Below are 72,089 nucleotides of genomic sequence, written 5' to 3'. Positions count from 1 at the left end.
ACAGTCATTTTGGAAGACAGGCAGCTTCTTAGAAAACTAAACATACCCTTAATGCAAGATCCAGCAGTCATGCTCTTGGATTTTTACCCAAAGGAGGTGAAAACTTGAAAACTATGTTCCCCCCAAAATCTGCTTGTAGATGTTATAGCAACTCTATTCATAATTACCAATACTTGGAAGCGACCAAGATGTCCATCAGCAAATGAATGGATAAATAAACTTTGGCATATCCAGACAATGGCATAATATTATTCAGTGCTAAAAAGAAATGGACTATCAAGCCATGAACCCTAAATGTATAATACTAAGTGAAAGACTCAATCTGAAAAGGCTACATATTTTATGATTCCAGCTATATGGAATCCTGGAAAGGGCATAACTTTGGAGACAGTAATAAGACCTGTGTTTGCCAAGGTCTGGGGAGGTGAGGCAGCAGGTTGGGGGTGGGAATAGATGGAGCACAGAAGGTTTTTAATGCAGTGAAAATACTCCATATGATATCATAACGATGGATGCATGCCATTATACATCTGTCCAAACCTGCAGAATGTACACCAAGAGTGAACCTTAAGTAAACTATGGGCTTTGGGTGATTATGATGGGTCAATGTAGGTTCGTCAATTGTAACAACTGTGCCACTCCAGGCCACGATTTTGTTCCTGGGAAAGTTGTCCCTGGGGGCCAGAGGGTATTTGGGAAATCTCTGCATATTCCCCTCAGTTTTGCTGTGAACTTAAAAGTACACTAAAAAATAAAGCCTTAATAAAAAGTTTTCTATGCTCTACAGCCTATAAAGTCTGATTTAATTGAAGTAAGCCAGGCAACTGGTTCTTTGCTTGCTTTTCTTTTTTCAGCAGTCCTAAATCAATAATTGAGAAGCCAGATTTGAAAACCACATCCTTGAGGCATTTTTCTCAAAGTGTAACCAGTTTTAGATGTTGCAAATATCACCTCATCCCGTGTTAAAACTATACAGATTGCAGGATCCCACTCCAGACCTACTGAATCAGAATTTCCAGGGAAGGGCAGTGGATTTGCAAAGTTTAGTGAGAATATCAGGGAATTCTTATCATTAGAAAAATTTAGGAAACACTGCCCTGTGGCACATTTCTGCATTCTGTATTTCTCTGCTCTGAAGCACACTGAATGCTTTGGACAAATAGCCTTCTATCTGGAGATCAGCCATCCTTGGAGGTTAGCCAAAACTTTTCTGGGTGTAGGGAATTATGAATAGATAATTTTAAAGGCGTAAAATCCCAATAAGTAATATTCTATTGGTACATTTCTCTGAAACTGATTTGACTGAGGAAGCTGAGTTCACAGCACAATTCCTCTGTCTTTACAAAGGAATTACTTCTTTGCAATTCTCACCCAACCCTAGTCCTTCTATGGAGTATTGCCTCAGGATATGAAAATCTCCAGGGCACCAACCCAGGGAAAGCTAGTTTTAAACTTGAATCAAGAAAGCATAAACATTAAAGTTTCCTGTATTTTCCTGTTCTCTACATATTTCAGTTATGAGCCATTTATTAGAAAGTTGGTATTTTGCCCCAACATGAGATATTCTGAATTCAGGTATGTGGTACAGTGTGATGGTAAGAGTAACAATAATTTTTATTTAATGATTCTCTTCTCCATCAGACTATTGTTAAGGAACACATCTCCTTTGAAGGAGAATCTCATGAGAGAAAATAAGGAAAGATTTAGTAAGACATATTGAATGCTCAAAATGATGTTTTTCCACATATACAAATATAAGCAACTCTTTCCAGGTTCTTCCCAATACTCATCCCTAAGGGCAAGCCTGAAAGAAAGAAAACTACCTTCCAGTAGCCAAAGTAGTACTGGTTAGTGATCTTAATACTGTCATATAGAAGTGGAAGGTTCATATGCAGTATTTGTAAGACACACTAGATAAAATTCAAGGATAAATTTGTATGTAATTTCTTTCAGATTTGGTGTAGGCTTTTGATAATGAAATTAAACCTATTTTGTCATACTATGAAATATTTATTCTTTTGATATTCAATTCTCATTTTATCTTGAAAAATGTTTAATATTTTCTACCACGCATTAACAAAAAATAAAATGTTAGCTGCCAGATACTAAATAATGAGGCTAATTTCTGTCCTATTTTATTTTATGAGAAAGTACAATTCCTATAAAACTTTGCTTTGTAATAATTATAAAATGTATAAAATAATTATAAAAATGAATAATGTACTTATGCTGCTTTGACCAGTTATATACTAACCATCATTATAACAAAAATAAATCTCTATTTTAATCCTTAAATTCTTATGCCTGGGAGCATAAAACACATTAAAATTTCAATCCATGTACATACAGTATTTTCATTTTCTCACTTAGGCGAGGATATTATGCAAGAATAACTTTCAACAGTTAAAGTTATAAAGTGAACACATGTCAAATAATTATTTAACTCAATAATGAAGGAAATAATGAAGAAAACAGCATGTGGGGAAGCTAGTTCAAAGGAGAATTCAAACAGTTTAAGAAAGGCATGCTGAAATACATTTGCTAAGTTTGAAACAAAGGTGTTTAATATCTTCCTGGAAAAACAAATTATTAGAATTATTTTCTCTATCTGAGAGAAACTTCATACCATCTCTATAAGTTGATATGTAACTTCATAGAGCCTAGATCTTAATAAACAATAAATAGTAAACCAAGCAAAGGTGCAATCCCCTAAAGAATCAAATAATCTCAAGTGAACAATTTGGACAATGCTCCAGTATGAAAAAGGAAAACATGATCTCTTTACCTACCTTCAGTTTGAACTTCTTTAGGGTCTCAAGTGTCTTATTTCTGAGTTTTTGTTAATTTTCCGTTAACAGTGATCAACAAAATATGTGCAGACATAAGATGGATTATGACAATTTTCAAGAAATAAAGGGAAAATATAGAATCTCTACATAAACATCATTTCATATTTTTTTTCAATAGATGATGATGATGATGAGTAAAAACTCATGATATTTAAATTCCATTGGTTACAATTTAAAAAATAATGTCATGGTTTATTTTGAATTGTAATTTTTACAGTATATCAGAAATTACATCCTTCACAATGATTTCAAATTAGGCTGAAACTTTAAATGCCACTTAAATATGTGTGTAAGAGGGTACATAGGTTTTCAAAATTCTTATAAGGATGTTGTTAGCAAATACATTTGATGGTCAAATCTTAGAAAATATTTTCCTTTCCTTCAATTTCTCCATGAATGTGATTCCATCTATATTCATTTTCTTGGAGTACCTCAAATTATGTAGGAGACACAGTTGCTTGTTCTTTAGCACTTTAACAAATAGCTGCTGGGGGGAGAGTAGTGAGTAAAAAAGGCCTAGGCACCTATCCTCACAGTGCTTGCAGTCTAGGAAGGGAAATGGAGATTAACTTAATGATTTCTCACATAAAAATAAAATTGTAACCGAGGCTTATACTATGAATTGTGGGCATATGGAGTCTTGAAAGTGAGAGATAAGGGGGGCACCTCGGTGGCTCAGTTGGTTGGAGCACTTGACTTGGTTTTAAGGGAAATGCATCTTGAAAGAGTGAGCTGAGATCTGAAGGAAGAGTTAACTAGGTGAAGACAAGGAATTGGATTTTTAGAGATTTATTTTTGTTGTCATTTCAAAAGCCTCTTCAATGAGAGGGAAGGTATATGTGTTTGATTTGACTCCCTTTGACATTTTGTTAAGAATTTTATTGTGGTTTTTTTTCCCCTGGCAATTTTACTTCTAAAACCTCGTAGCTGCAGTTGGGACCAAAGTGTAATAACAGGGACAGGATTCATCCTCTTACTTGGAACAACCAAAAACAGACAACAGTTGCCAGACTGTTGACTGAACATCAGGGAATAAAGAGCAGTGGTTCTTGAGAGATGGGAAATAAGCAAGATGAGGCCTAGAATTGCCAGAGCTCATTCCTTAGAGTTTCCTGGCCATCGAGTTTCTAGGCATGGCCTTGTAGGATTCCTGGGATGGAGATGAGAGTCCAGGAATATCAGGATGGCTCTTATTCTGAAAAAAGAGTACTGGAGAGAGCTGTAGAGAGGCAACTTCAGAGATCTGCAGAGGGTGCCCCTCAAGAATTTGGCTGATTACTCATCAAGTGTAGACTTTTGATAATAAAGTTAAAACTATTTGTTTTTATTGGCCAGGCTCTTAAAGCAGGGGCAGTAGAGCTGGTCCTATGGAAATACAGAGTGCAAGGGACAATTTTGTAGCAGTGAAGGGTACAATACATTGTTTCTCTTTTTCATCTTTGTCATCATCCCTATTACAACCTTCTTTACCATTGTTGTCTTCCTCTAGTGGATTTTTATAAAAATACATAATGGGATATTACTATTCATAGTCTTCTACATCCATTTTATACTGTTACTTAAAAATGCATCTGTGATATATTTTTCTGGGTCTATATATTTTGATCAACTTTACTCTGTATTTTTTTTTAACAGTCTTATTGAATAAGTTCAAATTGATTAGGTGCAAGAATTCCCATGGTGCCTTGCTACTTGCTTTGCGGACTCTCTTCTCTGCTTCTTGGATAATACTTACAACTTTTTCCACTTACTTTCAGATGGTAAAAGCAGTAGTCTTCTGGTACCTTTTAGATACTATAAGCATTTCACTTGAATAATAAATTAGTCAGTGTGATGAACCTTCCAACAGGATGAACCTCCAAAGGGCATCTTGATTCAAATTGATTCAGTTTTCAGGTAAGAAATCTGCGAAGAGAATCAGCTCTGTGTGTGTGTGTGTGTGTGTGTGTGTGTGTGTGTGTGTGTGTGGTAGAGAGAGAGAGTCCACAAAGCAAGTAGGAAGGCACCATGGGAATTCTTGCATCCAATCAATTTGAACCTCCTCAATAAGACTGTTAAAAAAAATACAGAGTAAAGTTATTCTGTGGGTAAAAGTGCAATTTGTCCCCAATATGACTATTTTTCTCTCTGGATAATTCCACAGCCTCTTTAGAATTCTCAGGTATGAGTCAAACAGCAGAACTCTATGTTCCCCAAACTTCAGGGATCGCTTTTCAAAATTGTCAGGTGCTTTCCTTAAGTGAAGGCCCTCTCACTAGACTAGCAATGAGAAGTATCTTCATCCTTCCAAGAGATACGTATAATGGCAAAATAAGAGAAAGTATGACTCTTACTGCAAACATTTCCAGAAAAAATTCTCTCCTTACCTAACGTCAAGTTAAACTCCTTTAGAGTTTTCGGTGTGAGCTATGGGTCACAAGAACTTTTTTCATATAACTTCTTTATATAAACTGCATAAATGGATTAATGCTTCACTTTGGCAACTATTGTTTTATTGTTTAATGTTAGGACCTCAGCTGAAATTTAGACAAAAAGAATTTCACTTAAAATAATCTTACATTAGTGCATACTATGCTTAATGTGTAATTGTAGTTACTCAATGGGCACATCAGCTACTTACAGCATTTGTTACTCTAAACAACGCTGCAGTAAATATCAAAGTATATTTGTCTCTTCATAATTTTTGAATATGCTACTAGGAAAAATCCCGAGAAGATAATGTATGAATCAAGGGTTGTGCTTATCTCTATGCATATCTGAAATTGCAGTGGAACAGACTAAAACTACTCCACTTTTCTTCTATCCCCATATTTCATCAAGGACTTAAACCTTTGCTCATGAGATTACCACAGAATGACATGTCATTGCTATTTTAATTTATATTTTTGTTAGAGCATGGATTACTTTACTGTGCCTGTTGTAACAAATTGACACTAGCTAGGTACCTTAAAACAACAACAAAAAATTCTCTTACAGTTCTAGAGGCCAAAAGTTCAAAAATTAAATTAGTATCGTAGGTGTCAGCAGGGCCACATTTCCTCCGGAGGCTCTAAGAAAGACTCTGTTTCCTGTCTCTTCCAGCTTCTGGTGACAGCTGGCATTCCTAGGTTTATGGCCACAATATTCCAATCTTTGAGGCTAAGATTTCAGATGTCTCTCTGTTCAGTCTTTATATTGTCTTTTGCTCTGTATGTATGTGTGTGTGTCAAACCTCCCTCTGCCTTCCTCTTACAAGGACATGTGATTGATTGCATTTAGGGCCAATCTGGATAATCCACCTTATTCTTGCCATCCCAAGATTCTTAATTTAGTCACATCTGTAAAGAAGGACTTTGCTATATAAAGTGACATTTACAGGTTCCAGGATGTGAATATCTTTATTGAGGGGTTATCTTTTTCAGCTTGCCACAAAGTACATGATACGTTTGCTGATTTGGGGTATTCAATTTTCTGTGAACGGCTAATTTCTATTTTCTCCTATGATCAAATTCAGTCATTAGCAACTTTCTATTTTCATTGTAAAAATGAAGGCATAACCCATAAAAGGGGCTATATTTGGCTTTTTCACTACCAGTACAGAACATTTTTTAATCATCAGATGTATCAGTCTTCTCCGTTGTCACCACTTAGATTTCTTGTCATTATAAAAATAACAGGTCTTTACCACCTACAATTAGTAAAATCTTTACCAAATCTACTGCTAATACGTTTATAATTTTTTTCTTGGAGTATTTGATTCTCTAAAATTTATTTTAAGAAGAAAAGTAATGTAAAATGAAGCCGCATTTTTTCCTAGTTTCTAGACTTCTAGTTTCTAGACACTAACTGTGTAGAACATAGCTTATCCCATATTTAGCATATAAGAAACCCCTTACACATAGCTCTACACTTTCTTTCTACTGAAATGTTTCTTTCCTGCTGTGCCCATGCAGTCATGTTTCTATCAAACTGAACTTACATATATTGGTATCTGGTAGAACTTGTCCTCTAAAGTTATTATTTTTCTTAAAAGTCCATGTTACTCCTGACTAGTAATATTTCCAGATAAACTTCACAGTCATTTTGTATTTTCGAAAAGAGAAGAGAAAAGAAGAAAAGAAAAGTAAAGAAAAAAGAAAAAATCCTCATAGTATTTTTCCTTAGATTGCATTAAATTAATGAATTTATGTTTGGAAAATCGAAGGCCTTGGGATGCCTGGATGGCTCAGTGGTTGAGCGTCTGTCTTTGGCTTAGGTTGTGATCCCGGGGTCCTGGGATCCAGTCCCACATCAGGCTCCCTGCATGGAGCCTGCTTCTTCCTCTGCCTATGTCTCTGACTCTCTCTCTGTGTCTCTCATGAATAAATAAATAAAGTCTTAAAAAAAAAAAAAGAAAAGAAAATCGAATGCCTCAGAATAATGATTTCCTGTCCCAAATCAAGGCATGTTATTATTAAAGGATTTTTGTTAAAAATATTATTAGAGGATTTTATAGCTTAAGGAACTTTAATGCTTCCTTCATATAGATTTGTATCATATTTATTACTAGTCATTTAATTTTAAGTAGCTACTATGCTTATTACTGGATAAAGAAGTTATTGGTTGTCATATACTAATTTATGTCATTAATTCCCTTACTGATTTTCTTTTGTTTTTCACATTCTTCTGGATTTTCACAGCATATTATAATAATATTTGAAAAACAAAAGATGTCCTCCTTCTTCCCAATATTTATAGCTCTCATTCCTTACTCTTTCTTATTTAATTGCATAGGCTAGGAGCAACAGTTCAATGTAAAATAATGGGTGCTAATTGACATCTTAATCTTGCTCTGAACTATCCTCTAGATTAACATAGACAATCCTCTAGATTCACCACTAAATATGATACTGATTTTCATATATACATATAGAACATATTTTCATTAAAACAGACACACACACATCACACTCACCACATATTAGCTCTTTGAATACATGCTATATACAGTTAGGAGAGTATTACTTTTTACCAGATAAAGGTGTTGAATTTTATAATTCTTTTATTTGCCTTCTGTGAGATGAATATTTTTTCCTTTTTATGATTTTAATATGGAAAACTGTCCTTACTCTATGTATAAAATGATGATCATGATGCATTCACTGATGGGCTTTAATTGGTGATATTCTATGTAGGAATTTGCTTTAATATGAATTAAATTTTTTTGGAGGAGAGTTCTTGTCTGCTTTCTTTCTAGTGAAATTCTAATCCAATTTTTGAAGTGTTTGGAAGCTTCTTTTCTCTGTCTGCATCCTGAAACAGTTAAAATAGCGTTGGAGTTAATTTTTTCCCTTGAAGATGAAACAATTCACCTGTTATAGTGTCAGAATATTTCAAATAACAGAAAACCCAATGTAGATTAGCTTAAATTACAAGGAAATATTATCTCTTGTTATCCAATAATCAAAACGCAAAGCGTCAGGTGCCACTTGATCTAGGGATTAAATATTATAGATGCATTTTTCTCAGTACATTATCTGCCTTGCTTCTTTGATACTTGTTTCTTCCACAGAAAGCTTCTTTCCTTGTTTCTCAAAGTATGGCTGCCACCAGCTCCAAAAGCAACACATTTCTCATTTGCATCCAGCAGCAAAGAGAATCTCTTCCAGTAGTTCCCACGGAAGAAGAGAGTATAATTCCTAGAAATTTACGCATTTCATTTGCTTTGCCTTTGTTGTATATCTATCCATGTATCAGTGACAAATGTCAAGGAATACACTAATACATTCCTGGGGCTGCCGATGGGGTAGGGTCAATCTCACTCAAACTGCTTGGCTAAGAATTGGGAATTGAATTTCCTATTGGAAATTTAGAATAATTCTTAAGGAAGGAGAGGGAAAATGGAAAAGACAAAGAATAAATATCTATTAATGTATCATAGTAAAGTATATCTATTATGCACACAGCTGTAATACGAATTTACTATGAATATATAGCCCATGGAACACCAAATTCATGTACATCAAACTGGGAGGATGAGCTCCTGAGCAAAATGTAAGAAAAATAGATCTTAGATTTCAGATAATGGTAAAAGAAGCTTTTAATCTTATTAGTTGATATTTTTATAGGAATACTATATTCATGTATTAAGTATCATTTTATAAATTTCAAACAGGGAGAAAAAAAGAAAAAAGTGCCAATTTTCTTACATCTAAGTTTAATACTCTGAAAAGAACAACATATAGAAGTTACTGTAATCATTCCTTATTGTTCACTTTCAGGTATTAGTATAGAGTGATTTTTCTGTATACCCTGATATAATATTTTATATGAGAAATAATGAAATCACATTAGTTGTTAGGTATAAAAGAAAAAATTCTTACAATATCATATTAACTAAGTAGAAAGTATTTATTGACATCCCTGTGGTACTTTATAATTTTATAATTTTATCTACATTGTTATTTATAACATAAACATCATTTTATAGATAAGTACCCAGAGACTTAGAGACCTTATCAGAATGAACTGAAGCCAGATAGGTAGGAAGTACTTCAATAAAGACATAAACTGGGATGACTGGGTTGCTCAGTGGTTGAGCGTCTGCCTTTGACTCAGGGCATGATCCTGGAGTCCCGGGATGGAGTCCCACATGGGACTTCTTTCAGGGAGCCTGCTTCTCGCTCTGCCTATGTCTTGGCCTCTCTTTCACGAATAAATAAATAAAATCTTAAAAAATAAATTAAAAAAATAAAGACACAAACCCAGCCATTCTAAATGCATATCCCATACAATACACTTTCAATCTATGTCTGGAATGCTAGTGAAGAAAAATAAAGGCATCATGCATAATACTATTATTAAAAACATATTTATCGAAAGGAATTTATAACTATGTGAGCTAATTGATGTTACCTAAACTTGCAGTGATCATTTCACAATAGTACACATATATCAAACCATTATGTTGTACATCTTGAACTAATTCAATGTTATATGTCAATTAAATCTTAATAAATCTGGAAAAAATGACTAGAGGGTATTATGGTAAGTGAAATAAGTCAGAAAAAGACAAATGCCATATGATCTCATTCATATGTGGAATTTAAGGAACAAAACAGATGAACATAGGAGGAGGGAAGGAAAAATAAAATAAGATAAAAACAGAGAAGGAAGTGAACCATAAGAGACTCTCAACTCTAGGAAACAAACTGAAGGTTGCTGGAGGGGAGGTGGGTGAGGGGATGGGGTAATTGCGTGATGGACTTTAAGAAGGGCATTTGAGGGGCTCCTGGGTGGGTCAGTCGGTTAAGTGCCTGCCTTTTTTGGCTCAAGTCATGATCCCAGAGTCCTGGGATCAAGCCTCCTGTCAGTATCCCTGGTTAGTGGGGAGCCTGCTTCTCTTTCTCTCCCTCTGTCCCTTCCCCTGCTTGTGCTCTCTCTGTCAAATAAAAAAAATATTTTTTTTAATAAAAAGAAGGACACTTGATGTAATGAGCACTGTAATATATGCAATTGATCAATCACTAAATTCTATTCCTGAAACTAATAACACACTATATGTTGACTAAATTGAATTTAAATAAAAAATTTTAATGTATTCATCTATCAGACATTGATGTATTTTTTAAACTCTAACAGTGCAATTTTCCCCATATGTAATTTATTCTTCATTGAAAATGATCTTCATATTTGAGTTCAATAGAAATCCTACAAAATTTTATTTCATTTAAAGAGAAGTACTCAAATCTGAGAAAAATATAAATAGCTTTCCACAGAATATCAACCATTCTTTGGTATTTTGCAATCTTTGGAAATATATAAAAAATACTGTATCCTCTCCACTGCCAAATGTGATAGACTAAAGCACTCTTTAGGTTTTTTAGGGTATCTTTGAAAATGTGTACAGCAGAAACATTCCAATATTATTGGGTAGCTTATCAGGCTCTTCAGCCCATTCATATGTCCTTCTTCTCTACAGGGTTGCCTTAGTAACTCTCCAACCAAAGTAGTTTTCTGCAGTTTTCTCCAAATACTACCCACGTAATTGCTCAATTTAGTCATTGCAGTGGGGGCAGGAAATAATGTGTCTCAAATTTGGTTTGCTTCTGATTCCAACAGTTTGGAAACCAAAAACCTAGTAAAAACAGCTAAAAGTGTCAGCTATATTAAAATAGCAATCATATGCAATACTATAGAGGGATTATGGATATAAAACAATTTCCTTTATTATTCCAGGGGAGGATAGAATGATGAATTTTAGTCTTTGCCAAATGAAATGTGCATGTTACCATTTAAAGGTAACTAACTACCAGATTAGAATCAAAAGAATATCTATCAAAGCAATAAAGGTGAAAGGGGAAACAAATAAAAAATCCAATAGAAAGGTAGAAAAGGACCAGGAGTTTATGCGAGTCTAAGCTAGAAGACTCAGTCTACACACTCAGATGTGCAAGGTATTTAAATTCAAGTTATATGTAATTGGACATAATTTCTCTTTCAAGCCTCCATTCTTCAATGAACTGAAGCATAATCTCAGTAAATTAAGTAGGCCTCTATTCCCAACAGTTTTCTCACAATAGCAACAAAATTGCAGCATGAAGGAATGCAGGAGGAGATTTGGTGATATGGATCTCCATTTTTCATATCAAAATATCACATGGCACATATAAAGTACTTGAGCAGGGTGCTTGGCATGTAGTGAAAGTTACTTGGCATGTAGTGAAAGTTATTTTATCTCTCTTGACTTCTTTTTTTTTTAAAGACTTTATTTATTAATGAGAGAGAGACACACACAGGTCTCCAGGATCAGGCCCTGGGCTGAAGGTGGCACTAAACCATTGAGCCACCTGGGCCACCCTATCTCTCTTGACTTCTGAGACAAGAGTAAAAATTTCACTAGCTACCTCTTTAGCAACTACTATAGTGAATGTGATGACAGTGGTTTGCAGAATACTGTTTTTATGGAGAAGAATTCAAGCAGTGTTTGCTTCAACAAAGCTTCCATGTTTGGAAGCATGCGTAAAGCAGAAAGAGGGACACTATGTACATAGACTGTTCATAGACTTGATATGACAATATCATATTTCTATTTTGTTATTAATAAATAAATATACGGTAGGTGCATATAATGGTTCTAATGTTTAAAGTACGTTCATGATACATTTCAAGACACATTACATGTGGGAGAAAGAACTGTCTATGGAGTCAGACAAACATATCTGAATGCGCTCTGACTAGTACTAGTTATGTACTTCTGTGTGCCTCTGTTTCTTCTGTAAAGTAGTCAAAATACATACTGAGTTGGCCCATGTTCTCCAAGAAGAGGCCATCATTGAGAAAGAAGTTAGCATGCAGGGATTTCGTTAGGGAAAATGGTGATGAGAGGCAATGGAGAGCAAACTGGAGGAGAGTGGAAAAGACACCCAATTATGACACACTCTGACCTCAAATGAAGGAAAGAGGGACTAGTGAAAGCATCCTGGGGCCCCACGTTGTCTAAAGGTTGTTCAGAAGAGCCTTCAGAAAGTCCTCAAGGGAGCTCTCCAGTCAGAGGAGTCTTCTCATCTCCCAAGAACAAGCCTGCTTCAGTGCGCTTGCCATGCAAATCACTGGCTGGGAGCAGCCCCCAGGAAGCATGGCCTGGGAGGAAAGTGGGGCAATGACCACAGAGCAGTGGCTGGGACCTTTACTTGTATTTCATTATATTCCCTCTGTATAAGGTGCATTCTCACGTCCACCACATCTACCTTGCAGATTCATGGTGAAATTTGAAATGATACAGGTAAATTGCATAAGAAAGTGTGCTTGACATATAATACATGCTCAATAAAAGAAGAGCTATTGGGGATCCCTGGGTGGCTCAGCGGTTTAGCGCCTGCCTTTGTCCCAGGGCGCGATCCTGGAGACCCGGGATCGAATCCCACGTCGGGCTCCCGGTGCATGGAGCCTGCTTCTCCCTCCTCCTGTGTCTCTACCTCTCTCTCTCTCTCTCTCTCTCTCTAATAAACAAATAAATCTTTTTAAAAAAGAAGAAGAGCTATTGCCATATGTTATTGGTGAATTGTTTATCACAATAATTGTGATATTCATAAATTATATATAGTTTAATCCTCAGAAAACTTCCCATTATTAGTTTACTAAGGCTGCCATAACTAAGCACCACAGACTGTTGGGCTTCAACAACAGAAACTTGTTTTCTCACAGTTCTGGAGGCTAGAAGTCCAAGATCAAGGTGTCAGCAGAGTTGGTTTCTTCAGAAGCCTATCTCTTTGACTTGTAGATGGCCATCTTCTCCCAATGTCTTTAGACGGCCTTCCCTCCATGTGCATCTCTGTGTTTAAATTTCTTCTTTAAGGATATCAGTTATATTGGAGTTGGGTCCATCCTAATGACTTAATTTTAACTTAATTATTTCTTTTAAGACCCTATGTCCAATACAGTCCCATTCTGAGGTCCTGGGTGTTAGAACTACAAGTGAACTTTGGGGGACACATTTCACCCATAACAGTGTTGTCAGCCATACACTAAAAATAAGAACTCTGAGAATTAGAGATGTCACATAAAATGCCACAGTTACATATGTGATGAAAAGCAGAAACAGGATCTCTGTAATTCTAAGCAAAGTCTATTCTCTTTTCATTAAAGCGCATTATACACCTGATCCTTATATGTACTTGGCCCTTTCAGGTGGAGGATAAGAAGAAAAGGTAATTCAGCCTTGAGGATGTGAATCCAATATCCATAATGTAAGAGAAGCTCTTGAATCAAGCTCTATGTATCTTTAGACTAATGGTTCACAATTAAGGGTGAGTTTGCCTCTTAAGGGATATTTAGCATCTTCTGGATACATTTCTGGTTGTCACATTTGGGGGTGTGCTGGTGGGGACATGTCAGGGATGCTGCAAAACTTCTTACAATGCACAGAAATGTCTTCCAAAACAATGAAATATCTGGCTTAAAATGTCAACTGTCATGAGACTGAGAAGCCCTACATCAGAGTAAGATAATTTGGTAATTGAATCAGGACTAAGGGGATAGAAAATTATCTAGACATATCTTGAAAATTTAGGAGTCTGTCCTGACCATTCCTGAGTATGATGCATATTTCTTTCCCTAGGCCAGCTGGTTGGTATAGGCTCTGGGTGGCAGCTTGCCAAAAATGAAACCTATGTGATTCAAACTTAATTCTGTTTTTTTTAATTTTTATTTATTCATGAGAGACACACAGAGAGAGGCAGAGACATAGGCAGAGGGAAAAGCGGGTTCGCTACGAGGAGACTGATGCGGCACTTGATCCCAGAACTCAGAGATCACGACCTGAGCCAAAGGCAGACCCTCAACCACTGAGCCACCCAGGTGCCCCTTAGTTCTGGTTTTATTAAAATGTCTTTGTCTCTCTCATACCTGATCCTCCTAGATGAAAAGTTTGGGTGAGAGTAAGGAATAGCCAAAAGAAAAGTCAAAGTTATAGTTATTAGAAAGAAACACTCAGATATTTTGGAAATGGAAGAAGAACAACAACTGAGAATTGAGGGTTGCACAGGGGAGGAAGGTGCATTAATGAACTCTGTCTTTCAAAACTGCTTCTGGGGGCATCTGGGTGGCTCAGTTGGTTAAGCATCTGCCTTCAGCTCAGGTCATGATCTCGGGGTCCTGGGATGAAGCCCCACGTCTGGCTCTCTGCTCAACAGGGAGCCTCCTTCTTCCCTCTCCCTCTGCCTGCCCCTCCCTCTGCTTGTGCTCTCTCTGTCAAATAAATAAATAAAATCTTTTTTAAAAACTGCTTTTGAAGGCTTCCTCCCCAAGGAAAACATTTGGGTACAGTTCTTCCAAACCGTTAGGAACATTTTCAATTTAACTGACTGTTGAGTCTGCCATCCTCAGTCTGAGAGAAAGCTCTGACCACCTTTCCCCTTAACCTCACTGAGAGATCTACCAGAATATGAAAAGGATGCTTCCAGTTCCTGCAGCACACGCACACACACACACACACACACACACACACACACACACCTGTGGATGTCATTCTCACCCTCAACTTCAGTCACCACGGGGTGAGTTAATGTCACATCACCATGCTGGTGGCATGGGCAAATAAGAAAGATTGGATTGACTGCATTTAGCAGACCCTCCAAAATAAGGAGTCGGCTTAGTTATTTGAAATGAACTGGGAATCTGAACACTTAACCTGCTAGCATTTTCAACCTGTGTTCCCTGAGTGATGTAGGTATTACCTGACAGACCTGCCAATTGTAAAGACTTTCCTTCCAGGGTCGTCATTTGTATTCTTGGGATTGTACTTGTTGGATAGGAGCTGGGCATTAACACATCTCACTCCTGAAAACACCGTGACTTGCACCTGAGGGTAAAAAACATGCAGCGGGGATCCCTGGGTGGCGCAGCGGTTTAGCGCCTGGCTTTGGCCCAGGGCGCGATCCTGGAGACCCGGGATCGAATCCCATGTCGGGCTCCCGGTGCATGGAGCCTGCTTCTCCCTCTGCCTGTGTCTCTGCCTCTCTCTCTGTGTGTGACTATCATAAATAAATAAAAAAAAATTTAAAAACAAAACAACATGCCGCATCTTGGATCCTCCAACACTGTAAAGAGAAGAGCCTGACTCTGAGGCAACAACATTCGTACCAGGGCCCTCAGTTTTGTCTGTTACTTCAGTTGCTTTAAGGAAAAGGACACTTGGTCTGTATCTATGAATACATTCTAGCTGACTGCTCTGCTTGCTGGGGCAGGGCATGGGAGGGAAGGGAATAGCGCTTCCTTACTCTTGTCACTTTCACCAATCCTAGATAACCTCCCCACTTCTCCTGCTACTCTTCTGATTTCAATTTCATTCTGTGGTTGACACTCCAGACACCACTCCACCCAAGTTGCCTTTATTGCTATGCAAGCTTATTTTTCTTTCTACTTTAATGCTTTTTATTTCAGTTGTGTCTCAGCAGGGCATGATGCATACATATAGATTTGTCTGCTAACCAGAACTGAACTCATTAATTTTTAATTTATCTCAATTTGATTGAGAATATGGGATTATTGGCTTGTAAATATAACTTGTGATACAAGTATTTTTACCTGACTTTATCCCCAATCTTTTGTGAAATTATTATGTTACTATTGTTGATAATAAAGAATTTCAAAAGCTATTAAGTGCTGAATATGTTTGAGTAGTTTACATATAGTCTCTGATTTTTGAGACAAGATGAAGAACTTGTGGTTAGAGGAGAAAAGAAGTAAATCATCTAAGGTTAAAGGACTGGTAAGCGTCTGAGCCCATATTGTCAGCAAGGGCTGTCTGAATTGGAAGCTTTTGCTTTATCTGTTGTATTGTCTTTCCTTTGTTGGTGTATTTAGAAAGTCACTGTGCCATAAAAGTTACTGGAAGTCATATATTTAAAGCCCTGATCTTTATGAGCCCAGGGTACCTCTCCAAAAATATTCATCTATATTTTATTGTACATACGAATCCATTCCAAATTGTTCCTTCTTTTCATAGATAACCCACTTAAGGGTCCTTTTAAAATTACTTCTAAAAATCTTCAAGATGAAATTAAACATTTTGACATGGTATCTCTTCATACACAGCATCTAGAGACGCTGAACATTTTGGTCAATTTTTCACTCAGTGTGCAGACAGTAAGGATTGCTCTCCTGTGTTTTGTTGCCCTCTTAAATGTTCCTGTAATAGTAGGTTATGCCATTTGATGGGCAATTTGCCTTTGCACCATTTTGCCTGTCATGTTGTTTCCCTAACATTAAGTAGCTGAGACTAGGAAAGGGCTCATAGAGGTTACACAGCTCAATAGAAAGCCTATCTTTTTTTCTTTTCTTTTGTTTTTTTTCCTTTTTTTTCAAATTTCCCATTGCACTTATGCCTTCCTCCGCCCTTCCTTACAAATTCACTGGAAACAGTACAGTAAGAAATGCAAATATCATTTTTCCCCTACAGAGTCCATTAAAATTTTTTTAGAGTGTCTATTTTTTTTAATGGCTGATTAAAAGTAGCTGAAGAGAGGAGAATAAGAAAGAGCATAGATTTTAATTGGTGTTCAATTTACTAACATACAGAATAACACCCAGTGCCCGTCACCCATTCACTCCCACCCCCCGCCCTCCTCCCCTTCCACCACCCCTAGTTCGTTTCCTGTATGTTAGTAAATTGAACACCAATTAAAAAAAAAATTAAAAATAAATAAAAAAAAACCAAACAAACAAAAAAAATAAAATAAAATAGGACAAAAAAAAAAAGAATGAAAATTACAAGGTTTTGGGGGCTGTGTGCTAAGTATTGTAGACCAAATATATATTTCTTATTCTAAACCACAATATCGCAAGAGCCCACCCCAATCCAATATGACCTCCTCTTAACTAATTACAGCTACAAAGACCTTCTTTTCCAAATTAGATCACATTCCAAAGTTCTGGGTTGACATGAATTTGGGGGAGACACTCTTTGACCTAAGATGTATTGTAAAATTCTACCCCCCCCCCACCCTCCCGCCTTTTCACTCTCTTATTGGTGCCTTTTAATGAATAAAAGTTCCAAATTCTAAAAAAAAAAAAAAAAAAAAAAAAAAAAAAGAAAGAGCATAGAAACATTATTCTTTTCTGTCTAATTGTAAATAGTTGCTCTGTTAAGGAATTGGGGCTACACTCACCAAAACAAAGAGTTAAGCATATTTTTTTTTTCAAAACAACATGCTGAGTATGCATGCAACTATGTGTACTACAGATGACATTCCCCATGACAGTCTAGCCAGAAAGAAAACATGAGATGCTCTTGGAACAAACTGCCTTTTTTTTGAGGTATACTCACAACATGAACAGTCCCATTACAACATTTAATTTAACCAGCGTGGCTTGTGGCTTGAGAGATGTAAAAATGCAGTTTCCCTGCTGTGCTGTGTCCTCGGCAATGTGTGATTATATCTCCTAAGGTCATGTCTACACTTTAGCAGACTTTATATCTGATGAAATTATTTCTTGTTTTAAGAACACGCTCTCTTTGTAGCTCTTACAAGGTTCTTATTTTTTGCATGGGATGTGTCTCTGAATGGCACAATTGTACATTTAAAATAGTTTCTTTTGTTTTTGGAATTACAAGGTGACTTTTTAATTCTTGAATTTTATAGTTCAGCATGAATATCATCAAATGGAGCAAAACAACTACAGTGGTATTTTGAATAGAAAATCAAAAGCTGTCTTATGGAAAACTAAACTTCCTATCAACACAGACAGCCCATCTAGTTCAAACAATGACCAAAATTGAAATTAACTCTAAAATCTTCAAAACAAGAGAAACTGCTTCAATTTAAGCCATTCCAGGAAAAATGGACCCAGTTAACTTGTTCCTCTAAAAATAAATCCTCTTAACTCTTTGCTACAACCTATTTTGAGAAATTCATCGCATTCACTCTTTCATAAAGCACCTTTCATCTTCCACCCTTGTTTGACTATAGAAAAAACGCTTCAGGGACTGTAGGTGGAATTCGACACTTAAGTTATTTCTTGGTCCAAAATGGTTCCTAGATTTTATTTATTTATTTTTTTAACTTTCCCCAAAACTTTTTTTAATATAAATTTATTTTTTATTGGTGTTCAATTTGCCAACATATAGAATAACACCCAGTGCTCATCCCATCAAGTGCCCCCCTCAGTGCCCGTCACCCAGTCACCCCCAGCCCCCGCCCACCTCCCCTTCCACCACCCCTAGTTCGTTTCCCAGAGTTAGGAGTCTCTCATGTTCTGTCTCCCTTTCTGATATTTCCCACTCATTTTTCTCCTTTCCCCTTTATTCCCTTTCACTATTTTTTATATTCCCCAAATGAATGAGACCATAAAATGTTTGTCCTTCTCCGACTGAGTTATTTCACTCAGCATAATACCCTCCAGTTACTCAGCATAATACCCTCCAGTTGGTTCCTAGATTTTAAATGCCACTTCATTCACCCCTATTTTTGTATGTTGGACTTTGTAAATTGTACTTTAAAACTTAACCTGCTGCTCTGAAGACAGACACAACTTTATTAATGAGTCAGGAAATACCTTCAAAAGTACCTTTCACCATCTGGCAGTTGAAAGTGTTCTCTTCTACCCACTAACAAGGTAATAGAGAACACCTTTTTGGAATACTACTGGACTGATTCTTGGCATCTCTTATCTAAAAAAAAAAAAAGTTAAATTAACAACTGCACATTTTGAATCCAGCTTCCTTTCTTATTCATGAAAATACACACAGTAAGTTATTTCCCTCCAATTACCCAGAGGCTGAATTTGTGTTTAATTTTCACAGAAATGTGAATAGCTCCAGTTTTTTTTTTAAATTACAGTGGACTTTGTTTTTCGCATAAACATGAATTTTTATTGCATAAAAAGGCAACCAAGGCAAATAAAACTGTAGCCAGAACCATCGGGCCAAGTAATTTTACAGGCTTTACAACTGCAGTGTTAAGAGTTCTTTTTTAAAATATAGCCATAGAACAAAACTACATTCATCTTATATTCTCAACCTGTTTCCTTCCCCCCAAGCCAAGATTTTTCTTGCAAAGAAGTTATCATTCAGGTTCCGGTTAGTTGGTTTTTTTTTTTTTTTAATTCCGTGAAGTTTGGTTTTTATGGAACTAAACCCTCCTAGGTGATGACACTGAGCATCTTTACTACTTATTGTATACTTATAAATTCAAATAAGAAAGCTTTTGGATTCAGACTTTTCAGCTAACTGACGTTTACAGAACTTTCATAACATAGAGTTTAGTAATGTTGAGGATCTCCCCTAAAGGTTTTACAGGTTAAGATGTTGTCTTTTCCTGGGAGATGTCTCTTCTTCCTTATCTTTTTCTTCATCAGGACGATTCACTAAGCCAACCATGCTGCGACCATTCAGGCTACTTGTTCCATTAGCCGTACCAGCAGAATGGGATGAGGTGATTTTGTAGCCACCAGAAGTTGCTGTCTTATGAAGATCTACTCTGTCTTCATTTTCTTTTGGTTTTTTAGTCTCCACAAATTTATCATAATGACCTTGAAAATCATTTTCCAGTGGTGGCCTAACTGCTTCTCTTTCCTCTGAATTTTCTTTAAGACATCTTTCTTCCTTCTTCTCCAAAACTCTGGCACTTCTGTGAAATATTTTACTATACGTTACAGAATGTAAATTCTTCCGTATTTGACTTTGCCGGTCTTTCTCTTCTTCATATTTAATCTTCAATCCTTTGAATGTCTGAACATATTCAATCGATTCAAGTGTTTCATAAAAATTTTCAACTATATGTGCAACCAGAGATTTGATATTTTCCACTCTTATGTATTCAAACAGCTCAATAACAGCAGAATTTAACATATTGTACCGAGTTCCGTTATCCAGGAAAGCACTGACAACTGGTTCAAAGAGATTTCCCTTGATGATGTAAGAATTATAAAGTTCATCTTTAAGGTCAATCATCCTTCTCATAAAGCGGAGAGCACATAAGATCAGGAAAGTGTGCTTTGAATTCATCAGGATCAAGACTCTTCTTAGCAAGTCTTTGCTCAAAATATAGTTCTTTATGTAGTATGTGTGATGTTCCACACAGAATGTGAGCAGCTCTAAAATTAAAGAAAGCAGCTGTGCTGTTTGATAATTATTGAGGCAATTTCTGTTGTTTTGGTCGGATCCAGCTGTATTATCCTCTTCATGTATACGTTCAGCAGTGGCGGCAAAAAGTGGTGCTATGAAGATATGTATACAGTGCTTATAGAAGAAATTCAGAAATTCGCTTCTCTCACATTTATTAGATGTTGTTAGCATGTTTTCAGGATCAAGTAGAACACGAAGAAGTCCCATTAGATGAACAGCACCTCCTAGCTCAGGATCATTGTCGCAGATCATTTGCTCAATTACTAAATTAATGAAAAGGTTACCGTCTTCACTCTGCTGGGCTTCTTCCACAATAAATTCTCGAATCATGGATGGACTATACTCCACAAGGTAAGTAAATATGTCAGTAGCAGCTGACCTTATTTGCACATCTTCCATGCTCATCACAACTTTAAGAACAGGAAGAACTCCCAATTCTGTCAAAGTTTTGAATAGCTCATCCTTCCTTGGAGGATGTAATGTCTGAGAAAAATCACAAAATTCCTTGAAGAAAAATAGCAATTCACGCCGTTTATCATCATCTATAGTCTCATCCCTTAACTGTGCAAACACTTCAGGCAAAAAGTTGTCATCTTCCTGCAGCATGCTGACTATCTCGACCTTGTTGAGGAAAATAAAAGCTGTAAGAGCAGAGAGTAAGTTCTCTTCAAACACGGATGGTATAGGCAAAAGGATATCATAAATGTACTGCACCTTGTATGTTTGATGTATTTTTTGCATAAGTTCACAGTCTGTTATTGGTACAATTTCCTTGAACCTTGCATTTTGGGTCAAGAATTCCCTATGCCTTTTTGGCTGAGCCAAAGCAGGGTCATACTCGAGGCATCCCACCACATCCATGATACAGTCAGCAGAAAACAGGATCTCAAACAGACCCGTCTTGTTAAGGAATAAGATGCCTTTAATAATTTCATACAAATAGTGTAAGTTTGCAATGTCTCCTAGGTCCTCACAAGCGCGGAACAGCTGCAGCAAATTTTTAATATAGGCCTCATTTTCTAAGATCAGAGCCAGTCTTTCCTTATGTATCGGTGAAAGGAGAACAGAGGTAATTAGGTCAGAAATCTCTTCAAGTTTACTGAGTTCACAGTTAGGCAGGACAAGCACAGTATTAGTTTCCAGTATGTCATCCAGTTGTTCGTCTTCAGATTCTTCCAAGAGGTCTTGCGTGATTTCGACGGATGGGTCTTTACCTTGAACCCGGCAAATGTCTTCCCAGATCTGGCGACAACCTTCAGTGTCCTGGAAACTTAACGCCATACCATGGTTCTCTGCTTCAGACCAAACAATCAGCGTTTCCTGTTGTTTCTGATAAGGCGTATTAGAATTTATCTTCGACTCCAAGATTAGTGAGCCATGGGAATCAGACTGAACTAGCAGAAACACGCCCTGGAGGCGTTCCACGTAAGTGGAAGAGATGTGTCCGGTGCCTAGCTCTTCCCATTCTTGGTCCTGGTTCAGTGAGTAGAGTGTTACATGGTGCCGCTTATCTGCCATGGTGATCTCTGGCCTCTTGTCCCCGACCCTGGTCTCGGCGTGAGGCACTGCTGGGTCGCCTGTGGCTTGAGGCGCCACTGGATCGCGTGTGGTATGAGGCGCCTCTGGATCGCGTGTGGCGTGAGACATCTCTGGGTCTCGTGCAGCTTGTAGTACCTTTGGGTTGCGAGCGGCGTGCGGCGCCTCTGGATCGCGTGCGGCACGAGGCACCTCCGGGTCGCCTGTGGCGTGCGGCGCCTCTGGGTCGCGTCCGGCGTGTGGCGCCTCTGGATCGCGTCCGGCGTGCGGCGCCTCTGGATCGCTTGTGGCGTGAGGCACCTCCGGGTCGCCTGTGGTGTGCGGCGCCTTTGGGTAGAGCCCGGCGTGCGGCGCCTCTGGATCGCTTGTGGTGCAAGGCACCTCCGGGTCGCCTGTGGTGTGCGGCGCCTTTGGGTCGCGTCCGGCGTGAGGCGCCTCTGGATCGCGTGCGGCGCGAGGCACCTCCGGGTCGCCTGTGGCGTGCGGCGCCTTTGGGTCGCGTCTGGCGTGCGGCGCCTCTGGATCGCGTGCGCCGTGCAGCGCCACTGGATGGCGTGCAGCGTCAGGCGCCGCTGGGTCGCGTGCGGCTTGAAGTACCTCTGGATCACGAGGGGCGTGAAGCGCCTCTGGGTCGCGTGTGGCTTGAAGCACCTCTGGGTCGCGTGCTGCGTGAGGCATCTCTGGGTCGCGTATGGCTTGAAGCACCTCTGGGTCACCTGTGGCGGGAGGCACAGCAGAGTTGCGTGCGGCGCGAGGTGCCTCTGGATCGCGTCCGGCGTGCGGCGCCTCTGGATCGCGTGCGGCGCGAGGCACCTCCGGGTCGCCTGTGGCGTGCGGCGCCTTTGGGTCGCGTCTGGCGTGCGGCGCCTCTGGATCGCGTGCGCCGTGCAGCGCCACTGGATGGCGTGTGGCGTCAGGCGCCGCTGGGTCGCGTGCGGCTTGAAGTACCTCTGGATCACGAGGGGCGTGAAGCGCCTCTGGGTCGCGTGCTGCGTGAGGCATCTCTGGGTCGCGTGTGGCTTGAAGCACCTCTGGGTCGCCTGTGGCGGGAGGCGCAGCAGAGTTGCGTGCGGCGCGAGGTGCCTCTGGATCGCGTGTGGCGGGAGGCGCAGCAGAGTTGCGTGTGGCGGGAGGCGCCTGTGGATTGCGTGTGGCGGGAGGCGCAGCAGAGTTGCGTGTGGCGTGAGGCGCAGCAGAGTTGCGTGTGGCAGGAGGCGCCTCTGGATCGCATGTGGCGGGAGGCGCAGCAGACTTGCGTGTGGCGTGAGGCGCCTGTGGATCGCGTGTGGCGTGAGGCGCAGCAGAGTTGCGTGTGGCATGAGGCGCCTGTGGATTGCGTGTGGCGGGAGGCGCAGCAGAGTTACGTGTGGCGTGAGGCGCCTCTGGATCGCGTGTGGCGTGAGGCGCAGCAGAGTTGCGTGTGGCGTGAGGCGCCTCTGGATCGCGTGTGGCGTGAGGCGCAGCAGAGTTGCGTGTGGCGTGAGGTGCCTCTGGGTCGCGTGTGGCTTGAAGCGCCGCTGGATTGCGTGTGTCTGTCATCAGCTGTAGTTGTCGCTGTTGTGGCAGCGACGGTGGCCGAGATGACAGGTCGGGAAAGTTATGGTAGCAGACGGCGGAGAAGTAACACTCAGGTGTCCCTGGCGGTTCCCGAGGTCTGTAGTGCTCCCCGGAGTCCCATCTCTTCTTGCTTCCATCTTATGTTTCCCGCTCTCCATTTTGCCCTCGCATATTCCTCAATGTGGGTTTACAGAGTGAGCCTTTGGCCTGCTCACGTTTGTCTAGGAAGGCCTCCATTACGGCGGCAGGGTTCTTAGGATTGTTACAGGACTCTACTGCAAAGGAATGGTCTATACGTGTTGACGCAATTGCCACCGAGCTTACAGGGAGGCTAAGTGGTTAGGGCAAAGCACTGTTCTTTCCATAAAAACTTTTGTTCTCCAGAAATATTCTTGCTTATCAGGTGTGTGGGGATGGATACTTAGGACTTTAAATAAAAGAAAGCTTAATCACTTATGTCCTGACCAATTCAACTCCTAACATTTCACGTTGAGGCTCCCGGCCACCACACCCCACTCCCCCGACACACCCACCCAGAAAAAGAAACAGGAGCCAAGTGAAGTGTAGACTATTAGCAATAATCAAAGATATGTACCTGGTTCTTCTTCATAAAGCTTGGCCTATTGTCTGTCACTCACCTACCTATCCTTGGGGGAGGATCTTGTGCCCCGCCCGAGGCTGGGCTTAAAGTGCTGCATTTACTGCAATGGGAAAACCATTTTTTCCAATGTAACCACACTCCTCATTCTTAGAGGAGTGTCGGACCAGAGAGACAGAGTTGAAATTAGCTAAGAGTGCCTATTGAACATCACAGATCAATTGCTTCATTTCTTTTCTTGATCATTACAGCGATAATAACAACCACAACTAAGTAATACTTGAGTGCTTATTAATATTAGAGAGAAAGGCAATAAAATAATTGATCACATTTAATACTTGAGTACTTTTTATGTTCAAGACAGCGTGACAAGAACTTTCATATCTCTTTGTACTTAATTTTCATAATTAAATATGAACAGATATAGGAGTACAAACAGTCCTTCCTTCTAAGATCAGGAAACAAACTCAGAGAGGTTAAATAAATCGCCAAAGGTCACACTCCTAATAAGTTAAGGAACTCTGATTTGAATACGTGTCTTTCTCATTCCAAAACTGGTTTTCTCAGCCATTGAACTATGCTAGCCCCTTCTTTTCTTGGCCTTCGTTACATTTTATTTCACATTCCTTCCATCTATATAATTTGTAATCAACATAAAATTATCGAGAAGATGAAAGTCACGCACTTCCTTCTTTAGATCCACATCTGTGTATAGCCAGCCAAAAAATAGAAGCTTGTATATGGCAACTTTGTTAAATATAATTTTAATAGTAACCAAGCTGATTTTTGATGTAGCAGCAACTTCTGCAGTTTTCTTTAAAAAACAATTTTTTTTCCCCAAAACATTAACCCTGTTATTGCAAGGGAAAAACAGAATTGGGCCACATCAAGCACATTTGGACTTGAAGAGTCCTGTTTGTAACTCATTTTAATAGCATTGGAAATGTGTGACAATTCTCAAGTAGAGCACAGAAAAACTCTTTCACCTACCTCTTTTGCAGTGTTGCCTCCCGGAGATTATAGTACAGGGATATTCTCTGGGACAGTACAGCTGGGGCACTTGGAGACCTGAATGGAAACGACAGTCATTTCATAAGAAAATTCAAATCAATGCCAGGATACTGCTGGTTTAGAAACCTTTATAAATCATTAATAATAACTAAACATAAGAATTAATAAATGACTAATACAAACACTGGTAGATGTAGTTACTAGTTTAAAATTTCTGTCTTATTTCAATGAAGGAATATGCAAATATGTAATAATAATAATGACATGCATGCTAATAGTCCCATTTTTTCTCTGCTGTGGTTATATTAAAGTTTCTATCAGAATCAATTATAATACTGTCAATTGTCTGAATATGCCCTCAGGTTTCATTCTCTGAGAGGCATTCAGCACAAACCTATGTGTTCTCACAATTTTATCACAGGGAGTTTCCCTTAGGCCAATTAAGGTCCCTTTACCTTAATTAGGTTAACGAGAATCTCTTTCCAGTCTAAAAGAGCCTCTAGTCCAAATTTCTTGTTGCTGTTCTGCAGTAGATTCTCTCAGTTCCTGTCTTATTTGGTTTGGGAACTAGAACAATGCCCGTTTTTGTCTCAGTAGTTCTATCTCCCTAAGATTATTATTTTGTTGTTCTGTTGTTTTACAGAGAGCATATGAATATGAATATATATGAATGACAAATGCCATATTCTAGGAGCTGTGTAGTCCCTTTTATAGATATTATTTATTTTTTATTTAACCCTCATACAATAATGGTATGAGGAAGATATTATCACTACCATATTAGAGAGAAAAAACTTGAAACTCCAACAAAATTGAATCATACATTTGGTTCAAACCTCTGCAGTAAGTGATATTGCTAGGATTTGAAAGTAGGCCTTTATTGTTCCGACTCTCCACTTTGCTGCTCCTAATATGTAAAGCTTTCCTCTTAAACTATGCATAAAGTGTTAGAGTAGATGTTTATAACAATTGTGATTTTTAAAAAATCCTGCCTATCACTGCTATTTGATGTTTCTCTGTTATATTTTGTGAAGGAAAATCATTGAGGCCAGTTCAGAATTAAAATAGGTAGATTTGGGGATCCCTGGGTGGCGCAGCGGTTTGGCGCCTGCCTTTGGCCCAGGGCGTGATCCCGGAGACCCGGGATCGAATCCCACATCGGGCTCCCGGTGCATGGAGCCTGCTTCTCCCTCTGCCTGTGTCTCTGCCTCCCTCCCTCTCTCTCTCTCTGTAACTATCATAAATTAAAAAAAAAAAAAATAGGTAGATTTGATTTTAAGACTCTGGATCCCTCTTCTGTTTTGGATGCCTTTCTCTCTCATGCTTACTCCCCATGACCTGAGGGTAGTAAGAAGTAGCTCTTGATAACTCTGTCTTGAAAATTGTTTTAGGTAAGGACCTTGTAATTCATCCACATTTTAAACTACTAAGAGCTTAAATTTTATATTTCTCAGAGTTATTTTAGAAAATGATAAAGGAACAAGTCTACCTTTCTGAATTTTAGGGATAGGTAACTCAAGCCACATGTATATACGTAGACCATTTAGATATCTAACTATTCTATTTCTAAGAGGAGAGAACATTTCACAGTTGGAAGAGCAAAGTGATTTTTAATTTTATGAAATAGCATTAAAATAGAATTATTCAAGTGTATCTGCTCTAAAATTTTCAAGTTCAAAATCATTAGTGAAAAACACTCATGTATGTTTTCTACAAGTTCTCCAGGTAACTCATTTGGTGGAATGTTGGCCTTTTTTTGGCTACTATCATCTCTAATTTGGAAATCTATAACAGTCTGCCCTGGCTTCTGCCTTTTCCCCCCACTAGTATATTCTCAACACAATAGCTGGAGAGAACTCATTTAAAACACACTTTATTCTCGAACTCCTCTGCTCAAAATCAATGTGTTTCTGCCTTATTTAAAATAAAAGCCAAAGTTCTATCTATGGTTTATGAGGTCTGGCCTCCTTGACCTATTTGAACTCTTCCTTTAATAGTCTCTGTCTCCTTTCTCCAGCCACACTAGCCATCTTACTCTGTCAGAAGCACACCAGGCACACTCCTGCCTCAGGGCCTTTGTACCTGTCCTTTTATCTACCTGGAACATTAGTTCTCAATATCTACATGGCTCACAGCCTCACTTCATTAAACCATTTATTCAAATGCCCTTTACTTCCAGTGAGACCTTCCCTAGGCACCTTTTTAAAACTGCAGAGACCTTCCACCCCAACCCATCCATTTATTTTCTTTGATGTATTTTTTTCTCCATATAACTTAGCATCATCTGAATATTTTGTACATTTATTCTGTTTTCCACAACCAAAGTATCAGTTGTTTGAGGGCTATGATATATCTGTTCATTTTTCTTGTTGCTGTGAGCCTCACACTCAATAAATACATAAATGAATGCATATTCTTTCTAGGATGATTTCCAATAATCTATTTATTTATTCTTTACAAAGCTATGAGCAACCCCTATGTATAGGTCCTATACCAAGCACTGGGAAGAAAACAGTGAATTTGAAATTTATTTCTGGTTATCTTATGAAATAAATAAATAGTATTAACAGGTGGTATTTCTAATTTTCACGATACATCTGGCATTTCTTCTGCTGCTCCACTCCCACTCTTCTTCTTCTTTTATTTTAGATTTATTTACTTATTTCTGAGAGAGAGAGAGAGAGAGTACATGCCTGTGTGCATGTGGCAGGGGGGGTTGGGGCAGCAGGAGAAAAAGAGAATGTCAAGCAGTCTCTCTGCTGAGTAGGGAGCCCAATGCAGGGCTCAATCTCACGACCCTGACATCATGACCTGAACCAAAATCAAGAGTCAGATGCTTAACAGACTGAGCCACCCAGGTGCCCCCCCCCCCCCAATTTCTCTCTTTTGGATTGTTTTCTTCTTATTGATGGTGACCAGAGAAGTAATATTCTCCTGTTTTAGGCTTTTAATTGCATGAGTAAGCTGGATATTTTCCTCTGTCTTCTGTCAAACTCTTCTTCCCCAACCTTGGACTAAATCACAGTGTTTTCATCAACTCTCAGGCATTGAAAGAACCCTAATTTTCTCATATTAAAATTTCCAGTCCATTTCAATCTTCTGTTTCAGTCATGTCTTGTCCAAAACAAGTCTGTCACCAAGTTTAGAGTCAAAAGATGGGGAAGTATGCCCCACCTAAGATGGGAGAATTATAGAAAATTACATAGCAAAGGGTGTGAGTGGAGGGAAGGAGGACTTGGGGACATTAATGCAGTCTTCCACAGCTTGAATAAAACAGCTATAACTTAGAACTTTAATGGGTGAAGAGGGATATATGGTATAAAGAATGTTAGGATGTGTGGATATTTAAAACCTTTTAGGGGTGTATAAAGAATGTTAGGATGTGTGGATATTTAAAACCTTTTAGGGGTGCCTGCGTGGCTCAGTCGCTTAAGTGTCTGACCCTTGGTTTCAGCTCACATCATGATTTCAGGGTCATGAGATCAGGCCCCTGTCGAGCTCCATGCTCAGTAGGGAGTCTGCTTCTCTCTGTCTCCCTCTGGCCCTCCCCTGACTAATGGTGTTTTTGTTTCTCAAATAAATAAATCTTTAAAGCCTTTTATTCTCAGCTGAAAACATTATCTTGTTATGTGTGCATTGCAAAGTACCAGCTATTATCTTCCCAGTGCTCAGAGGTAAGAACCACTTTAAGTATTTTTTGGATCCATGAGCAGTTTCTATTAGTACTAGCACATTTTCCACTGAGTGCTTGGCTTCCTTGGAAACTCCAAATCTTTTGCTTACATCACATGGAATTAAAGGAGGAAGAAAAGAGAGGGGTGAAGGTAATATTGTTCTCTTGACCACAGGTACATTTAAGACTTTGACTTTCAGTGCCATGCTCTCCTCTTTTTCTTCTGTTCCAAGAGTTTACTTCTTGACTCTTTGACTTTTTAAAAAAAATGTACAATTCATAGATCTCCTCTTCTTTATCCTGATAGACCATATTATTTCCTGTTCGTACCCAGATCTCCACAAATAACACTAGCTGACTACTTACTAATTACCCTACAACCACGTTATATAAGTAACAGCAATGAGCATCGTTTGGAGTTAAAAACTGCTCAGTGTTTGTTTAGAGGCAGTAATCGTCTTCATTTCTCCAGTATAGCACTAGATACATTTATATTGTAAAACATAAATTTCCATTTTTTAAGGCAGTAGTTGATTTCAATTTAACATTTTTGCTTTAATTCCATTAACATTTAAAGGAGTGCCTTGGATATATTTGATTTTTTTGTTGAGATAATTGGATTGAGTTAGAAACAGAAAAAAAGTGTTTTCATGATAAGGGAAAATCTCAAACACCTTGGCTAGTATTGGTTTTGGATATATTACTACTTGAAGTGTGAAGATATGGTTCATTCCTCCTGAAAAATAACCTTTTATGTTTTGCTACCACTAGGCAATCTGCTACCACTTTCTTAGGTGGGAGAGCTGCCATGGCTGTGTAGGAATGTATTTCCGAATCACATGCTGACATCATTTAGAAAAATATAAGACTTTTGTTTACAGTTACTAAAAAGAGTAATTTTTAAAACCTCTTAACTTAGCAAATTTCTTTATCAGATATATAAACGATATATATAGCATCACATAAAACAAACATAAAAGGTTGTTGTACTCAACATGTATTACCTAACTTCTTAAGTACAATGACTGTATCGTTTCCCTGTGTCTCCAATGGCTTTTAGGGCTTGTATTTCCCATGAAAAAGGTTCCCTCTAAAAAGTCTTCTCTCCGCACAATCTAAGGCAGCACCCCCTTCTCCACTTATGCTCTCTAACATCACTCTATTTTAGCTTCTCAATAGAACTCTCCCAGTATAGAATTGCCACATCATTTATTTACTTTAACTGTCTTAGTCACTCCCACCCCACCAAATGTAAAGGCGAGTCCAGGCCAGTCTTATTCTCCCCTTGGAGACAATAGGCATTCTGTAAATATTTGATGAATGAGTGCTTGAAAGAATTTGAAAGATCATTGTTTCTACATGCTGCAGAGACATGGATAACATTTCTAAGAAATTGTCTCCTTAAATAGGCCTTCATTGAGATGTCATCACTTGTCACTAGCTCTTTTAGCGCTGTTTGAAGTTTTTTTTTTTTAATTTTTATTTATTTATGATAGTCACAGAGAGAGAGAGAGGCAGAGACACAGGCAGAGGGAGAAGCAGGCTCCATGCACCAGGAGCCCGATGTGGGATTCGATCCCGGTCTCCAGGATCACGCCCTGAGCCAAAGGCAGGCGCCAAACCGCTGCGCCACCCAGGGATCCCGCTGTTTGAAGTTTATAGTCAACTTTCCCTTTCGTCTACCTTTGATAGTTTGACTATCAATATTTTCTCCTCAACATTAACATTCCACCCCAATTATCTTTCAGCAAAACCTCTTATCTAATACTTCATCAAGAGAGTAGATACCAACTCAAGGCTTGCCTTCCATTTTCAAGCAACCTTATTCATATGTTTAGCAATTTCTACCTCTCCTTCTTCCATCTCAGAGAAAAGGACCTAGCCTTCTCCTCTTCAAGAATCACCTCGTATTCTGCACTCTGCATATTGTGCCCTTCTGGCCTCCTGATACCTCTTGTTCCACAAATTATTCTTTCTGTGACTTTAATCTGCCTGGGAAACATTTCTTTTCCCCCTTCAATTAAATGTGCCCCAGGTTCTTCTATCTTAAAATAGTCAAACAGATGCTCAAAACAAGAATCACATTCATAACTTGAACAATAACACTGGTAGTACCCTAAAATGAGAGTAAAAATGTTTATGTTCACTGCTGTATTCCCAGGATCTAGAGAAAAGCCTGGTGCACAGCAGGCATGTAATCCGAAGATTCGTTCATTAACCAGGTTTTAACAATTGCCAGTGTTTGCTCTGTGTGGCAGACACCATTCCAAGTACTTGGAAGGTGCTCTCTCTTAATCCTCATAAAACCCTTATCGTTATTAGTTTCACTTTATTGATGCAGAAACTGGGGGAGAGCAAAAATAAGTAACTCATTGAAGGTCATGGAGGCCTTGCTCTTAATCTCTAGACATGCTCTTAATTATAAATAGATAGTTGTACCTTTAGCAAGAGATGGATGGATGGATAGATAGAAATTTATATGTGTGTGTATTTTCATCTCTATAGAAATGTGTGTGTATGTACATATGTCTCCATCTATATCAGCCTGTGTGAGTTATGTATCTGTCTCTCTATCTCTATTGAATGATGTTCAACTTTAGAGTGCAAATACTGTATTATATAAAAAGAATTAAGTCCCTTGTCGTTTTATTAAAATCTGTTACTTTAGTATGTGGTTTCACTAACCAATTTTTTTTTTAGTTTTTTCTTACACTACTTTATGCATGAAGATAATAAGGTTAACAAACTTTCCTGAGTTTCAACATAAAGCAAACATTCAGAGTTTAGTTTTGCACCCTGGTAGTCAGATTCAAGAATCTGTGTGCTCGGGCAGCCCGGGTGGCTCAGCGATTTAGAGCCGTCTTCAGCTCAGAGCGTCGTGATCCTGGAGACCCGGGATCCAGTCCCACGTCAGGCTCCCTGCATGGAGCTTGCTTCTCCTTTTGCCTGTGTCTCATTAATAAATAAATAAAATCTTTTTTTTTTTAAGAATCTGTGTGCTAAGTTATTTTGCTACACAGTAGGTGACCATTATCATTTCCTTCTCTTTAAATAGATACGGAAGTTACAGTATATACCTACATTATAAAATCACAGGGTTAGTATCTTAAGTTTTGGGGACAAGCAAATATATGTTTCTTTTCTAAAAAAAAATTTCATTCTTCTGCATGTGGATGTCCAATTTTCCCAGCACCATTTATTGGAGAGACTGTCTTTTTTCCAGTGGATAGTCTTTCCTGCTTTGTTGAATATTAGTTGACCATAAAGTTGAGGGTCCACTACTGGATTCTCTATTCTGTTCCATTGATCTATGTGTCTGTTTTTGTGCCAGTACCACACTGTCTTGATGACCACAGCTTTATAGTACAACCTGAAATCTGGCATTGTGATGCCCCCAGCTATGGTTTTCCTTTTTAATATTCCCCTGGCTATTCAGGGTCTTTTCTGATTCCACACAAATCTTAAAATAATTTCTTCCAACTCTCTGAAGAAAGTCCATGGTATTTTGATAGGGATTGCATTAAATGTGTAAATTGCCCTGGGTAACATTGATATTTTCACAATATTAATTCTACCAATCCATGAGCATGGAATATTTTTCCATCTCTTTGTGTCTTCCTCAATTTCTTTCAGAAGTGTTCTGTAGTTTTTAGGATATAGATCCTTTACCTCTTCGGTTAGGTTTATTCCTAGGTATCTTATGCTTTTGGGTGCAATTGTAAGTGGGATTGACTCCTTAATTTCTTTTTCTTCAGTCTCATTGTTAGTGTATAGAAATGCCACTGACTTCTGGGCATTGATTTTGTATTCTGCCACACTGCCAAATTGCTGTATGAGTTCTAGCAATCTTGGGGTAGAATCTTTTGGGTTTTCTACGTACAGTATCATGTCATCTGCGAAGAGGGAGAGTTTGACTTCTTTGCCAATTTGAATGCCTTTCGTTTCTTTTTGTTGCCTGATTGCTGAGGCTAGGACTTCTAATACTATGTTGAATAGCAGTGGTGAGAGTGGACATCCCTGTCTTGTTCCTGATCTTAGGGGAAAGGGTCCCAGGGTTTCCCCATGGAGAATGATATTTGCTGTGGGCTTTTTGTAGATGGCTTTTAAGATGCTGAGGACTGTTCCCTCTATCCCTACACTCTGAAGAGTTTTGATCAGGAATGGATGCTGTATCTTGCCAAATGCTTTCTCTGCATCTATTGAGAGGATCATATGGTTCTTGTTTTTTCTCTTGTTGATATGACCAATCACATTGATTGCTTTATGAGTGTTGAACCAGCCTTGCATCCCGGGGATAAATCCCACTTGGTCATGGTGAATAATCTTCGTAATGTATTGTTGGATCCTATTGGCTAGTATTTTGTTGAGAATTTTTGCATCCATGTTCATCTGGGATATTGGTCTATAATTCTCCTTTTTGGTTGGGTCTTTGTCTGGTTTTGGAATTAAGGTGATGCTGGCCTCCTAGAACGAGTTTGGAAGTATTCTATCTCTTTCTATCTTGCCGAACAGCTTTAGTAGAATAGGTATGGTTTCTTCTTTAAGCGTTTGATAGAATTCCCCTGGGAAGCCACCTGGCCCTGCCTTTTGTGTCTGAGGAGGTATTTGATAACTGCTTCAATTTCCTCCCTAGTTATTGGCCTGTTCAAGTTTTCTATTTCTTCCTGTTCCAGTTTTGGTAGTTTGTGGTTTTCCAGAAATGCGTCCATTTCTTCTAGGTTGCTTAATTTATTGGCATATAGCTGCTCATAATAAGTTTTAAAAATCGTTTGTATTTCCTTGGTATTGGTGGTGATCTCTCCTGTCTCATTCGTGATTTTATTAATTTGTCTTTTCTCTCTCTTTTTTTAAATAAGTCTGGATAATGGTTTTTCTACCTTATTCATTCTTTCAAAGAACCAACCCCTGGTTTTGTTGACCTCTTCCAAAGTTCTTTTGGTCTCTATTTCATTGAGTTCTGCTCGAATCTTTGTTAACTCTCTTCTTCTGCTGGGTGTAGGATCTATTTGCTGTTTTTTCTCCACCACCTTTAGGTGCAAGGTTAGCTTTTGTATTTGAGTTTTTTCCAGTTTTTGGATGGATGCTTGTATTGTGATGTATTTCCCCCTCGGGACTGCTTTTGCTGTATCCCAAAGATTTTGCATGGTTGTATTTTCATTCTCATTAGTTTCCATGAATCTTTTTAATTCTTCCCTAATTTCCTGGTTGACCCTTTCATCTTTTATTTATTTTTTTTTTTTAATTTTTTTTTGACCCTTTCATCTTTTAGCAGAATGGTCTTTAACCTCCATGTGTTTGAAATCCTTCCAAACTTCTTCTTGTGGTTTAGTTCTAGTTTCAAAGCATTTGGCCTGAAAATATGCAGGGGACAATCTCAATCTTTTGGTATCAGTTAAGACCTGATTTGTGACCCCATATGTGGTCTATTCTGGAGAAAGTTCTATGTGCACTTGAGAAGAATGTATATTCCGTTGCATTTGGATGTAAAGTTCTGTAATATCTGTGAAATCCATCTGGTCCAGTTTATTATTTAAAGCTCTTGTTTCTTTGGAGATGTTGTGCATAGAAGATCTATCAATTGCAGCAAGCGCCGTGTTCAAGTCTCCCAGTATAAGTGTATTATCTAAGTATGTCTTAACCTTGGTTATTAATTGATTGATATAATTGGCAGCTCCTGCATTTGGGGCATAAATGCAAATATATGTTTCTATTTCTCCGTTTGTATTCCTCAGCCCCCCCCTTTTGCTCCTTAATGGAAGGCATAGAGAACAATTAGATATCATGTGCTACTTGATTATCTCCCTCCCTTAAAGTATTTGCCCCTCATATAGAAACATTCCTATCCTATTTATGATTTTTTGCTCTAAATATAGAAAAATTAATCTTGAATAATACTTCTGTTTCCTCATGCCTGTGATATGTTACTTGAACTTGCTTTCAGCAATATCTTACCCCTTTCACCTTTTACACCTTCCCCCCCCTTTCCAAATTTCTTTTTCTTATCTTTCTGTATTTCTTTCCACTCTAGACTCTTAAAAGATCTTTGTAAAGATAGGTTTTATAACCATTCATCTCTTCTGTTATTGAATAGGATCATTCCTTGGAATAATTACATTATGGAGCCTGCCATTAATTTCCCAATTTATATCTAGTTTATTGCAGCTGTATGACGAGAAGCCCTTGTAACATTTTCCATTTGAGATTATTTAATTCATACCTGTCTCCTTCTCCTACACACACAAGTACGTGCCACCCACAGCTAGAACTGCACTACTTAAACTGGCTTTTTTTATGCTGAGCAGCTATTTGTTTTGCTTTAATTTTAAAGATCTCCAGGTAAGAAGATAACTTTCATAAGTAATATTCTCCAGTATTATTCAACTTGCACCAATGGGACACTTTTTTTGTCCTTTTCTCTCAAATAAACCTTCCTGCTTCAATTTCTTCCTATTCTCTGTTCACTGACAGAAGCAGGGCTTGGAGGTTCACATATGTTGAATTGTGTTCTTTCATCTGAAGGTTAGGGCCAATCTTCTTCAGGCCAAACCTACCTGACCTTACCATTGCATTTATGATCCCTTTCATAACCAGTTGCTAATCTGGCTGTTTTTGTTGCATTTTCTCTCTTCATAGCACCTAATTGCAGTTGCACATCTCAAAGAGAAATATCATTCCAATTTAGGACAATTCTAAATATCTTTTAAAAAAATCCTCCATTATTCTAAAATTATACCTATCTAATTATCCAGTCTGCATGTCATGTGTACTTATGTTGCCTTCAGCAATATAAGCCTGTGTTTCACTTTAATTCAACAATGGGAAAACGAGAGGAAGGATGTGCTTTTTTTGCAATATTCTTGAGGTTGCTTTGGGCACATACTTACAGGAGCCTTTGCCATTTATTAAGGATAATCAGCAAAGAAAAGCAAAGAAAAATGATAAGGCATATCCATTCCCTAGGGCTCTAATGTTCAGGCTCAATTGGAGTCTCGAGGGTATTTTAACACCTAAGGCCTCTGACTATAAATCTGTCCCTCAGGTCTTTTCAGTTATTTCAGGGAAGTGTCAGTTGCTCACGGTACAAGAAGCGATTATCCCCACACAGAAAATAGTTCAAGGAAAGAAAGGAAGAAACCTAGTTAGTGAAATAAGGTACCAAGAGAAGAAAATTTACAAAGAAAATAAAAGAGCACATTGAAAAAAGTGCAATGATATATATTTACTGTTTATCTTATAGTCACCAGATAAATATAGATATAGTGGCATATAACTATATTCACCTATATCTACATTTGCATCCATATTTATATCTCTCCTACGTGTGCACACATATCCAGTCTGTAACCAAGAGGAAGCAGACCTGGTGGTTTAGAGCTCAAACACAAAATTAAATACCTCAACTTGAAACCGAGGCTCTGCCAGGCGCTATCCAGGTGACATGGACAGGATACCTATTACGTGTAGGCTTCAATGTATGCATCTCAATGTATGTAAGTGCAGCCATTACCTACCTCCTTTGGCTGTTGTGGGAATAGAAGTGGTAACAGGCATAAGACACATAGATGGGGCCCAGTGAAGTTATTATTTGAACATGGTGGTTCATTTAAAAATCTCGTACCTGAACAAGAACAAAAAAGTGTTCTTGAACACACTTCACTTTCTTTTAAGGGAGATGGGTCCGAGAAACCGAGAGCTTTTGTTGTTGGCCAAGGGGTTAGGTGGTAAGTGCAAATTTATCACAACAGCTGTTTCGAGCCCTAAGGGAGCTCCATAAGAGACAAGAAGTCCCTCTCTCTACCTTCCTGGCCTCAGCACTGTCTGAGGTGAAGACAGCAAAGGAGAACCTCAAAGAAAGGGAAAAGGGCACGATCGGCTCCCTGAGAGGCTTTGGAGGAGGGGCTAGTCTAAGGTGCATTTTGGAGTGAGATGGTGAGTGCTGTGTAATAGGAATCCTCCCCACCAGCCGCCCACCACCCCAGCCTCTGGGTAACCTTGCTCTTTCTCAATACCCTCGGTAGTAATTGGTTTTCTTCTGAAAATAGGTCAAGTTGCTCAGTTTCATTTACAGCTTGAGACCAGGGCAGAGTCATTCTGTGCAGTCTCACCTTTCCATGGTCTACTACTTAAAAGAGCTTTAAATTGCTGAGCACACCAATATCATGACACCCACTTCCCTTAGAGGTAAGTACTCTACTCGGAGTTGAGCAATTTTCTACAATGACATTTTGATCACCAAATTCAAATTTCCCAAATCATGTATAGTTTCTCTAGTTACCAGTTCACTTTTCAAAACTTCGCTAAATTTTTCTAGCCTAAAGACAATTTATATTTAAAGATATTTACACATTTCCTACAAACAAAAATAACATTCATCTTCAAGGGTCTAACAGTTTTGCAAAATACATTTTCCTCTATGAATGTTAAAGAGCACAGCTCAGAAGCTAAGCAGTCATATTGGACTGAAAATATTCAGAGGATTAATTCTGGATTTATTTTGGATTGTCAGTGTGTCATTTGGGTAAGTGACCTAACTTCTTTTTGCCTCAGTTTCTTTTGTGATGGGATTGGAATGATATTAAGACTTCTCTTTTGAGACTGGACCTGGGAAATGAAATTTAAAATATATTTTCACCTAAGCTTTACCATATAATGCTGAAAATATCAGCGAATTTCATGCTCAACTAACAAAATTAATTGAATAAATGTTTAAATGCAAACCAACACACTGTCAAAGACTAGACATTTAAAACTGGAACCACTATTTATGAAAGTTAAATGAAGTTATTTCAAGTATCCAGTGAGTATTTATTGAATGCCTCCTATGAGCTAGGAAATTTCCTGAGGACTTAATGGCAAATGCTAAGATGGATGTTCACCTTTATGCCCTCTTGAATCTTCAGCTTAGAAGGGAGACACTTAAACACCTGTCATGTAAGCATATCACAGGGGCACACAAGATCACCTAGACATATCAGGGAGTCTTTCCAGAGAAAATGATTAAGTTGTACCTTGAAGTACAGTTAGGGTTACAGGTGTGTTTGTGTGAGTGTGTGTGTGTGTGTGTGTGGCGGGGGGGCGGGGGGGTGGAGGGGGGAGAAGAGGCAAGGAGGCAAGAGAAGGTACCACAGCTAGGAAGAAAAGCTGATCCTAGTTCCTGAAAATCAGAATAGTAGGTAAATTTGAAAAGATGAGCATGGCAGTATCCTATTTGTATTGTGTGGAGAAGGAAAGCAAATCAGGGATCCTAATAAAGAATGTTGCAGACATCTTAGTGAGAGACTGTTGTGATCTGGACTGCAATTTTAGCGGTGAGGATAAGGAGAAGTTGATAAATTCAAGAGGCATTTAAAGGTTTTAATTAACAGAACTTCTGGATTGATTGGAATGAGGGTGATCAGGGCAAGGGAGACACAATAAAAAATAATTACCAACTTGGTAAATGGCGGTGTCTTTCAATTAAAAAGAAGGGTGGGTTTAGGGTGAAAGATTAGTTTAGCTTGGATGAATTGAGTGTGGCATACTTATAAGACAGAATACTACAATAATAGGGCTGCGGAGTGATACGATGGTTATTTAACCTATGTATTCTATTTATCTGGATGTGACACTGTGATGTTCTGCAGAGTGTTTGGAGGGACTTCAGAAAGAATGAACCGAATATTTTCACGCCATAGAGCTAGCTGTTCCATCAGAAAAGCTTAAGGTAGCTGTCAAGGCTAAAGAGAGAGGTGTCAATGCATCTCTTTTCTTCTTGCAGCATTGCTTTACTTTCTTTTCTAGGTTTGCCTCTGTTTAATTGTGGCCAAGCTCTACCAATACCTAAATAGAGAGAACCATGCTTCCTAAGCTGCAAATGGCAGAAGTGAGAATTGCTGCTCTCCAGTTTCTTCTGCTATCAGCATTTACTTGCCAGGATAAGTTGAAAGTAGGTAACTCATTGAAGGAAGGGTGATACATTCTGTGTTTCTTCCTCACCCTTAAATTCCCTAAAGTAATGGTGAGCAAGGGCTGGAATTGTTTTCCCAACTCTTCTACATTTCCTTTCCTGAAAAGTTGCAAGAGTGGCATGTGGAACATAACCGCCTGCTTTTTCTGAGTGGATTTAGAGTAACATGGTAATTGGCTTGCAGAGATTTGGAATGTTGGCTTTCTTGTTCTGAGAAGGAGGAGACAAGTGATTCCAGGCAAAAATGGGAAAACAATAAACATTTTTTCAGTGTTTCTCTGTGTGTGTGCGTGTGTGTTTGTGTGTGTTTAGCTGCCTCACTTGGACTTTGTTTTGACCTCTTTCTGTGCAGGTGTTTGCCCAGTACTTTACTGCCAACCCAGTGCTCTTCTTTCAACCCTTTTCCTAGAATTCCCCCAAACCCATTTTGCCATTAAAACCTAAAGACACTACATTTTCAGTATGCAGTGTATGGGAAGCATTGCGCGGGGTGTCAGTGGGCTTTTAGTAATGAGCAATGTCAAATGACCCTATGTACAGTCATTCAAAGATGACTAGCCTAAAAAGTGCTCCACATTTTAAACTTCAAGTAAGTCTTCTACAATAAATCTTTCAGTTATTTTTATTTTATTTTTTTTTTCTTTCAGTTATTTTTAGAATGAAAATGCCTAGAATGTGAATTGTTAGCTCACCAACTAGGAATGTGTGGCCTGGTTGCAATGACCCCATTGATTTGGGTTCATTCCCAACTATGATTTTTGACGAATCTTTAGTCTCATGTGTCCAATTCTGCTTTGCCATTCTCTTATTTTGGGGATAGATATTTTTAGACTTGATATCCAGAAAGCCAGTTTTTTCCTCCGTTATATACAGATCTTTCTATATTATTAACCCTATAACTCCAAGCAAGCCAGAAATTCTGAACTAAAAGAAAGTATTAGCACCCACCCCTTTTTTGAACTGTTGCAGTTGTAATTACGGAGGAGGTATAAAATTAAAGATCATTTTGAAAATGTAAATTTTCTCTTCTTGTTATTATATACAAGCTGAAGAGTAGATTCATGCATTAATAAGTGCTTTTTTATTTGCCTGCTGAGAAGGCAAAGTTGACTTTTGCTAGAGTCTTTTAATTCTTTGAGTAATGAAATATCTGAAGGCATCTCTACTTAGTTTTAAGAGAAATAAATATAGGGTGCCTCACCCATAAATAGTTAGGATTGCATTTGCTTTCTTTGTGTGAAAGATACATAATTCATAAGCTAATGGGTTGTAAAGGTCTTCTCACCAGTAAAATTATATTATCACTCCCAGGAGTAAGATAGTTGAACTATTCTGTAATAACTCATTCAAATTTATTTTCTCTTAACTTTTAAAACATAACCCTTTCTTTTTAATTTTGCCGTTAGAAGAATGCCCAGATACAGAGATGGGAGTTACTAGAGTGAAAACAGAGAGAAATATTAGATAATATTCATATGTTTATCTTTTTTGTAATATCTTGTTTACTTTAGAAAGAGAGAGATAGTATACAAGTAAAGGGAGTAGCAGAGGGAGAGGGTGAGAGAGAGGATCTTTAGCAGACTCTGTGCTAAGTGCAGAGCCCGATGTGGGGCTCAATCCCAGGACCCTGAAATCATTACCTGAGCATAAACCAAGAGTCAAATGCTTAGCCAACAGAGCCACCCAGGTGCCCCATACATATTTATCTTTTGATGGAGAAGAAAGTTAATTGTTAAAAAATTGGTAATAAAAGCATTGACTGTTTAGCAGCTAAAATGCAGATACCATTAGATAACTTAAATTTTTTCAGGAATCTTATTTCTTTTTTCTTTATGGATTCATCCTTGTGGTACAGAGTCTTCTATAATGACTCTCATTGATCTTGCCTTATGGTATTTATGACTTTGTGTAACCGCCATACATATAGGTGTATGGGCTCAACCTAGTGACTAGCTTCCAACAAATGGAATATGGCAAAACTGAGTGACATTACTTCCAAGATGAAGCTATAAAAGACTGTGACCTCTGTTTTGCTTACTCTCTCGTTCTCATTCTGGCACTCCCTCTGGCTTTTCTCTCTTGCTTGCTCTGATGAAACAAGATGCCACGTGGAGAGGCCTATGTGGCAAAGAACTAAGGGTGGCCTGTGACCAGCAGCCGATAAGAAACTGAAGCCCTGGCAAGATGGCGGAAGAGTAGGGTCTCCAAATCACCTGTCTCCACCAAACTACCTAGAAAACCTTCAAATTATCCTGAAAATCTATGAATTCGGCCTGAGATTTAAAGAGAGACCAGCTGGAATGCTACAGTGAGAAGAGTTCGCGCTTCTATCAAGGTAGGAAGACGGGGAAAAAGAAATAAAGAAACAAAGGCCTCCAAGGGGGAGGGGCCCCGCGAGGAGCCGGGCTGAGGCCGGGGCGAGTGTCCCCAGGACAGGAGAGCCCCGTCCCGGAGACGGAGGAGCTGCACCGACCTTCCCGGGGGAAAGGGGCTCGCGGGGAAGTGGAGCAGGACCCAGGAGGGCGGGGATGCCCTCGGGCTCCCGGGGACAGTAACAGCAACTGCGCGCCCAGGAGAGTGCGCCGAGCTCCCTAAGGGCTGCAGCGCGCACGGCGGGACCCGGCGGGACCCGGAGCAGCTGAAGGGGCTCGGGGGCGGCTCCGCGGAGGGGGCTGCGCGGCCCCGGGAGCAGCTCGGCCGGGCTCGGGCAGAGGAAGAGGCTCCGTGCAGAGGGGGCTGCGCGGTTCCAGGAGCAGCTCGGAGGGGCTCGGGCGGCGGCTCCGCGGAGGGGGCTGCGCGGCCCGGGAGCGCGAATCCAACAGCGCAGGCCCCGGAGCACAGGGCGCCGGGACACAGCCCAGGATCCCGCCTCCCCCGGGACAGGCAGAGGCCGGGAGGGCCCAGGACAGCAAGGTCGCTCCTGCCCCAGCTGAGCAGATCAGCGGCCCCGCCCGGAGCCTCCAGGCCCTGCAGACGGAGAGCTCCGGAGCTGAATCCAGGGCTCCAGAGCTGCCCCGCCACTGGGGCTGTTCCTCCTGCGGCCTCACGGGATAAACAACCCCCACCGAGCCCTGCACCAGGCAGGGGCAGAGCAGCTCCCCCAAGTGCTAACACCTGAAAATCAGCACAACAGGCCCCTCCCCCAGAACACCAGCTAGACGGACAACTTCCAGGAGAAGCCAAGGGACTTAAAGAACACAGAATCAGAAGATACTCCCCGGTGGTTCTTTTTTTGTTTGTTTGTTTTTGTTTTTGTTTTTGTTTTTGTTTTGTTTTGCTTTTTGATTTGTTTCCTTCCCCCACCCCCTTTTTTTCTCCTTTCTTTTTCTTTCTCTTTTTCTTCTTTTTTTTTTTTTTCGTTTTTTTTTCTTTTTCTTCCCTTTTTTTTTCTCTCTCTCTTTTCTTTCCTTCTTTCTCTCCTCTCTTTTTCTCTTTTTCCCAATACAACTTGCTTTTGGCCACTCTGCACTGAGCAAAATGACTAGAAGGAAAACCTCACCTCAAAAGAAAGAACCAGAAACAGTCCTCTCTCCCACAGAGTTACAAAATCTGGATTACAATTCAATGTCAGAAAGCCAATTCAGAAGCACTATTATACACCTACTGGTGGCTCTAGAAAAAAGTATAAAGGACTCAAGAGACTTCATGACTGCAGAATTTAGAGCTAATCAGGCAGAAATTAAAAACCAATTGAATGAGATGCAATCCAAACTAGAAGTCCTAACGACGAGGGTTAACGAGGTGGAAGAACGAGTGAGTGACCTAGAAGACAAGTTGATAGCAAAGAGGGAAATTGAGGAAAAAAGAGACAAACAATTAAAAGACCATGAAGATAGATTAAGGGAAATAAACGACAGCCTGAGGAAGAAAAACCTACGTTTAATTGGGGTTCCCGAGGGCGCCGAAAGGGACAGAGGGCCAGAATATGTATTTGAACAAATTCTAGCTGAAAACTTTCCTAATCTGGGAAGGGAAACAGGCATTCAGATCCAGGAAATAGAGAGATCCCCCCCTAAAATCAATAAAAACCGTTCAACACCTCGACATTTAATTGTGAAGCTTGCAAATTCCAAAGATAAAGAGAAGATCCTTAAAGCAGCAAGAGACAAGAAATCCCTGACTTTTATGGGGAGGAGTATTAGAGTAACAGCAGACCTCTCCACAGAGACCTGGCAGGCCAGAAAGGGCTGGCAGGATATATTCAGGGTCCTAAATGAAAAGAACATGCAACCAAGAATACTTTATCCAGCAAGGCTCTCATTCAAAATGGAAGGAGAGATAAAGAGCTTCCAAGACAGGCAGCAACTAAAAGAATATGTGACCTCCAAACCAGCTCTGCAAGAAATTTTAAGGGGGCCTCTTAAAATTCCCCTTTAAGAAGAAGTTCAGTGGAACAGTCCACAAAAACAAAGACTGAATAGATATCATGATGACACTAAACTCATATCTCTCAATAGTAACTCTGAATGTGAACGGGCTTAATGACCCCATCAAAAGGCGCAGGGTTTCAGACTGGATAAAAAAGCAGGACCCATCTATTTGCTGTCTACAAGAGACTCATTTTAGACAGAAGGACACCTACAGCCTGAAAATAAAAGGTTGGAGAACCATTTACCATTCGAATGGTCCTCAAAAGAAAGCAGGGGTAGCCATCCTTATATCAGATAAACTAAAATTTACCCCAAAGACTGTAGTGAGAGATGAAGAGGGACACTATATCATACTTAAAGGATCTATTCAACAAGAGGACTTAACAATCCTCAATATATATGCTCCTAATGTGGGAGCTGCCAAATATATAAATCAATTATTAACCAAAGTGAAGAAATACTTAGATAATAATACACTTATACTTGGTGACTTCAACCTAGCTCTTTCTATACTCGATAGGTCTTCTAAGCAAAACATCTCCAAAGAAACGAGAGCTTTAAATGATACACTGGACCAGATGGATTTCACAGATATCTACAGAACTTTACATCCAAACTCAACTGAATACACATTCTTCTCAAGCGCACATGGAACTTTCTCCAGAATAGACCACATATTGGGTCACAAATCGGGTCTGAACCGATACCAAAAGATTGGGATTGTCCCCTGCATATTCTCGGACCATAATGCCTTGAAATTAGAACTAAATCACAACAAGAAGTTTGGAAGGACCTCAAACACATGGAGGTTAAGGACCATCCTGCTAAAAGATGAAAGGGTCAACCAGGAAATTAAGGAAGAATTAAAAAGATTCATGGAAACTAATGAGAATGAAGATACAACCGTTCAAAATCTTTGGGATGCAGCAAAAGCAGTCCTAAGGGGGAAATACATCGCAATACAAGCATCCATTCAAAAACTGGAAAGAACTCAAATACAAAAGCTAACCTTACACATAAAGGAGCTAGAGAAAAAACAGCAAATAGATCCTACACCCAAGAGAAGAAGGGAGCTAATAAAGATTCGAGCAGAACTCAACGAAATCGAGACCAGAAGAACTGTGGAACAGATCAACAGAACCAGGAGTTGGTTCTTTGAAAGAATTAATAAGATAGATAAACCATTAGCCAGCCTTATTAAAAAGAAGAGAGAGAAGACTCAAATTAATAAAATCATGAATGAGAAAGGAGAGATCACTACCAACACCAAGGAAATACAAACGATTTTAAAAACCTATTATGAACAGCTATACGCCAATAAATTAGGCAATCTAGAAGAAATGGACGCATTCCTGGAAAGCCACAAACTACCAAAACTGGAACAGGAAGAAATAGAAAACCTGAACAGGCCAATAACCAGGGAGGAAATTGAAGCAGTCATCAAAAACCTCCCAAGACACAAGAGTCCAGGGCCAGATGGCTTCCCAGGAGAATTTTATCAAACGTTTAAAGAAGAAATCATACCTATTCTCCTAAAGCTGTTTGGAAAGATAGAAAGAGATGGAGTACTTCCAAATTCGTTCTATGAAGCCAGCATCACCTTAATTCCAAAGCCAGACAAAGACCCCGCCAAAAAGGAGAATTACAGACCAATATCCCTGATGAACATGGATGCAAAAATTCTCAACAAGATACTGGCCAATAGGATCCAACAGTACATTAAGAAAATTATTCACCATGACCAAGTAGGATTTATCCCTGGGACACAAGGCTGGTTCAACACCCGTAAAACAATCAATGTGATTCATCATATCAGCAAGAGAAAAACCAAGAACCATATGATCCTCTCATTGGATGCAGAGAAAGCATTTGACAAAATACAGCATCCATTCCTGATCAAAACTCTTCAGAGTGTAGGGATAGAGGGAACATTCCTCGACATCTTAAAAGCCATCTATGAAAAGCCCACAGCAAATATCATTCTCAATGGGGAAGCACTGGGAGCCTTTCCCCTAAGATCAGGAACAAGACAGGGATGTCCACTCTCACCACTGCTATTCAACATAGTACTGGAAGTCCTAGCCTCAGCAATCAGACAACAAAAAGACATTAAAGGCATTCAAATTGGCAAAGAAGAAGTCAAACTCTCCCTCTTCGCCGATGACATGATACTCTACATAGAAAACCCAAAAGTCTCCACCCCAAGATTGCTAGAACTCATACAGCAATTCGGTAGCGTGGCAGGATACAAAATCAATGCCCAGAAGTCAGTGGCATTTCTATACACTAACAATGAGACTGAAGAAAGAGAAATTAAGGAGTCAATCCCATTTACAATTGCACCCAAAAGCATAAGATACCTAGGAATAAACCTCACCAAAGATGTAAAGGATCTATACCCTCAAAACTATAGAACACTTCTGAAAGAAATTGAGGAAGACACAAAGAGATGGAAAAATATTCCATGCTCATGGATTGGCAGAATTAATATTGTGAAAATGTCAATGTTACCCAGGGCAATATACACGTTTAATGCAATCCCTATCAAAATACCATGGACTTTCTTCAGAGAGTTAGAACAAATTATTTTAAGATTTGTGTGGAATCAGAAAAGACCCCGAATAGCCAGGGGAATTTTAAAAAAGAAAACCATATCTGGGGGCATCACAATGCCAGATTTCAGGTTGTACTACAAAGCTGTGGTCATCAAGACAGTGTGGTACTGGCACAAAAACAGACACATAGATCAGTGGAACAGAATAGAGAATCCAGAAGTGGACCCTGAACTTTATGGGCAACTAATATTCGATAAAGGAGGAAAGACTATCCATTGGAAGAAAGACAGTCTCTTCAATAAATGGTGCTGGGAAAATTGGACATCCACATGCAGAAGAATGAAACTAGACCACTCTCTTTCACCATACACAAAGATAAACTCAAAATGGATGAAAGATCTAAATGTGAGACAAGATTCCATCAAAATCCTAGAGAAGAACACAGGCAACACCCTTTTTGAACTCGGCCATAGTAACTTCTTGCAAGATACATCCACGAAGGCAAAAGAAACAAAAGCAAAAATGAACTATTGGGACTTCATCAAGATAAGAAGCTTTTGCACAGCAAAGGATACAGTCAACAAAACTCAAAGACAACCTACAGAATGGGAGAAGATATTTGCAAATGACATATCAGATAAAGGGCTAGTTTCCAAGATCTATAAAGAACTTCTTAAACTCAACACCAAAGAAACAAACAATCCAATCATGAAATGGGCAAAAGACATGAACAGAAATCTCACAGAAGAAGACATAGACATGGCCAACATGCACATGAGAAAATGCTCTGCATCCCTTGCCATCAGGGAAATACAAATCAAAACCACAATGAGATACCACCTCACACCAGTGAGAATGGGAAAAATTAACAAGGCAGGAAACAACAAATGTTGGAGAGGATGTGGAGAAAAGGGAACCCTCTTACACTGTTGGTGGGAATGTGAACTGGTGCAGCCACTCTGGAAAACTGTGTGGAGGTTCCTCAAACAGTTAAAAATATACCTGCCCTACGACCCAGCAATTGCACTGTTGGGGATTTACCCCAAAGATACAAATGCAATGAAACGCCGGGACACCTGCACCCCGATGTTTCTAGCAGCAATGGCCACGATAGCCAAACTGTGGAAGGAGCCTCGGTGTCCAACGAAAGATGAATGGATAAAGAAGATGTGGTTTATGTATACAATGGAATATTACTCAGCTATTAGAAATGACAAATACCCACCATTTGCTTCAACGTGGATGGAACTGGAGGGTATTATGCTGAGTGAAGTAAGTCAGTCGGAGAAGGACAAACATTATATGTTCTCATTCATTTGGGGAATATAAATAATAGTGAAAGGGAAAATAAGGGAAGGGAGAAGAAATGTGTGGGAAATATCAGAAAGGGAGACAGAACATAAAGACTGCTAACTCTGGGAAACGAACTAGGGGTGGTAGAAGGGGAGGAGGGCGGGGGGTGGGAGTGAATGGGTGACGGGCACTGGGTGTTATTCTGTATGTTAGTAAATTGAACACCAATAAAAAAAAAAAAAAAAAAAAAAAAGAAACTGAAGCCCTATGACCAACAGCCCTTGAAGAACTGCATCCTGATTACAACCATGTAAGTAAGTTTGAAAGTAGATCCTTCCCCAGTAGACCTTTCACATGAGATCACAGTCCTATCTAGCACCTTTATCTCGGCCTGCTGGTCCCTAAGCCAGGGGCACATGTAAACTGCACCTGGATTCCTGACCCACAGGTCTCATGAGCTCATAAATGTATTGCTTTAAGGCACTAAGTTTTGGGATAGTTTGCTATGGAAAAATAGGTAACTAATAAAATCCCAAATAAATATTCACTACTATACTGCATTTCATGTATTTACATTTCTATTGCATATAAATTTATCAAAGTTCAGTGACAGCTGTTGTGTAAATTAAACATTTATAAATATGGAACATGTATATAGTCCCAGAAGCCATTTTAAAATCATACTGTTTTCATGGTGAATTTGTCACTAAAGAAAGAGGAAACATAATTTTGAATTTGATGGTCAAGTAATTTTTCTTTCCAGGATAATTTTAATCTGAGGTCCTGAGATTCATAATGGATCATTATAAGCATTTGGGACGGGAAAAGTTTTCTCTGCAAAAAGTATGCATTACCTGGTCCCTTCCCACTAAATAACAGTAGTGGGCCAGATGCTGAGAAAACAAAAATATACCCAAATAGTTCCTCATCCATCCGAAGAAGATCATATTGGTTCTAGATTAGAAACAAGAAATTCTTGAGTGGGCTTCAGTCTGTCTATGAGCCTTCCCTTAAAAAAAATTAATGTAAAATGTTCTGGGTTCCTGTGCATTTTTCTGGAGAAAGGGTTCGTGACTTTCATAAGATACTAAAAAAGGCTAATGGCTCCCAAATATGTTAAGAATGCCTGGAATGCACTTCCAGACTAATTCTGTTATAGTGGTTAAAACATTGTTTAATAACGGGAATTAGTTGGCTGATTAAATGATTTTTGTACTTATTCAACATATCTATCAAGGACTATGCTAGGCAGTAGAGTTACAACACTAAAGAGACATTTGTGATTCCTTTCCCGAGGAGCCCACTCTTTAGTAGGAAAGACATATATTAATCATGAAGAATTCTGGGAAGACAAATTAGAAAATGTTTGTAAGCATATAACTGGGTGTGCCAGTTGTTTGCCTATTTGTTGTCAGATCCATTCTCTTCCTTCCCTTGCTCAATTTATACTACAAGAGCTAATTCTGCAAACAAAATTGTGCAGGCTTCTCTGCCATCTGGTGTCTTCATGGATTTGACTAATGGGAAGCTTGAGCAGAACACTGGAGGGTCCAGAGCAGAGAGAGGCCAGAATAACTCTCCCCTCTCTCTTTGCTTTAGGAGGGTCTCTCAGCAGTGGCTCTGGACAGGTTCCTCATTGCCTGTACCTCCAGCTGGGCAGCTTCTACCTCTGTGGTTCAAGTATCCATTTTGTGGCTCCAATTCCTGATATCTGGTAACAGTATTTCTTCCCTAGACTTTATTCCAGTTCTAGTCTATACTACTTGGTGTGAATCTGTTTCCTAACTGGTCCCAGACTGCTGCACTAGGACACTGAAACTGGTTAGGGAAGAGATGTGTCAGGGAGACTTTCCCTGAAGATATCAGAGATAACCTGGATTCTGAAATATGAAAATGTATTAACTAAGTCAAAATGAAGTTAAGACAGGCAGGAGAACATTCCAGGAAGAATGAGTGCTTGTAATTTACCAAAACTTAAAGGTCAGTATTGTTGAAGTTAGGAGAGCTATGTGGAACATGGCACGAGATGAAGTACATAAAATACCAAATTTTACAGTGCTTTAGTCAGTGTTAAGAAATTTAGTCTTTATCATAAGAGCAATGGGAAGCATTTCAAGGGTTTTTGAGCAAGTGGTTTTGAGTAATGAGGTGACATGCTCCAATGTGTGTATTTTTAAATATGTGTGTTTTTAAATGTGTTTTTAAAGTTTTAATATGTGCAGAATAAATTAGGGAGGATTATAAGTAGATGTTGGTATGAGAGACAAAGAGTTATTGTAGTAAAAATTAATGCTAGTTTGGGCAATATTGTATACAATACTAAAGCTATTTAAAGTACTTTAGTGATGCTTTGAAGGGGGGTAAATCACATGAGGTAAGGGAGGTGACATAATTGATACTCCTTGGCAAAAATATGATTGATGATGTCATTTAATGGATTAGAAAAACTAGAGAAAGAATGGATTTGGGAAGTAATAAGTTCTTTTGGATCTTTTTATTTTTTTGTGAATTTGAATTCACTGGAAAAATAGTATAGAGTCTATTTGTTAGGATAGCAGTGTTGGATTTGGCATTAATAATCCCCTTTACTGGATTTTTAAACTTTTGCTCTGTTGGGTAGTTGACCAGCAGAGAGTTGGTCTGGACATATTTTAGATATGTCATCTGTGATCTTGAGTAAGTGAACTTATTATTTGTGATCTTGGTAAGATAAGCATTTCCATTAGAAAATATTTTAAATAACTTTTTGGGAAGCTTAGTTTTCTGCAAGCATATGCTATTCATTTTAGTGGTTTTATTTTCCACATACTTTGATTTCTACTAGATACTTAGTAAAGTCTAGGAAATTTTAATTGAATTATGCTTTTCAAGATGACACTTACCTTTTTTTCTCCTCCTAAACTAACATTGTTAATCATATGGCAAATTGAATGAATTTTAGAAATGTAACAACTCTTAGTTTGTGGTGCTCAATGTGATCCTCTCTGAAAATTTGGGTATGAGGGAAAAATAGAATGCCAAATAGTTTCTACATTTCAGAATTAAGTCAGTTGTATTAAATGCTAATTCCAAACTTTAGTAGAATATTTAGTGGAATATTCATATTTCAGAAAATATGAATTACTTTGGGTTTCATAAAAAAGAGCTAATTACCTTTACTCATTTAAAGTTCTAGACAGTTTTTTTTTCTTTAAAGCTCACGTTTAGATATGATATTGTAATATTCTCAAAGTATATGGAATGAAAATGTAGACATCTGTCTGAATCAAGTCACTAGAAACATTCGACAATTCATAGTGCCAGGAGGAAAAATCTGACTTTTGAATGTGGTTATGCTCACTGCTTTGAGAATGCTTCTTTACAAAAAAAATTGGAGTACTTTAAATGAACTATCTTATTTTAGGGTTTTGTAGACCGTTAATGGAGAGAACTTTTGGGGAAAAGGTGGAGGACAAATTTCCTTGACTGCAAATTATTAGATTAATTCACATGTCAGGTTCACCTCATTAACATTCTAAACTCTTTATGTCTAGAAAGATATCTGTCAAGATCACATAATCTGTTATTCTGAGATTACCACTCTACTTTTAGAATAGCATCTCATTGTGTTTCAAGTAAGCTCCCTGTACCTGCAAAAGTAATTCCAAATTATCTTGTTTTTAATTTGTGTGTGGAGTGGTGTTTTTTGTTTGTTTGTTTTTGCTGTCTTCGTTTTATGTTTTTATTAATTTATTAATTTTGTGATAGCATAAAACTCCAAGTAGTGATTATCTGGTGGTAGCTTTTTCAGAGGGAATTTTAATTTTTTAAAAAGATTTTATTTATTTATTGATGAGAGACAGAGAGAGAGAGAGAGAGAGAGAGAGGCAGAGACACAGGCAGAGGGAGAAGCAGGCTCCCTGCAAGGAGCCCGATGTGGGACTCCAGGATCATGTCCTGGGTGGAAGGCAGGCGCTAAATCACTGAGCCACCCAGGCGTCCCTTCAGAGAGAACTTAAAACAACATTGCAGTGATGCAAACATCTGCACTTGAATGTTTACTTTAGGCATTTTATATCAGTTTAACATATCAATTTTGGTAAAAATGTATGTGAGTAATGCAAAATCCTATCAATAAGGGATAGTGTTCTACCTCACAGAGAAGAGAATAAATGTTCAACCATCTCTATGCATAGGAAAAGACAATATGCACTCTTTTCACAAAGACATGCAAAATGGACTTGGAATGTTCACCATTATTAATACAAGACATGATGAGAAGGTGGCTTTTCAAATAGTAAATGCATAAAGGTTATTTAACTTTTCGGGCAATAGTATGTAATTAGTGATGGGGCACACAACCAGATTCATTGAATGGCTTAATTTACATAATATTATAATAAAACCATTTAAAGACATATTTTGGTATTATATAGTACCTCAAATTATGTATCTTTATCTAGATTCAAATAGATTTATTTCCATTTTACTCTTGTCCACTTGGGTTCTGCTTACTTAGATTTAAAGCATGAAGGAGAATGTTATGGTACAGTCATGGTTTGGGTGTTGAAGTGCAAGGTGTGAATACAACAAGCAATAAGAGTTTCTTTCCTTACCTATTAGTTTCCCACTTCCATTTGTACACCATTTTTTAAAGATTTTATTTATTTATTTGAGAAAGAAAGCACGAGTGAGAGGAAGGGGCAGAGGAAGAGAGAGAAGCAGCCTTCCCACTGAGCAGGGAACCCCATGTGGGGCTCGATCCCAGGACCCTGGGATCATGAACTGAGCTGAAGGCAGAGGCTTAACTGACTGAGCCACTCAGGCGCCCCTCGTATGTTTTCAACAAGTTTATTTTCTTTTGTGCAAAAGATTGTTATATTGGACACACAGTCTACTGACTGTGCATGATATATAAAAACAGTTCTAAAAAATCTTAAGTTGTGAACCCTATATTAAAAGAAGAAAAAGAACAGCAAAGACTCAAGGCACCAAGGCAGAAAATATGTATGCATCCTGCTTATCTGCTACTAATTTTGCGCCAAATTCTTCTCCTCTTTTTCATGCTACTAGCAATGATGTTTTCTAAATTCTAATTTCTGACTTTACTTTTCTGGCATGGAGAAATGGAACTGATTATTTTGACAACTGTATTAAGATATAATTTACATAGCATAATAATTCACACATGTAACAATCCAGTGAAATTTAATACAGAAATAAATTTGGGTAGCCATTGACAGAATTCAAATTTGATTTTGAATTAAATATATAATTTGTTATATATATAACAAATTTTACCCCTTGCACCTGTCTCCAGCCATCCTTGTTCCCAGCCACGATCTTGGCTAACCATAAATCTACTTTCTTCTCTATTGCTTGCCTTTTTGGATAGTTCTTATAAAGAGGATCATACAAAGTATTTGGTCTTTTTGTTTTTTGTTTTGTTTTGTTTTGTTTTTACTTAGCATAGTTGTTTGAGGATCATCATCCCTGTAGCATGTATTATAATGTTTTTTCATAACAGCTCATATTCAACTTTGTGGATGCACCAGTTTTTCTTTACGCATTCACCCATTGAAGAACATTCCAAATATTTACACTTTTTTGTTATTATATGTAATGCTCCTGTACCTTCACTAAAAGTTTTTGGGTGGGCCTATGTTTTAGTTCTCTTCTGTAGAAACCTATTTTTACAATATTACAGCATCTTTTTCAATTTTTAACATCTTAGAAGCTAACAGTCTGCTTGCAGAGGTGGTTGCAATTGTTTTCATTCTCACCAGCAAGGTGTGAGAGTTCCAGTTTCTTCACATCCTCAAAAACATTTGTAACTTTCTGTGTCTTTTTTTAAAAAATTCCCTTTTCTGTGCGTATAAAATGGCTTTCAACATTTTATGTATTTATTTATGAGAGAGAGAGAGATTGAGAGAGAGAGAGAGAGAGAGAGAGAGAGAGACAGGCGGAGGGAGAAGCAAGCTCCATGCAGGGAGCCAGACATGGACTCGATCCCAAGTCTCCAGGTTCAGGCCCTGGGCTGAAGGCAGCACTAAACCGCTGAGCCACCCGGGCTGCCCTAAAGGATTCTTTACATATTCAAAACACAAGTCAGTTATCTAATAAATGATTTCCAAATACTTTCCTGGGTCTGTGATTTACTATTGATCTTTCTTAATATTGATATTTGATCTCCAGAGGGTTTTAGTTTTTATAGATTCATCTTGTTTTGCATGTATGGTTTTGGCGTTGTGCCTCAGTGATCATTTTCTTTTAATAGTTTTAACGTTTTGGCCTTTGCCTATAAGCCTGTTGTCTACTGTCCATTAATTACTTTGGAAGGAGGGGATTGAATTAAGGTCTTCAATCATCCTTAGCATGATGATGTGTCATGACTCCAACATCATTTGTGGAAAAAAACATTTCTGCATTGAACCATTTGGCAACTTGCCAGATCTCAGTTATTGAAAATATATGCATTTATTTTGGACTATGAATTCTGTTTAGTTGGGCTATATTTATATTCTATTACCAGTACTATTCTCTTTAACAAGTTTTGAAATGAGAAAATTTTCATTCTACCACTTGGTTCTTCTTTTTTAAGGCGCACTCTGGAAAACAGTGTGGAGGCTCCTCAAGAAGTTAAAAATAGAGCTACCCTATTACCCAGCAATTGCACTACTGGGTAGTACTGATGTAGTGAAACGCTGGGACACCTGAACCCCAATGTTCATAGCAGCAATGTCCACAATAGCCAAACTAACTGAAGGAGTCATGATGTCCTTCGACAGATGAATGGATAAAGAAGATGTGGTCTATATATACAATGGAATATTACTCAGCCATCAGAAAGGACGAATACTCACCATTTGATACACTTAATACTAGATAAGTCCTTTATAAGATATGGGATTTTCAAATATTTGTCTTTGTGGGTGGCTTGTCTTTTAATCCTCTTAGAGTTTTTTTTTTTTTTAAAGCCAAAACATTTAATTTGGTGATGTCCAACTTACCCTTACTTTTCTGTCATAGATTGTGCTCTTGGTGTCATATTTAAGAACTCTGCCTAACTGTAGGTCATGAATATTTTTTTTCCTGTGTTCTCTTGAATTTTGATAGCTTTATATTTAAGTCTGCAATTTTTTGAGTTAATTTTTGTATAAGGTGTGAGGTTTAGGTTCAGGTGTTTTCTTTGTTTTTGCCTAGGAAAGACTAATTATTCACACACTGCTGAAAAGAATATCTTTCTTCCATTGAATTGCTTTTACACTTTGGGGAAGAATTGTTGGACATATTTTTGTGAGTCTATGGTTTTGTTCCCCCTTCTTTTCCATTGATCTTTCTATGTGTCTGTCAGTATCACATTGTAGTTATATAGCAATTCTGAAGATCAAATAGTATGATTCTTCCAATGAGATTCTTTTTTTCAAAATTGTTTTAGCTATTCTAGTTCACTTTAGCTTATCTATTCAGACCTAATAAACATGTTTTTTTGTAGGTTATCTACATTGCCATTACACAGCATTTCATCGATGTATAAATTACACATTCCTGGCTTTTCTGAAAAGGACACAGTAAACATATAAAAAAAGATTTAAACATATAATTTTATTTTCTTTAGAGGTTTATTATTTCAGAATCAAAATGGAATTTTCTGATTGAATTTTCTCACTCTTTATTATACATGAGGAAACATAGATCTAGTGATTGTTCTTATGAACCTGAATTTTCTGGCTTTACCAATGTGAGCTGCAATAATTAGTGTGGAACATCCATTACATTGTGTTCTATGAAAATATTTTGTTTTGCAACATGAAAACACATATAAATCAAATGCAAATGAACAGAGTTATGTAAAAAGTTTATTATTCTAAATTATTTGATTATCTTTTAGATCAATCTGACCTGACCCTAATCCTACATCTTATTAGCACAGGGTTTTGTTTTTGTTTTTGTTTTTTTATTTATGATAGAGAGAGAGAGAGAGAGAGAGGCAGAGACATAGGCAGAGGGAGAAGCAGGCTCCATGCACCGGGAGCCTGACGTGGGATTCGATCCCGGGTCTCCAGGATCACGCCCTGGGCCAAAGGCAGGCGCCAAACAGCTGCGCCACCCAGGGATCCCTCTTTTTTACTTTTTCATTGAAATTTATGTAATTTCTTAATTATTAATTACAAACTCTTTTTAATAAAATTATTATACCTACTTATTGACTCAGATTATCAGATGTTATTTATTATTATTTATCTATTATTTCAATAAATAGATATATCATTTAATGGTAGTAGCCATATTGATCATTAGGCCTCACAATAATATGGTAGGCAGTTTCTAGTGTGGCTCACAATGACCCAGTTTCCTCATATTTATGCTTTTGTGTAATTCCCTCCCCTTGAGTATAAGTTGAACCCAGTGACTTGCTTTTAATGAATAGAATTGGAATTATTAGAATATTTTGTTCTAATGAACAGAATATGGCAAAAGTGATACCATTTGTATGATTAAATTACAAAGGTGTATGCTTTCTATTGTGCTGTACTCTTTTTTTGCTGCTATTATCTCTTCTCTCATTTAATAAAACAAACTGCCATAAAACAAGATGCTCTAAGGAGAGGCCCACGTGGCAAGGAACCAAGGAAGGCCTCCAGTCAATGGCTCACGAGAACCTAAGGCATCAATCCTGCAACCCATTAGGAACCTAAACCTAATCCTGCCAGTACCACCTGAATAAAGGAGGAAGCACATTCTTCCCAGTTGACCCTACAGATGTAAGCAGCCTTGAGAGAAACCAAAAGCCAGAGGACCCAGGTAAATCGTGTTTGGATTCATTACTCATAGTGACTGTGAGATAATAAATGTTTTTTTTAAACCATTAAGTTTTGGGGTAATTTGTTACACAGCAATAAATATCTTACATAAATAAGCTATTCATTTTTAACTGCTGTAGTCTGGTGGTTTGCTCTGACCAGGACCCTACATCAAAGTAAAATGTGACATTGAAGCAATTATGAAGTAAGTAAGCCTCAAAAAAACTTTGGTAATTCGGAGGAAAATATAAGTTGGCTCAATCTTTCTTTGCTCTTAGTTTGTCAAGATTTGGCAAACAGAGCAATGAGGAAAAAATCATATTTATTGAAGACAAAGAAAAATCATGTTAGCACAGATTTATAAAACAGTGAAAAAGCTTTCACTCTCACTTCAAGTCTTTGTCAACAATGAGAACATACCCATGTTAAGATATTTACAGAGTGAAAATTGATAGTTTCACACAACTCTCCACTCTAAAACAACTTTGTATACTCTATGGCCTATAAAAAGATAAGTGTGGAAGTTTTTTTGTTTTGTTTTGTTTTTAGGGATTTTTTTTCATACCCTATTAGAAATATGGTATGAGTTTCCTGGAACTGTTGTAAGGAAGTACCATAATCTTAGTGGCTTAAAACAATAGAAATGTATTCTAAATTATAGAGACTGGAAGTTTGAAATCAAGATCTTGACAGGGCGAGGGCCTTACTCTCTTTGAAGACTCTAAGGCTCTGTGGAAGGAGCCTTCCTTTCCTCTTCTAGGTTTTGATAGCCCAAGATGTTTTTGGTTGTGGCAATGTAACTCTAATCTCTGCCTCTGTCTGAACATAGGTGTTTTCTCTTAATGTGCCTTCTTCTATCTGTGTGTTCCTGAACTTTCCCTCTTCTTAAAAATACATTAGTCATATTGGATTAAGACTCATCTTAACCGGGATCCCTGGGTGGCGCAGCGGTTTGGCGCCTGCCTTTGGCCCAGGGCGCGATCCTGGAGACCCGGAATCGAATCCCATGTCGGGCTCCCGGTGCATGGAGCCTGCTTCTCCCTCTGCCTGTGTCTCTGCCTCTCTCTCTCTCTCTCTGTGACTATCATGAATAAATAAATAAAATCTTTTAAAAAAAAAAGACTCATCTTAACCACCTCATCTTAACTTAATTATATCTGCAAAGACCCAGTTTCAAAATAATGTCACATTCAAAGGTTCCTGGGGTTTGGACTTCAACATATTTTTTTGGTAGAGGACACAATTCAACCCATAACAAATAGTATTTCTTTCCTTTGTCTTATGAGGTCTTTTTTTTCAGTATCTATCCTTGGCTTTGTTACATCAGTCAACTTTTTCTATGCCAGTCAAACAAATACTTTCTGTCATCCCACAGCTTACTATCCTGTTTTTCCCGCAATATTCTAATTGTTGTCCTCTTCAAGAGGTTATGGACAATGCTGTAGCAGAGTTTTCATTACATATAATTTTGTAAAATAATAGCTCTATCTAAAAGAAACATTTAGAAAAATCCTATCTTTTAAATAAGAATATTTTTTCCTTTATTACACTTCAACATTCTGAAATTTATTCTGATTTTAAGGGATCTGGATGTGAAATTCTGTATCATAGATTATGTTAATATAAGTTGTTGCAATATCAGCCACATATTTTCCTGTCATCCACAGGTTGGTTGATATTGCACCCCCTTTACAGAGTGAGATAATAAAATGATATTACTTCAAAGGAACAAAGCACAAAAATAATTTGCATGCATTCATCGAAAACATATTTCTTACATATTGTGTTCTAGTTACTGAATTAATTAGAGGTAGCATTATTAATTGAAGGATTATAGACTTTAGAATCAGGCAAGCTTGAATTTCAACACTTGCTTCACCACATGCTAATAATTCAAAATATATTTCTTTCATCTATGAAATGGGATAGTAGTACTTAATGAACTTGTTTTGAAGATTACATATGATGGTATTAACAGGATCCTCTTGATATTGATAAAATGTTCTTGATTCCTAGCAATTATATTTAATAAAGTCAAATTAGCAAAAAAAAACCCTCAGAACTTCTGGTTTTATGTAAAATAAATATAGTGTTTACATTGATGGTTTGGATGATATAATCTATATAAATATATGGTACAGTATATGCCATTATACATATTAGGGTCCCCCACCACAGATATTGTAAGATGCAAAGACTCATGAAAGCTATTCTTAACTTTTGCAACATATAAGTTCATACAAGTGTACTTACTAGATCTTCTTTCATTCATTCATCCATTTACACATTCAAAATAACTTTATATGTGGTATAAATAATATTATGACATATGGAACACCTAGAATACCAATAAGAAATTGATGCACCAGAAAATCAACTAATTTTCTCAAGATAAAACAGCCCTTGAGATTCAGAGCTAGGATGCAAATCCAGATGTGTAAAGTCTAACAATTTTGATCCAGCCACCTCAGCAGCAAGATGTAATTCGGAGATGGAAGAAAGGAGAGGAGCTTCTGAAGTAAAACCAAAAGTATAGTAAGAGAAAATTAGAACCATATTCTATAAGGAATATGCCAAAGGTGCACTTCGAACATGAAATGGAGGTTCAGTAAAATAGATGTGTACCAGGTACACCCTGATCAACCAGGAGTGGTCTAATTTTGGATTGGCAAACTCAGGAGACATAGTGTACTTTCCTCAATATTAAGTTTATTTCCTTGTAAGAAAGGATACTGAACAGGAGGTCTGCACAGCAGCATTGTAGTGATCTTATGATTCATAAACATAAATGCTAATGCCCAATCGCTCCATCCTTAGAACATGTGTGATCTCACTCTATGAGACTGGATTGGCACAGACTACTTCAGTTCAAGAGATTCAGTGGCTCTTCAACTTTTGTACCTTGCAAGTCACATAGCTCCTTCAAGGGTAAAAAAGTAGTTCCTATTCTCCAGTGCAACTGTGTCTCATCAGTACTAGTTACATATCACTTGATAAACCACATGACAGTGAAATATAGGTGCTTGTTCTGATTCATAGTGCTCGGGAAGACTTTGTTGGATCTAACATGCGCCTATAAATTCCTTGAGATAGTGTTGCAAGGAAGACTGGACAAGGCTCAAATCCTCAGACATCTCTGAAGCTAGAGGATCATCACAAAACACACTGTTAGAGTAGGAATAGCTGTTCTAATAGAACAATTGTTTATAAGCCTTTTTTTCTATTTGGTATCAGATGGTAGATATAACATTCCTCCATTTGCTATAGTGGCTTTTCACTGCCCTTTAGAGGGCTTGGGAGGAGACATAGAGCATATAAGAAACTCAGGAACTCTAGGATTTGAAACATCTTTCCTAGAGATTTTGATACCATGTAATGCCCCTCCATTCTCCCATTGTATTCACATCCCTTCCTTTGGTTGAATATTACCAAATGACATTCAGGCTTTGACTTGGTATCCATGATTATTTTGTAAGGATTTGTATAAAAATGCTGCCTGTTTAAAACCTCTTCAAAAAAAAAAAAAGAAAAAAAAAAAAGAATGAAAAGAAAAAAAAAAAAAACCTCTTCAAAAAAAAAAAAAAAGAAAAAAAAAAAAACTCTACCCGAGCATAGATATTGCTGTAAATCTAGGATATGAGAACATTTGTCAGACAACTTGACATTTCCTGACTTATTAATAGAGGCTATGATTCTACACAAAGTATTCTTGTAAATGAAAATTTTAAAAAAAAAGTAATTGCAGGCGGTCTAATGATTATTATGTTTTAGAAATTTTATTTTTTATTTTTTAAAATTTTTTTATTGGAGTTCAATTTGCCAACATATAGCATAACACCCAGTGCTCATCCTATCAAGTGCCCCCTTCAGTGCCCATCACCGAGTCACCCCAACCCCCCGTCCACCTCCCTTTCTACCACCCCTTGTTCATTTCCAAGAGTTAGGAGTCTCTCATGTTCTGTCACCCTCTCTGATATTTCCCACTCATTTATCTCCCCTTTATTCCCTTTCACTATTTTTTATATTCTCCAAATGAATGAGAACATATAATGTTTGTCCTTCTCCGATTGACTTACTTCACTCAGCATAATACCCTCCAGTTCCATCCACGTTGAAGCAAATGGCGGGTATTCATCGTTTCTAATGGCTGAGTAATATTCCATTGTATACATAAATCACATCTTCTTTATACATTCATCTTTCGATGGACACTGAGGCTCCTTCCACAGTTTGGCTATTGTGGACATTGCTGCTATAAACATCGGGGTGCATGTGTCCTGGCGTTTCACTGCATCTGTATCTTTGGGGTAAATCCCCAGCAGTGCAATTGCTGGGTCGTAGGGCAGATCTATATTTTAACTCTTTGAGGAACCTCCACACAGTTTTCCAGAGTGGCTGCACCAGTTCACATTCCCACCAACAGTGAAAGAGGGTTCCCCTTTCTCCACATTTTCTCCAATATTTGTTGTTTCCTGTCTTGTTAATTTTCCCTATTCCTACTGGTGTGAAGTGGTATCTCACTGTGGTATTAATATGTATGGCCAGTGATGCGGAGCATTTTCTCATGTGCTTATTGGCCATGTCTATGTCTTCCTCTGTGAAATCTCTGTTCATGTCTTTTGCCAATTTCATGATTGGATCGTTTTTTTCATTGCTGTTGTGTTTCATAAGTTCTTTATAGATCTTGGATACTAGCCCTTTATCTGATAGGTCATTTGCAAATGTCTTCTCCCATTCTGTAGGTTGTCTTTTAGTTTTGTTGACTGTTTCTTTTGCTGTGCAGAAGCTTCTTATCTTGATGAAGCCCCAATAATTCATTTTTGCTTTTGTTTCTCTTGCCTTCATGGATGTATCTTGCAAGAAGTTGCTATGCCCAAGTGCAAAAAGGGTCTGTGTTCTCCTCTAGGATTTTGATGGACTCTTGTCTCACATTGAGATGTTTCATCCATTTTGAATTTATCTTCGTGTCTGGTGTAAGAGAGTGGTCTAGTTTCATTCTTCTGCATGTGGATGTCCAATTTTCCCAGAACCATTTATTGGAGAGACTGTCTTTTTTCCAGTGGATAGTCTTTCCTGCTTTGTCGAATATTAGTTGACCATAAAGTTGAGGGTCCACTTCTGGATTCTCTCTTCTGTTCCATTGATCTATGTGTCTGTTTTTGTGCCAGTACCTCACCATTTTGTTGACCACAGCTTTATAGTACAACCTGAAACCTGGCATTGTGATGCCCCCAGCTTTGGTTGTCTTTTTTAATATTCCACTGGCTATTCAGGGTCTTTTCTGATTCCACACAAATCTTAAGATGATTTGTTCCAACTCTCTGAAGAAAGTCCATGGTATTTTGATAGGGATTGCATTAAATGTGTAAATTGCCCTGGGTAGCATGGACATTTTCACAATATTAATTCGGCCAATGAATGAGCATGGAATATTTTTCCATCTCTTTGTGTCTTCCTCAATTTCTTTTGAAGTGTTCTGTAGTTTTTGGATATAGATCCTTTACCTCTTCGGTTAGGTTTATTCCTAGGTATCTTATGCTTTTGGGTGCAATTGTAAATGGGATTGACTCCTTACTTTCTCTTTCTTCAGTCTCATTGTTAGTGTATAGAAATGCCACTGCCTTCTGGGCATTGATTTTGTATCCTGCCACACTGCCAAATTGCTGTATGAGTTCTAGCAATCTTGGGGTGGAGTCTTTTGGGTTTTTTATGTACAGTATCATGCCATCTTCAAAGAGGGAGAGTTTGACTTCTTTGCCAATTTGAATGCCTTTTATTTGTTTTTGTTGCCTGATTGCTGAGGCTAGGACTTCTAGTACTATGTTGAATAGCAGTGGACATCCCTGTCTTGTTCCTGATCTTAGGGGAGAGCATCCCAGTGTTTCCCCATTGAGAATGATATTTGCTGTGGGCTTTTTGTAGATGGCTTTTAAGATGCTGAGGACTGTTCCCTCTATCCCTACACTCTGAAGAGTTTTGATCAGGAATGGATGCTGTATCTTGCCAAATGCTTTCTCTGCATCTATTGAGAGGATCATATGGTTCTTGTTTTTTCTCTTGTTGATATGACCAATCACATTGATTGCTTTATGAGTGTTGAACCAGCCTTGCATCCCGGGGATAAATCCCACTTGGTCATGGTGAATAATCTTCGTAATGTATTGTTGGATCCTATTGGCTAGTATTTTGTTGAGAATTTTTGCATCCATGTTCATCTGGGATATTGGTCTATAATTCTCCTTTTTGGTTGGGTCTTTGTCTGGTTTTGGAATTAAGGTGATGCTGGCCTCCTAGAACGAGTTTGGAAGTATTCTATCTCTTTCTATCTTGCCGAACAGCTTTAGTAGAATAGGTATGGTTTCTTCTTTAAGCGTTTGATAGAATTCCCCTGGGAAGCCACCTGGCCCTGCCTTTTGTGTCTGAGGAGGTATTTGATAACTGCTTCAATTTCCTCCCTAGTTATTGGCCTGTTCAGGTTTTCTATTTCTTCCTGTTCCAGTTTTGGTAGTTTGTGGTTTTCCAGAAATGGGTCCATTTCTTCTAGGTTGCTTAATTTATTGGCATATAGCTGCTCATAATAAGTTTTAAAAATCGTTTGTATTTCCTTGGTATTGGTGGTGATCTCTCCTTTCTCATTTGTGATTTTATTAATTTGTCTTTTCTCTCTCTCTCTTTTTTTTAATAAGGCTGGATAATGGTTTTTCTACCTTATTCATTCTTTCAAAGAACCAACTCCTGGTTTTGTTGATCTCTTCCACAGTTCTTTTGGTCTCTATTTCATTGAGTTCTGCTCGAATCTTATTAACTCTCTTCTGCTGGGTGTAGGATCTATTTGCTTTTTTTTTTTCCAGCTCCTTTAGGTGCAAGGTTAGCTTTAGTATTTGAGTTCTTTCCAGTTTTTGGATAGTTGCTTGTATTGTGATGTATTTCCCCCTCAGGACTGCTTTTGCTGTATCCCAAAGATTTTGAATGGTTGTATCTTCATTCTTATTAGTTTCCATGAAACTTTTTAATTCTTCCCTAATTTCCTGGTTGACCCTTTCATCTTTTAGTAGGATGGTCCTTAACCTCCACATGTTTGAAATCCTTCCAAACTTCTTCTTGTGATTTAGTTCTAATTTCAAAGCATTATGGTCTGAAAATATGCAGGGGATGATCCCAATCTTTTGGTATCGGTTAAGACCTGATTTGTGACCCAGTATGTGGTCTATTCTGGAGAAATTTCCATGTGCACTTGAGAAGGATATGTATTCAGTGCTTTTGAATGTAACGTTCTGTAAATATCTGTGAAATCCATCTGGTCCAGTTTATTATTTAAAGCTTTTTTTTCTTTGGGGATGTTGTGCTTAGAATATCTGTTGATTGTAGAAAGCGCTACATTCAAGTCACCAAGTAGAAGTGTACTCTTATCTAAGTATGTCTTAACTTTGGTTATTAATTGATTGATATACTTTACAGTTCCCACATCCGGGGCATAAATATTTGTGATTGTTAGGTCCTCTTGTTGAATAGATCCTTTAAGTATGATATAGTATCCCTCTTCACCTCTTACTACAGTCTTTGGGATAAAGTTTAATTTATCTGATATAAGGATGGTTAGTCCTTCTTTCTTTTAGGACCATTTGAATGGTAAATGGTTCTCCAACCTTTTATATTCAGACTGTAGGTGTCCTTATGTCTAAAATGAGTCTCTTGTAGACAGCAAATAGATGGGTCTTGCTTTTTATCCAGTTTGAAACCCTGTGCCTTTTGATGGGTTCATTAAGCCCATTCACGTTCAGAGTTGCTATTGAAAGATATGAATTTAGTGTCATCATGATACCTATTCAGTCCCTGTTTAGGTGGATTGTTTCCTTGGACTTCCTCTTTCTATTACAGAGTCCTCCTTAGTATTTCTTGGAGAGCCGGTTTGGTGGTCACATATTCTTTCAGTTTCTGCCTGTCCTGGAAGCTCTTTATCTCTCCTTCTATTCTGAATGAGAGCCTTGCTGGAAGGTATTGTTGGCTGCAGGTTCTTCTCATTTAGGACCCTGAATATATCCTGCCAGCCCTTTCTGGCTGCCAGGTCTCTGTGGAGAGGTCTGCTGTTATCCTAATGCTTCTCCCCATAAAAGCTAGAGATTTCTTGTCTCTTGCTGCTTTAAGGATCTTCTCTTTATCTTTGGAATTTGCAAGTTTCACCATTAAATGTCGAGGTGTTGAGCAGTTTTTATTGATTTTAGAGGGGAATCTCTGTATCTCCTGCATCTGAATGCCCATTTCCCTTCCCAAGTTAGGGAAGTTCTCAGCTATGTTTTGTTCAAATACATATTCTGGACCTCTGTCCCTTTTGGGGCCCTCAGGAACCCCAATTAAACGTAGATTTTTCCTTCTGAGGCTGTCATTTATTTCCCTGAACCTATCCTCATGATCTTAATTGCTTTTCTCTTTTTTCCTCAGTTTCCCTCCTTGCCATCAACTTGTCTTCTATGTTACTCACTCATTCTTCTACCTCGTTAACCGTCATTAAGACCTCCAGTATGGATTGCATTTCATTTAATTGATTTTTAATTTCTGTGTGATTAGATCTAAATTCTGCAGTCATGAAGAGTCTTGAATCCTCTAGGCTTTTTTCTAGAGCCACCAGTAGCCTTATAATTGTGCTTCTGAATTGGCTTTCTGACATTGAATTGTAATCCAAGTTTTGTAACTCTGTGGGAGAGAGGACTCTTTCTGATTCTTTTGAGGTGAGTTTTTCCTTCTAGTCATTTTGCTCAGTACAGAGTGGCCAAAAACAAGTTGTACTAGAAAAAGGAGAAAAAGAGAGAAAAAAAAAAGAAGAAGAAAAAAGAAAAAAGGGGGGGACAAACAGAAAACAAAAAACAAGGAGGGGTATCCTCTGATTCTATATCCTGTAAATCCCTTGACTTCCCCTGGAACTTTCCAGCGCTGCTTGGTGAATAACTTGCTTTTCCCCTGTCCTTCCAGCTGGTCTTCTGGGGGAGGGGCCTGCTGTGGTGTTTCTCAGGTGTGTGCACCTGCGGGAGCTGCCCCGCCCCTGCCAGGTGCATGGCTCAGTGGGAGCTGTTTATCCTGTGAGCCCCCTGCTCAGTCCCAGGCACAAGGTGACACCAGGAGGAACAACAACAGTGGCGGCGGCCAGCTCTCCAGCCCTGGAGTCAGCTCCTGCAGTAACTACTGCAGCTCCCAGTCCGCAGGGGCCTGGATGCTGGGGTGGGAGGTGCTGTTCTGCACAGCTTGAGGCACCCCGGCGGCAGGAGCGCCCTCGCTGTCCTGTGCCCTCCCGGCCTCTGCCTGTCCCGGGGGGAGTGCCAGATCCTGGGCTGTGTGCCCCCCGCCCTGGGCTCCAGGGTCCGTGCCGCTGGAATCCGGCTCCCAGGGCCGCGCAGCTCCCTCCGCGTGGAGCCGCTGCCTGAGCCGCCTCCGGAGCTGCTCCCGGGGCCCCACCGGCGCGGGCTACAGCCCTTTAGGGAGCTCGGCCGCGGGGTGTGGCGCCCTCTCCCCCGTTGGTAAAGCTCCTGCTTCTCCGGGACAGTGCTTTCCTCTGTTTTAGAAATTTTAAGTTGGCTTTTATATCAGTTCTGTGAATTTTCACTTATTTCTCTCCATTCTGTATGAGGACAGTTGTAAAATTATCACTGAAATGAGAATCAAATAAATCACCATGATAAGCTCAACTCTTGTTCTTTTGCTTACAACAAAATATAAGTGTTAGTGAAGAGGAAACATTAAGATTTGGCTTTAATTATAGCTTTGAACATCAATGAAGAGAATTTATGCAACATAATAGACCACACAGAAAGTGAGTATGTGCACAATGTATGTATTGACTATTTATGGAAGTCATAATAATATCTATAAATAAAAGATCCTTTCAGTTAACATAGAATAAAGAAGCAATGGCTAAAAAAATAAGTAATGAGGCACTTTTTTCTTTCCTTTAACTCACCAGGAAAAGCCTGCTTAATTAAAGATATTTATTATAATTTAATCAAAAAACCCAAATTCTATGTGTCCTACATCTAACTGCTACAGTATTCTCTGTCATAGGCCTCATGGGTCTGAAGACTTTGACTTGTTAATGAAGTCATCAAAGGAATAGGCTAAGTCTTTAGTTAAAACTGTTTGTTCCAAGATGCTCTGCAAAATATGCTCCAGGCTTTTCCAAGGCGACTCTTTCATTTTTTTCCCTCTTAACTTAAAACTAAAGCCTCCTTGTCATGCTTAATTAAACATCTGAATCAAATTAATTATTTTGTAACCAGACTGGTGTGTATGATGTAAATTTCAAATTTAGCATTGGCCATTAACTGAAGAGACAGTTTTTTCTTTATAAAATATGATTATATCTTTTGTATGACTTCAATGATACAATATATAGAAATTGGGATGAACATAAAAATTGCCCAAACTTATACACAAGATAAAAATAAGAGATATTCTAACATGCTTAGCAAGGAGAAATATATATTTCATTTATAAACTCTAAGCAACTGATGTGTGTGTGTGTATGTTTATACTCGAACTCCTCTCATGAAATTAAGAGGGAATTTCCTCCTTTCTGTGAGTCATCCCTCTGCCTCTGTGTAAACTGTAAACATACTTATGTAAGAAAATGCCTGATGAAATTTTCCTACTGATTCTTATTATCTTAGAACATCAAAAATGATTATTGTCAAAGAAAGCCTAATTTTGAAAAATGACATCCATCTGCTCAATTTTTTTTATTGGCCTGCTGACAATTCACTTTGAGATCATCTGGGTCAGGGCCTGTTACTTTGCACTGAGAAGCAAATTATGCAAATAGGTAACTGATTCATATAATGTTACATTTTGGGAATTCTAACTCTCTCAGTCTTAAAGGATGGCCAGACGTCAAAAGTAATACGTACTCTGTGTCCATAATTTGATTTTCTGTAGTATTATCTCATGTAATGTTTTTGCATCCTCATAGATAATATTTAGAAGATTCAACTACTAAAAACACTCCAGATCCTGTAATAGACAATTGAAGCAAATATGAGTAGGAGCTAGGCTCCAAAGCTTGTACAAGTTTCTGCCTGTGTCATGTAGAGTATTGTACCATACAGTTTTTAAATGTCAATTTCTGTCATTTTGCATTAAAGATAAAGCTTGCAAATGAAGTCTTAATCTCTTTATTGTTGACAGCTTGTGGGGGAAAAGCTATGTAATTTAACCACCTTAAATAATTCCCAGAGCAGTTTCCCTTTGCACAGGTAAATTGCCTTAATTCTCTTATCCTTAGAATCACCAGAATTCTCCTTTACACACAAATTGAAATTTTTCACATGTGTACTCCAACAGCTGTTCATATTTCCAAGCATAAGTGGAATAGAACAGTTTGACTCTGTATAATATCTTAGTTATCACGAAATATTTTTTATAAATTGAATAAAATAGAAGAATTGCATGCTCTAATATATTAGGGGAAAGATTGAATTACTAGTTCTTTAAAGAGGGTGAAGTGTTATGATAATAAAACATTTTTAAATATAAACTCTCTCCTAAGCCCCTCTATATAAGATCTGAATTGTAGAATAAGTTTTGGCCTTGCCACTTGATTGCTCAGTGACCTCGGGGAAGGCGGGTACAAATTCTGGGTCTGAGTTTATTTATCTAAAATGTAAAATGGCAATAATTTTTCCTGTTCAAACTGTCTAGTAGACAGCTTGTAGGGATGAAAATTAAAGAAACATTGAATGTGCGAACAATTTGCCGACTGTGAGGTGAGTATAAGAGTAAGGTTAAAAAAATAAAAAAAATCTTTGTGAAGAAGTTTCTTTTTCATGGTTTTAATCAGATACTTTTATTGGAATATTAAATTTTTAAAACCAAATTGTTAACTGTACAGAATATTAAAATACTAATAAATTAGATGAGGTATAAAGTTCATATATTTGTATAAAAGTTCTTTTTTTAATAAAACATTCTTGGGATGCCTGGGTGGTTCAGTCGGTTAAGCATCTGCCTTGGGCTCAGGTCATGATCCCGGGGTCCTGGGATTGAGCCCCACATTGAGCTCCCTGCTCAGCAGAGAGTCTACTTCTCCCTCTCCCTCTGCTATCCCCCACCTCATGCTCTCTCTCTCTCAAATAAATAAATAAAATCTTTTAAAAAATAAAATAAAAAATTCTTTCCCTTTAGATAGTATCTTTCCTTCATGTGTTTTGTTACATTCACTTGGAAAATTCTATAATTATAGGACAATAACACAACTTTTTAAATGTAAATTTTCAGGCAAATCGACCATTTTATTCTCTAATAGAAAAGTAAATTTATTTAATATATTCAGTGTTTAACTTCTTCTTAATTATGTTTTGTAAAAGAGACAATTTGACCCCAAGGCCTAATTTTTGGAGGAGATAAAAGATGCAGAACATCAATATTAAATCCCAATAATTGAAATTTGGTAGATTTATATTTAGAATTACATTGAGAGATTTAAAATGATAAAGAGAATATTAATGTGTTCAATGGCAAGTATAGAATTAAATGATCCCTGACAAATAATATCAGTTCATTTTACAAATTTTGTAAATGCTTATATTAGGTATGAATTGTTTGAATCTTATCTTTCATCAAATATCTTGTTTTCCATTAATATTGCTGTGTACAATGCCTTTTAAGTTGAAAGAATGAATCATTTATCTCATCTTCAAATAAAAAAGAATCCAAAACATTTGTAAAATAGAAAAGTCCATTTCTGCCTCTGTGTGTGGTTAGTTGCATAAAATAATAACATACCTATTAATTAATAAGGAAATATCTCTTGTAGTCTAGAAATTTCAACAATATTTGTTCTTCCAAACCATGAGCATGGAATGTCTTTCCATTTCTTTGTGTTGTCTTCAATTTCTTTCATCAATGTTTTATGTTCTTTTAAAAAAGATCTTTTACTTCTTTGGTTAAGATTATTACTATTTTATTATTGAATGTCTATACTACCCAAAGCAATCTACATATTTAATGCAATCCCTATCAAAATACCAATAGAATTTTTCACAGAATTAGAACAAACAATTTTGTGTGGAACCACAAAAGATCCCGAATAGTCAAAGATATTTTGAAAGAGAAAATCAGAACTGGAGGCATTCAAGTTACATTACAAAGATGTAGTGATCAAAACGATTGGTAGTGGCACTAAAACAGACACATAGATCAATGGAACAGAATAGAAAACCCAGAAATAAACCCACAATTATATGGTCAATTAATCTTTGACAAATCTGGAAAGAATATTCAATGGAAAAAAACAGTTTCTTCAACAAATGGTATTGAGAAAACTGGACAGCAACGTGAAGAAAAATGAAGTTGGACCGCTTTCTTACACCGTACACAAAAATAAACTCAAAATGGATTAAAGATCTAAACGTGAGACCTTGAAACCGTAAAAATCCTTGAAGAGAGCACAGGCGAGAATCTCTCTGACATTGGCTGTAGTGACATTTTTCTAGATATGCCTCTTGAAGCAAGGGAAACAAAAGCAAAAATAAACTATTGGGACTACATCAAAATAAAGTTTTTGCACAGCTAAAAAAACAATCCATAAAAGCCAACCTACTGAATGGGAGAAGATATTTACAAATGACATATCTGATAATTGGTTAGTATCCAAAAAAATAAAGAACTAATAGAACTCAATACCCAAAAAACAATAGTCCAATTAAAGGGTGGGCAGAAGACATGAACAGACATTTCTCCAAAGAAGATATACAGATAGCTAACAGGCACATGAAAAGATGGTCAGGATCATTCGTTAGTCATCAGGGAAATGCAAATCAAAAGTGCAATGAGGTATCAGCTCACATCTCTCAGAATGGCTAAAATAAGAAACACAGGAAACAAGTGTTAGTGAAGATGTGGAGAAAAAGGAAACTTCATGCACTGTTGGTGAGAATGCAAACAGATGTAGCCACTGTGAAAAACAGTATGGAGGTTTCACAAATAATTAAAAATAGAACTACCCTATGATCCAGGAATCACACTACTGGGGGTTTACCTAAAAAATACAAAAACATTAATTCAAAGGGATACATGCATCTCTGTGTTTATTGCAGTATTATTTACAATAGACAAACTATGGGAGCAACCCAAGTGTCCATCAAGAGATGAGTAAATAAAGAAGATGTGATATATATATAACCCAGCCATAAAAAAGAGTGAAATCTTGCCACTTGCAATGATGTGGGTAGAGGCAGAGAATATAATGCTAAACAAAATAAGTCAACCAGAGAAAGAAATACTATATGATTTCATTCATATGTGAAATTTAAAAAGCAAAACAAATTAGCAAAAGGGGAAAAGAGAGGCAAACCAAGAAAAGAAACAGACTTAACTATAGAGAACACACTGAGGTTTACCTGAGGGGAGGTGGGTGGGGGTAGGTGGGTGAAATAGGTGAGGAGGATTAAGGAGGACACTTGTGATGAGCACCAGATGATGTGTGGAAGTGTTAAATCACTATATTATATATCTGAAACTAATATTACACTGCATGTCAACTAACTGGAATTTAAATAAAAATGAAAAAAAAACATCAAAACAAAACAGAAAATAACAAGAGTTGTTAAGGATGTGGAAATATTGGAACCCTTGCACATTGTTGTTGGGAATGTAAAATGTTGTAGCCATAGGGCAAACACACTATGGAAGTTCCTAAAAAAAATAAAAATAGAACTACCGTGTGACCCAGCAATTACACTTCTGGTTATTTATCCAAAATAACTGAAATCAAGATCCTGAGGTGACATCTACATTCCATGTTCATTGCAGCATTATTCATAATACCCACAATGTCCATTAACAGATGAATAGATGAAGAAAATACAGTAGATATTTACAATAGAATATTATTTGGCCATAAAAAGTAGGCAATTCTGTTATATGCTACAATGTAAATGAACCTTGAGGACATTATGCTAAGTGAAGTAAACCAGTCACAGAATGACAAATACTGCATGATTCCACTTATAAGAGGAATCTAAAATAGCCAAACTCATATAAGCAGAGAGTAGAAAAGTGGTCGCCAGGGGCTGGAGTGGGCAGGGCAAATGGGAAATTGCTATCCAATGGGTACAAAGTTTGTCACGTAAGATGAAAAATGTGTAGAGCTATGCTGTACAACATTGTACTTATAGTTAATATTTTTCTGTACCCTTAAAAATTTAAGAGGGTAGATATCATGTTATATGTTTTTTTTACCACAATAAAGAAGTATAACAATCACTGAAAGAGCAATGAAATATTACAAAACCAAACAAAGACAAAACACACACACACAAATACATGGTTGGTTCAAAATAGCAATGCTTCTGAAATATTTATTCAGAGAAGATAATTATTTTGCAAATTTGCATAAAACTTTCCCAAAGACATGGCATCCTTTCAGTAAAACAAGTGTTTCCAAAGAGATGTTCTGAAATCTGTTATCCTGCAACAGTAGCAACATAATTCCACTTAGAAAAAAAGGCAAATACTTCTAATTTATCTGGGCTTTTTTTCCATTCCAATAAACATAGATGTATTTCCCAATTCTAAAACTTTACTCTTATGACACATTTTTCCTATGGCAAGTATTTTGAAAAGTAGGAAATGTATGTCTAGCTCTATGTCAAAAAGAAGATGTAAGTTTTTCCTTTCCTATAATTGTGAGATGAAAACAAGTTTGGATTTATACATAACTTCATTGTGTATCCTGCGAATGTATTTATACAACTTCACCAAAAACCAATCTTTACCTCAATAGTGAAATCATGCAGTTCTATATTTCACTGTGTTCTCTCTAGTTCTCTGTACTACTGTTAAAGTGTTCCTTCTTTTATCTTCTTTTGAAATGTTTTATGGAGATTAAAGCCTAACTTCAGGACTTCAGATTAAGTACCAGAGAACGAAATAGGCTGGAAGAGATAGAGATGTGCAAGAACATAAGCTGTTCCGATAGGACTGAAAATTAAAGTTGCATGTGGCTTCTTAACTAACATGGTGGAGTTTTGCTTTATACACCCACAACTCTTTTAGAAAATGTTTCTTGAAAGAATCCTGGTGTCAAAGGAATTCTTTAAAACTTGGAAATTAGGCAAAAATATAGATAGCATGTCTGTTCAATGTCACACGGTGGTGAAGGCCATCTGAGGATTATGTAAGGGAATGTGCTTTGTTCATTTTTAATCTTAAAAAGTAACCTTATGTGTTTATATGTGAAGAAATGAGTTGAATAAAATTAAGTTTACAATTATTATTTAATATTTTCAAGAAAGACTTGAATCCACTCGAAAATTTATACTTACACGACAATCATTAGGGTATATTGTCAA

The 72,089-nt window shown here is 38.1% G+C and overlaps 2 long non-coding RNA genes and 1 pseudogene across 2 annotated transcripts; 2 read left to right on the top strand and 1 right to left on the bottom strand.

The window, feature by feature from the left end:
* Positions 1–19,348: 19,348 nt before the first annotated feature.
* Positions 19,349–22,445, bottom strand: LOC140627519 (serine/threonine-protein phosphatase 4 regulatory subunit 3 pseudogene; annotated as a pseudogene).
* A 1,013-nt stretch (positions 22,446–23,458) lies between these two features.
* On the top strand, positions 23,459–40,932 carry LOC140628717 (uncharacterized). Its single transcript, XR_012026723.1, has 3 exons — positions 23,459–23,621; positions 38,589–38,733; positions 40,856–40,932. It is a non-coding gene; the product is annotated as an uncharacterized lncRNA (long non-coding RNA).
* A 6,305-nt stretch (positions 40,933–47,237) lies between these two features.
* On the top strand, positions 47,238–55,820 carry LOC140628716 (uncharacterized). The gene is made up of 3 exons (XR_012026722.1): positions 47,238–47,282; positions 48,572–48,686; positions 53,553–55,820. It is a non-coding gene; the product is annotated as an uncharacterized lncRNA (long non-coding RNA).
* Positions 55,821–72,089: the final 16,269 nt, after the last annotated feature.

The sequence above is a fragment of the Canis lupus genome, chromosome X (genome assembly GCF_048164855.1).
Source record: "Canis lupus baileyi chromosome X, mCanLup2.hap1, whole genome shotgun sequence".
Taxonomy (NCBI): Eukaryota; Metazoa; Chordata; class Mammalia; order Carnivora; family Canidae; genus Canis; species Canis lupus.
This window is presented reverse-complemented; position numbering and strand designations above follow the sequence as displayed.